General features: G+C 43.9%; 2 protein-coding genes across 2 annotated transcripts; one reads left to right on the top strand and one right to left on the bottom strand.

Annotated features, from left to right (window-relative positions):
• Positions 1–10443: 10443 nt before the first annotated feature.
• On the bottom strand, positions 10444–11262 carry LOC122925546 (olfactory receptor 1019-like). The gene has a single exon (XM_044276905.1). The coding sequence runs from the start codon at positions 11260–11262 to the stop codon at positions 10444–10446; it is 819 nt and encodes a 272-aa protein (XP_044132840.1).
• Positions 11263–15685: 4423 nt separating this feature from the next.
• On the top strand, positions 15686–66328 carry LOC122925545 (olfactory receptor 1496-like). Its single transcript, XM_044276904.1, has 4 exons — positions 15686–15812; positions 56712–57631; positions 61779–61897; positions 66199–66328. The coding sequence occupies exons 1-4, from the start codon at positions 15686–15688 to the stop codon at positions 66326–66328; spliced, it is 1296 nt and encodes a 431-aa protein (XP_044132839.1).
• The last annotated feature ends 5761 nt before the right edge of the window (positions 66329–72089 follow it).

Here is a 72089-nt window from a genome sequence, read left to right as displayed (position 1 = left end):
ATTTTCATTTTACCATTATATTGCGAGGCTACCCAAAGTTGAATGAACCTCTCCTCTGCCTGTGTGCTAGGCCTAAATATATGCCAATGGACTGTTGCAGTGGTGGCTGACATGAAGCCTGATTCTCTGCTATGACATGCAGACTAATTCTCTGCTGACATGAAGCCAGATTGTCTGTTACGGGACCTCTCTGCTCTGCCTGTGTGCTAGGCCTAAATATATGCCAATGGACTGTTGCAGTGGTGGGTGACGTGAAGCCTCATTCTCTGCTATGACATGCAGACTGATTCTCTGCTGACATGAAGCCAGATTGTCTGTTACGGGACCTCTCTGCTCTGCCTGTGTGCTAGGCCTAAATATATGCCAATGGACTGTTGCAGTGGTGGGTGACGTGAAGCCTCATTCTCTGCTATGACATGCAGACTGATTCTCTGCTGTCATGAAGCCAGATTGTCTGTTACAGGACCTCTCTGCTCTGCCTGTGTGCTAGGCCTAAATATATGCCAATGGACTGTTGCAGTGGTGGGTGACGTGAAGCCTCATTCTCTGCTATGACATGCAGACTGATTCTCTGCTGACATGAAGCCAGATCGTCTGTTACTGGACCTCTCTGCTCTGCCTGTGTGCTAGGCCTAAATATATGCCAATGGACTGTTGCAGTGGTGGGTGACGTGAAGCCTCATTCTCTGCTATGACATGCAGACTGATTCTCTGCTGACATGAAGCCAGATTGTCTGTTACGGGACCTCTCTGCTCTGCCTGTGTGCTAGGCCTAAATATATGCCAATGGACTGTTGCAGTGGTGGGTGACGTGAAGCCTCATTCTCTGCTATGACATGCAGACTGATTCTCTGCTGTCATGAAGCCAGATTGTCTGTTACGGGACCTCTCTGCTCTGCCTGTGTGCTAGGCCTAAATATATGCCAATGGACTGTTGCAGTGGTGGGTGACGTGAAGCCTCATTCTCTGCTATGACATGCAGACTGATTCTCTGCTGACATGAAGCCAGATTGTCTGTTACGGGACCTCTCTGCTCTGCCTGTGTGCTAGGCCTAAATATATGCCAATGGACTGTTGCAGTGGTGGGTGACGTGAAGCCTCATTCTCTGCTATGACATGCAGACTGATTCTCTGCTGTCATGAAGCCAGATTGTCTGTTACGGGACCTCTCTGCTCTGCCTGTGTGCTAGGCCTAAATATATGCCAATGGACTGTTGCAGTGGTGGGTGACGTGAAGCCTCATTCTCTGCTATGACATGCAGACTGATTCTCTGCTGACATGAAGCCAGATCGTCTGTTACGGGACCTCTCTCCTCTGCCTGGGTGCTGGGCCTAAATTTATGACAATGGACTGTTGCAGTGGTGGCTGACGTGAAGCCTGATTCTCTGCTATGACATGCAGACTGATTCTCTGCTGACATGAAGCCAGATCCTCTGTTACGGGACCTCTCTCCTCTGCCTGGGTGCTGGGCCTAAATTTATGAAAATGGACTCTTACAGTGGTGGGTGACGTGAAGCCTGATTCTCTGCTATGACATGAAGACTGATTCTCTGCTGACATGAAGCCAGATTGTCTGTTACGGGACCTCTCTCCTCTGCCTGGGTGCCGGGGCCTAAATATCTGAGAATGGACTGTTCCAGTGGTGGGTGACGGGAAGCCAGATTCTCTGCTATGGAACCTCTCTCCAATTGATTTTGGTTAATTTTTATTTATTTAATTTTTATTTTAATTAATTTCCCTATCCACATTTGTTTGCAGGGGATTTACCTACATGTTGCTGCCTTTTGCAGCCCTCTAGCCCTTTCCTGGGCTGTTTTACAGCCGTTTTAGTGCCGAAAAGTTCGGGTCCCCATTGACTTCAATGGGGTTCGGGTTCGGGACGAAGTTCGGATCGGGTTCGGATCCCGAACCCGAACATTTCCGGGATGTTCGGCCGAACTTCTCGAACATCCAGGTGTTCGCTCAACTCTACTCATGTCCCTTGCTGTCCCACAGTATGTTGTTCCCAGCCGCCACTACTTCTCCAAGAGAGCCGTGCCTTCCCTGCACAACCAAGTATCCGATAAGTATCCGATAAAATCAAGTGTTCACTGCGCAACGCCATCTGTGGCAAGGTCCACATAACCACAGATACGTGGACCAGTAAGCATGGCCAGGGACGCTATATCTCCCTAACTGCACACTGGGTAAATGTAGTGGAGGCTGGGCCCCAGGCGGAAAGCTGTTTGGCGCACGTCCTTCCGCCGCCAAGGATCGCAGGGCAACATTCTTTGCCTCCTGTTGCCTCCTCCTCCTACTCGGCTTCCTCCTCCTCTTCTTCCACCTGCTCATCCAGTCAGCCACACACCTTCACCACCAACTTCAGCACAGCCCGGGGTAAATGTCAGCAGGCCATTCTGAAACTCATATGTTTGGGGGACAGGCCCCACACCACACAGGAGTTGTGGCGGGGTATAGAACAACAGACCGACGAGTGGTTGCTGCCGGTGAGCCTCAAGCCCGGCCTGGTGGTGTGCGATAATGGGCGAAATCTCGTTGCAGCTCTGGGACTAGCCGGTTGCCTGGGGCATGTGCTGAATTTGGTGGTGCAGAAGTTCATTCACAACTACCCCGACATGTCAGAGCTGCTGCATAAAGTGCGGGCCGTCTGTTCGCGCTTCCGGCGTTCACATCCTGCCACTGCTCGCCGTTCTTTGCTACAGCGTAACTTCGGCCTTCCCGCTCACCGCCTCATATGCGACATGCCCACCAGGTGGAACTCCACATGCACAGACTGTGCGAGCAGCAGCAGGCCATAATGGAGTTTCAGCTGCAGCACGCACAGGTCAGTCGCACTGCGGAACAGCACCACTTCACCACCAATGACTGGGCCTCCATGCGAGACCTGTGTGCCCTGTTGCGCTGTTTCAAGTACTCCACCAACATGGCCAGTGGCGATGACGCCGTTATCAGCGTTACAATACCACTTCTATGTCTCCTTGAGAAAACACTTAGGGCGATAATGGAAGAGGAGGTGGCCCAGGAGGAGAAGGAGGAGGAAGAGGGGTCATTTTTAGCACTTTCAGGCCAGTCTCTTCGAAGTGACTCAGAGGGAGTTTTTTTGCAACAGCAGAGGCCAGGTACAAATGTGGCCAGCCAGGGCCCACTACTGGAGGACGAGGCGGACGAGGATGTGGAGGAGGATGAGGATGAAGCATGTTCACAGCGGGGTGGCACCCAACGCAGCTCGGGCCCATCACTGGTGCGTGGCTGGGGGGAAACGCAGGACGATGACTATACACCTCCCACAGAGGGGCAGCCTGGCACACATGAGCGACTACATGCTGCAGTGCCTGAGCAATGACAGCAGAGTTGCCCACATTTTAACGTGTGCGGACTACTGGGTTGCCACCCTGCTGGATCCGCAGTACAAAGACAATGTGCCCACCTTACTTCCTGCACTGGAGCGTGATAGGAAGATGCGCGAGTACAAGCGCACATTGGTAGACGCGCTACTGAGAGCATTCCCAAATGTCACAGGGGAACAAGTGGAAGCCCAAGGCGAAGGCAGAGGAGGAGCAAGAGGTCGCCAACGCAGCTGTGTCATGGCCAGCTCCTCTGAGGGCAGGGTTAGCATGGCAGAGATGTGGAAAAGTTTTGTCAACACGCTAACTGCACCACCACCTGATACGGAACGTGTTAGCAGGATTCAACATTTCACTAACATGGTGGAACAGTACGTGTGCACACCCCTCCACGTACTGACTGATGGTTCGGCCCCATTCAACTTCTGGGTCTCCAAATTGTCCACGTGGCCAGAGCTAGCCTTTTATGCCTTGGAGGTGCTGGCCTGCCCGGTGGCCAGCGTTTTGTCTGAACGTGTATTCAGCACGGCAGGGGGGCGTCATTACAGACAAACGCAGCCGCCTGTCTACAGCCAATGAACCAGGCATGGATCCCACAGGACCTGTCCATCCCTTGTGGCCATCCCAGTGGCCTGTTCCAGTGTTGGGTGACAGGAAGCCTGATTCTCTGCTATGACATGAAGCCTGATTCTCTGCTATGGGACCTCTCTCCTCTGTCTGGGTGCCGGGGCCTAAAAATATCTGACAGTGGCCTGTTCCAGTGTTGGGTGACATGAAGCATGATTCTTTGCTATGACATGAAGCCTGGATCTCTGCTATGGGACCTCTCTCCTCTGTCTGGGTGCCGGGGCCTAAATATCTGACAATGGCCTGTTCCAGTGATGGGTGACGTGAAGCCTGATTCTCTGCTATGACATGGAGCCTGATTCTCTGACAGTGGCCTGTCATGAAGCCTGATTCTCTGCTATGACATGAAGCCTGATTCTCTGCTATCGGACGTCTCTCCTCTGTCTGGGTGCCGGGGCCTAAATATCTGACAATGGCCTGTTCCAGTGGTGGGTGACGTAAAGCCTGATTCTCTGCTATGACCTGATGCCTGATTCTCTGCTATGACATGAAGCCTGATTCTCTGCTATGACATGAAGCCTGATTCTCTGCTATGACATGAGGCCTGATTCTCTGCTATGACATGAAGCCTGATTCTCTGCTATGACATGAAGCCTGATTCTCTGCTATGACATGAAGCCTGATTCTCTGTTATGACATGAAGCCTGATTCTCTGCTATGGGACCTCTCTCCTCTGTATTGGTGCCGGGGCCTACAAATATATGACAGTGGCCTGTTCCAGTGTTGGGTGACATGAAGCATGATTCCCTGCTATGACATGAAGCCTGAATCTCTGCTATGGGACCTCTCTCCTCTGTCTGGGTGCCGGGGCCTAAAAATATCTGACAGTGGCCTGTTCCAGTGTTGGGTGACAGGAAGCCTGATTCTCTGCTATGACATGAACCCTGAATCTCTGCTTTGGGACCTCTCTCCTCTGTCTGGGTGCCGGGGCCTAAATATCTGACAATGGCCTGTTCCAGTGGTGGGTGACGTGAAGCCTGATTCTCTGCTATGACATGAAGCCTGATTCTCTGCTATGACATGAAGCCTGTTTCTCTGCTATGGGACCTCTCTCCTCTGTCTGGGTGCCGGGGCCTAAATATCTGACAGTGGCCTGTTCCAGTTGTGGGTGACATTAAGCCTGATTCTCTGCCATGAGACCTCTCTCCAATTGATATTGGTTAATTTTAATTTATTTTATTTACATTTTAATTCATTTCCCTATCCAAATTTGTTTGCAGGGGATTTCCCTACATTTTGCTGCCTTTTGCAGCCCTCTAGCCCTTTCCTGGGCTATTTTACAGCCTTTTTAGTGCCGAAAAGTTTGGGTCCCCATTGACTTCAGTGGCGAAGTTCGGGTCGAGTTCGGATCCCGAACCCGAACATTTCCAGGAAGTTCGGCCGAACTTCTCGAAACCGAACATCCAGGTGTTCGCTCAACTCTACTGCCCACGGTTATTCAACTCAAAACCATCAGGGGCTGACGAAGCTAAGTGCAAAACCCGGGTCGGGCAATTTATACGCATGTGAAAACTGCAAAATCTGTAATCCTGATCGGTTTGGAGTGGGCAGTCGGTGGCTCAAAGCGAGATCCGATTATATGCTGGAGGTGGATAAGAGGTTCATCGCATGTGGAGTATAGACTTGTGGCAGCTGCCTCTGTATATGCGAAGCGAAGGAAATTGCTGCTGAAAATCGCATGTGGAGTATAGACTTGTGACAGCTGTCTTTGTATATGCGAATTACGGACTTGCGATCGTCACCTCTGTTGCAAATTACGAACTTGACTGTCTGCGTTTTATGGTTCTATATGATAACCACTTTCATACACTGCTTTAGATATAGCGTGGTACCTGTACTTTGTTTTATAGGGGTGTCTATCATGTTAGGTGTTTGGAATGGTGCAAAGCAGGGCATGTACAGTGCAATGTTGGCGTATGGTGCGGTAGTCCAGGGGTAACCAGGCCAGATTTAACAAAATAAACATATTTTTCAATGTAGTGTAGAATAGGAGTTGTAGTACATCCAGTTATAGCAAAACAAAGTTCCTTCTGTACACAGGACAATTCTCTGGCAGATAACAATGTATGGATTTAGGCGAAGATAGGAGTTATGGACCTATTTCGTCTCTATCTTGTGAAATGCTCCTCCTGCAATAGTACTCTTTCAATGGTGGCTGTAATGTCCACTGGGGGTTACAGGGTTTTACAAATATGCTGGGTCAGGTCGTGTCCAGATGTAAAGAGTGACTTAACAGTGTCCCTCACAGCAGTAAAGTCTAAATAGGTATTGGTAGCAAGTAGTGTTGAGCAAACCTATGGTTTCAAGTTCGGCGCTCAAGGTTTGAGTTATCTAAGAATTCCGTTATAGACAGGGCGGCCATCAGGGGCGTAAAGCCGATACCCCAGTAGGGGGCCCGGCCGGTCCCGAGCCATATATTTTTTTTTGTCAGTGTGTTAACTTTTTCAAGCGCCACCCCGGCTCATCAATATTCACTTCGCTGGGTGGCTTCTGCTGTCCCCGACGCTCCGAGATCCCGCGCATGCCCAATAGAAAGCTTTGTGCATTGGCCTCACTTGCAGCTTCTGGGCATGTGCGGAATACCTTGCCCGGCACTCCCAGTGGCCACACATTATGATACTGCGCCTGCGTCCCTCTGGGTGTCGGAGTCTGGTAACTTTAACCAGGCCACTGTGTATTATTTTGCAAAGGTCTTTGGGCTAAGAAGACCATCGCTTCCTGAGACAGAAAGTTAGCCCATCACCAGAAGCTGACATTCTGCTAAGTTGTAGGAGAGAGCCAGCTTGATCTGCATATTTGAGAATCTGTTGCTGGGCTAGCTCGAGGATGGCCTGCCTTTCAACATTGGGGTGTGCAGTACGCAAAAACCTGAGGTATCTGCAAATATTTTGTTGTATATTGACATGTAATGTTATGTATTGGCCCTTTGTTTCAGCAGAGAAGGTATGGTTGGCAAAGGTTGGCTGGACCAGGTATAATCTGTATGTATTCATAAAACTTTGTTTCACATGTCCTCAGAAATGTGCATTAGGCCTGGACGTCGGTGCCCACGGGCAGTGCCAGCTTTCTGCATGGCTTAGTGCACTATGCCGCATTATTCCAACCCATTCATCCTCCCCTAAAATCCTGCAGGACCTAGGGGTCCATTATACCGTAATGGGCACAGCAGGACCTCCTTCACCAGCACCATTCATCCCACAGGGCACAAGTCCCCATGTGAACAATGGGAATGCTCTGTTCCTGGAAAAGCTGTGTGACAAATAATGGCCCTTTTACCCTCCCATAAGGGTTGTTACTCACCTTTCCCTCATTACTTCCAAACCTGCTCCAGAATCACAGGCAGATTTTCCATTCAGGACTCTGGCAAAGCTGAGTGATAGACCCAAATTGACTGCATAGATTTTGCATGGAGGGCATTAGATTTCTTTCTATACATGTGAAGGGTACAGTCACTCACATGGAGGGTCCTGGCAGTCCTGCCCACAGCAGCCCTATGTAATGGACACGCTGCTAGTTTACTGCTTCTGCAAACATTCCCTCCCAGTCAGGTTCTCACAGCATATACAGGGCAGAAATAATACAGCGCAGGTGGTCTGAGTTCTGATGTGTGTGACCCACTAACCAATAGATACAGAATTGTGAAGAAGCAACACAGATCCCCCATAACAGTGCCATCCACAGATCCCCCATAACAGTGCCATCCACAGATCCCCCATAACAGTGTCATCCACAGATGCCCCCATAACAGTGTCAGCCACAGATGCCCCCATAACCGTGTCATCCACAGATGCCCCATAACAGTGTCATCCACAGATGCCCCCATAACAGTGTCATCCACAGATCCCACATAACAGTGTCATCCACAGATCCCCCATAACAGTGTCATCCACAGATCCCCCATAACAGTGCCATCCACAGATCCCCCATAACAGTGCCATCCACAGATCCCCCATAACAGTGTCATCCACAGATCCCCCATAACAGTGTCATCCACAGATCCCCCCCATAACAGTGACTGGAGCAGACCTGCTGATAAACACACCTAGGCCACCACCAGTCAAGGTAAAAACTTACAGTTATCAATAATGTAATGTAGTGTAGGGGGCCAAGTAATGTTTTGAGGCCAAAATGGCACAGATGACCACCAAAAATATCTAAAATTAGCTGGTCAAGTAAAACGTTGCATGAAACAATCATTAAATAGGTGGCTGACAAAAAGGGGCGGGTTAAAGGGTGTGTCAATGGGCTGAGTCCAGGGGGGCGGCAAAATTAGCTTTCGCCTGGGAGGGTTGGGGGCCCAGGCCTTGAGCTGTGTAAGGGGCCCCAACATTTCTGATGGCAGCCCTGGTTATAGATTCCGCTACCACGGATCATAAGTTATGGTTTGTGGTAGTGGAACCCATAATGAAATTCTTAGATAACCGGAACCTTTTACGCCAAACTTGAAACCACAAGTTTGCTCAACAGTAGTAGCAAGTTACGTTACTGACTCAAATGCTCAGCCATGCAGACACTATGCTATCTATTCCTCTCCTTTATCTTTCTCCTTCTGTAGATCATGCAGAGATCAGTGAGTCTCTGTAGCTTTCTGGGCCTAAGAAGAGGGATCATATGCTTCCTTCCTCTAACAACTCCAGTCTAGGCTGACCTAAGGTTAATGACGGGGCCAGCTCACATCCAACCTCTTACAAGGGCTGTTAATCCCAGCTGTGCCCTCCATACATGGTTACACTAGGTGCAATACATTATATTATATAACAGTACGCTACACAACAAACCACTTGCAGATACCCCCTGCTCTGGGGTACGGTAAATAGATAGATATTTAAGTTATTTTTAATGTTTTATGTATCCTGTTTGTAAGATGTATATTCTATATAAATCATGTATTTGTTACTATTTTCAGTCTTTATAGTCTTGACTCATTGATTGACTACTCCTATTTACTTTACTGTTCTCTATATTCTATGGCGACATCTAGTGGAAAAATTAAATTCCTACAGCATGTGCTTTAAATCCTCAGCAGAAGAATCGAGTGTACAATTTCTAAAATCAATATTATGTATTCAGGAGGACCAGGGAATCTGAACTTAGCTCCATAATGACCATTTTGTCTCTCTTTTTTTAAAAAGAACCCACCACCTCTCCTGACATGTCCACTGTAGTAATAATTTGCATTCCCCATGTAATAACAATTCTGGAGCATCTATTCTTATGACCCTACATTGTGCTATTCCTCTGTTATTCCTGTTAGAGGTTATGGGGCAGAGTGTCCCTGGACTATGGACTAAGCAGAGTCCCCCCCCCCCAATTTGTAACACCACACTGACAATTTAGTAATACACTTTGGAACAATAGAGGAAATAATTGTTGGAATAATAGAGGAAAATCAAAGTGGATAGGGGAGTATCAGGGCACAGAGGCATTACAATAGAGGTACTCCAAGGGCTCAGGTCAGCCCTTTGGTGCTCAAAATTCATAATTTATATAAATAAAATAAAAAAACAAAGATATCTCTACTGCAGTTCACCCTAGAGACAAAAGAAAGGTATAATTTTACACAGCATGATCAACCCTACCAAGCAATATGCCTGGTTTAAAAGGGTTGATCATACTGACATATGCTTATTCTGTCACCTCGTTTTAGCCTATAGAGCTGCAGACATGCACGGCTAGATCGCCGCTAGCATGTCTGCAATATACCGGTCCCATAGCGCTGTGTCCTTTTATTGAGTTTAAAAAATGATTTTATAGATATGTGAATGAGCCTGGTAAGTAGCCCAAGGGGCTGTACTAACCTTCTTGGAGCCCAGCCACGCCCCCCTGTGAAGGAGCTCAGCACCCCCTGAGTCCTCCGAATCTCCTCCTTGCTCACAGTTAGATGGCCATAATCTCGCGATGCGCAGTGCCAGTGTTGTGCTCCTTCCCTGTGCTGGCATCAGCCTCAGGGAAGGAACAGCGCATGCGCGAGCTCATGCATCGCAAGATTACAGCGATCTGAGTGTGAGGAGGAGATTCCTGGATACAGGCGGTGCTGGGCTCCAAGAGGTTAGTGCAGCCCCTTGGGCTCCTTGCCAGGGTCATTTATATATCTCTAAAATCATTTTTCAAACAGAAGAAAAGGACACAGCGCTATGGGACAGGTATATTGCGGACATGCTAGCGGCGATCTAGCCGTGCATGTCCGCATCTCTATAAGTTAAAACGAGGTAACAGAATTCCTTTAAAGTACTTTTTGGCAAACAAATCAGCAGCAGAAAATTGAATATCCCATCCATTTTCCTAAAGAATCAAGTGAGACCTAAAACCTTCCAAGGGTCACTTAAACCTGGCATCAGACTAGGCCGCCAGAGTAACAGTTGGTCCTCAGTGCCCACAGTGGACTCAGATTTTGCCATAACAATGGACTCTAAAGGTCCCTCAGAAAACAACCCCTTTTGGTGCTGACTTTGGAGCCTTAATTTTATAATGCTAAACTAATGTTGATTGTCTTATAACCGTCCTAAAGGCCCTCATTACATCTTTGTTCCTTAAGCTGTACACCAGAGGATTCAAGGTGGGGATGACAATGGAAAAAAGGACACTTATTAATTTGCGTTGATTCTGTGTAAGTGATGCTCTCGGCATCATATAGAGCGTGAAGATCACTGAATAGAACAGAATGACTGTGATAAGATGAGAGGCACAGGTGGAGAAGGCCTTATGTTTCCCACTCAAAGACTTTATCTTGGAAACAGTTTTAATTATAAAGACGTAAGAGACCACAGTGGGCAAAAAGCAGGTGGTTAAGAACAAGGCTCCTTCAAACAATATGATGTTCTGGGTAGAGGCTGTGTTGGTGGAGGAAAGTTCTAGCAATACAGCAATATCACAAAAGAAGTGATTGATGACATTGGAGGAGCAATAGACGTTTCGAGATGTGGTAACAGATATAGGTATAGAGAAAATGAAGCCACCAAGCCAGATGATGAAGGAGGCTAGTCTACAAAATCTCTTGTTGAGAACCATATGATAATGTAAAGGTCTACAGACTGCCACATAACGGTCATAAGACATGACTGTGAGGAGGAAGTACTCAACTGAAGTAAAAGCAACAAAGAAAGTATACTGGATGGTACATTCCAAGTGAGACATAGTGCTAAAGGCCATGATGAAGGCACATATCAACTTTGGAGAAGTGACGGACGTGTAGGTGATGTCTAAGAAGGCCAAGTTACATAAGAAGAAATACATGGGGGTCACCAGTAAAGTGCTAAAAGTTATGAGAGTAATGAGGAAGAGGTTCGCCATCACAGTGGTCATGTAAGACAAGAAGAAAAACAAAATAAAATAAATCTGAAGAAAAGGAAAATTGGAAAACCCAACAATGATAAAATCAAAATGCATTGTGCAGTTGTCAGGTGTCATTTCTATGAGTAGATTATGGGCAAATAATGGCTGCTTGGTTCCAATTATTATGATGTCTTGGACAAAAAACCCTACTTAGGAAGAGTCATGGTTGCCTGCCGTTTCTTCATTGTCAGTTTGTGACGGTTTCCAATCTGTAAGGTGTGGAATACACAGTAGTAAAGAGAATAGTTAATACATGATCTGAAGTTAACTTTAAAAGAGTTGGCCACTTTCTGCCTACTGTTGACCAATGTGTATGTGAGATTATACGGCACTTACTGCTATAGTCTTTGTTGAAATTCTGCGCCATTTTCTATATGTTATATGGTACGGTCTCTTGTGCTTGGACAGAGGTCTTGTTCATAAAATGGCTGCTGATGGAGGGCTATGTGACCAGGCAAATCGCCTCAATGTGATGTTTCCTCCATTCAAGCACACTGCACCTGAACTAAACTCCCAACAGATCAAGTACAGATGGCAGGTGTAGTGTATTTGAATGGAGGAGACAACACATGGAGGTGACTTGCCTTGCCACGTGACCTTCCATCAGCAGCCATCTTATGGACAGGACCTCTGTGTGATCAACACATAAGACTTTGTAAACAAGGGGGAATACCTTATGAAAGAGAGAAAATGGTGCAGAATTTTAACAAAGACTATGTTAGTAAGTACCATATAATTATCTAACAAACACATTGGTCAACAGTATACAGAAAGTCGCCAACCCCTCTAAAGAGCTTTTGTAAGCATGCTGAATAAAAAAAAAATACTTTTCTTTTGTCTGTATGTTAAACAGCTGAAGAGATATGTTTTTATTCAAATGCAAAATAGCACATAGGGGCACCAGGAAGTTGGGCTGAATCCTTGGAGCACTCCTTCTGTAACACCTCTGTGCTTTGTATACTCACCCCTCCCTTTGATTGACATAACTAAACATCAGCATGCTGAGGTCAAAGGTGTGTTCTAGAGCTGTGTCATAGAATGTACATATCATATACTTCTACTTATTATAGCCTTACCATCTTTAGAAAATAGATTTTTATACTTAGAAATATAATACACGTTACTGGTTTATTCCCAGGCACAATATATGAATTTAAAGAAACCAGTAACATGTATTAGCTTTCTAAGGATAGAAAACCACCACCTAAGTATGATAAGACTGGTTGTAAGTGGCCAGCCCTGTATATAGATGTTCTAGGTTAAAATACCAGCAGAAAATTCGAGATTTTTTTTTCTTCAGTTATTGTGACGGCTGAGGATGGGGGAAACCCTCAGCCGTGAGATGCCAGGTGGTGTAGTGGCTACTCGGCCATGAGAACAGGATAGGGAGCAGGTCACCTCCTCACGCATCCCTACCCTGACCCTAACTCCTAACCTGCATGGGCCGACCTTTAAGGTAGGAGGACCTATGCGCAGGAGGTTGTCTTACCCTCCGCAGATCCCTGAGCTAGGAGCTGGGTAAGACAACCTACTCCTCCTTGGCACGGAGGAGCAGGAGTCTCAATGGCCAAGCTGTTGGGAAAAGGGGAACACAAACAGCAATACGGAAATGGCAGGCGGACAAGAAGTTCACCAACCTGCCACAGCCTTGCTGACTGGATCCCTAAACAGACAGGGATCCAGAACCGTATGCTGCACAGAAACATAAGAAGGTCCCAACAGAACAACATGCTACACCACACACAAAAAGACAAAGGCATAACAACTATACTTTTATGACCACAGAGGTGGCTCTCACAGGCAGGTCAAATACACAGGAGGCTGCTCCAGCTAGCAGGGCTGAAGCAACCTACTGAACCATGCGAAACACTCAGGCTTTATAGGCCAAGAAGCCACACCCACAGTCAGACACACCCAGTGACATCACTCACACACTGGGAAGGGTGTTAACCCTGAGTTAACCTAAGTTAACCCTTCCAGCACCACAGAAGGGAAAACACCAAACATACAGGGGAAGTGACCAAACAAAGATCACCCTGTGGCTGTTGCCGCTGACAACGACATGGGTGGCAGCCGTCCCGGGAGACAGCCCGAAGGCCGAGGCACTGCCACCACATGTACATAATACCAAACGTTGCCACGGGCAGCCACAGTGACAGGACGATGTCCGTGCGCACCAAACATAAACTACAGTGCACACCAGACATACAACACAGAGTGCACACAGACATAACACAGTGCACACAACACACAGACACCTAACATAGAGGTTGCTAGGTGCAACCGCATGCACAGCAGGAAAGCTGCCACAAGACTAGCGTTGTCAGCGGCAACCACAGGTGAGGCAAATACCAGTGCCCTCACCTGTGATTGACAACAAAACCAAAACCGCTGACAACCACATGCGGTTGAAGAGTCACGGTCATAGCCATGGCCGTGACAGTTATTTTCTTTATCCTTCATTTAACCCATAATGAAAGGCTATAGACTTACTATATTGAGAACAGAGGATTTCTATCCTTAGAAAGCTACATATCGCTGGTTTATTCACAGGCGCAATATATGATTTTAAAGACGCCAGTCATATGTATTAGCTTTCTATAGAAAACCTCTATTCTCAAAATAGTAAGGCTATAGCCTTCTATTCTTGTTTAAAAGAGGGAGAAAAATTAACTGAAGAAAAAAATCTAGAATTCTCTCCTGGGATTTGAACCTGGGACCCCCTATTTTGGGGGTCCGGGAAAGGGGCAGGGTATTGGTGCTGCTGACACTATGTGTGTGGGTTAGTCCCGAAACATGCCAGAGGAAAGCTGAGCTCAGATACCTGTAGCTCTCTGCAAGCAATTCCCATGTGGCATTTTTTTTTCTCCACAAGGTGGGCACGTAAAACCACAGCCATGTGTAAGATCTGCAGGATTAAAATAAGCAGTGGCTGTTCAAACACAATCATAGATACCAGAGCTCTATTGCAGCACATGATGTGGCATCACTAGGTCCTTTGGAAAAATACAGTTAGCCAGCATTCCCTATTAGAACAAGTCTATCTTCCTTCTCCTGGTCCTCTTTGTGGTAGCTGACCTGCATCCCCAAGCAATATGGTATGTTTGCCATTGTATAAGTGCCTTGAACTCTCACGTAATGGAGAAAACTAGCCACTTCTTGTGTTTCTCACTATGTGGCAAGCTGCACTCCATGGTGGACACCTGGAGCAGCTGTTACGGGCAAGGACAGTACATGTATTTTACGGCCCACTGAGTCAATGTTTTTTCTGGCAGTGGAGAGGCAGCACCCCAGCAACATGACCAGGTCTTTTTGACCCCTCCCCACCAGATCTTCAGGCTGGCTCGCACAGCAGGCAGCTCCTCCTCATGGACATAGTCCCATTCCCAATAGCAGCAGGGAACAGCATTGCTGGCACTACACCTTTTTCCTATCACATGTGTCAAGTGTTACCACACGGTGTTGGAGCTCATTGACCTGGGTGAGGGTAGCAATACCGGCGAGTAGTTGCTAAAGTACATCAATCAAGAAACATCCCACTGGCTGTCACTCTGGTAACTCCAATTGGGCTATGTGGTCAGTGACAATCATCGCAACATCCTGGCTGCCCTGAACCTGGGAGAAATAATACACACTCCTTGCATGGACGTTTTAAAAAGTTCACTGGATATATGCTGGCAATATCCAGGAGACTGTCCCTCTTTTCATCCATTCTCACTGGTGAAACGCTTTCCTGGACTTGCACTGGCAGAATGATCTGCAGCTATACCGCTTAATCTGAGTGAGAGTAGCCACATGGCTGAGCAGTTGCTTAAGTACATCAAGCAGCAAACATCCCGCTGGCTGTTCCCCCGCCGACTCAAATTGGGCTATGTAGGTAGTGACAATCGGTGCAATATCCTGGCTGCCCTGAACCTGGGGGAAATAACATATGCTCCCTGCATGGACCTTTTTAAAAAAAAAGTCCCTGGCTTGCACAAGTTGCTGGCAATATGCAGGAGACTTTGCCTATTTTCATCCATTCTCACATGGTCAGGAACGCTCTCCTGGACTTGCACTGTCAGAATGATCTGCAGCTATTCCGCTCATACCATTCCAACTCGCTGGAATTCAACATTGCACATGCTTGAGCATCTGTAGGAGCAGCGGAAAGTCATGAATGATTTTGTCATGCACCAGACCGCCTCACCAGGGACCATGTGTTATTTCAAGGTCGGGCAGTGGCAACTCATGCCATCCATGCTGCAGTTGTTCCATGTCTCCCTCATACAATATGTTTTTTTGAAGAGACTCTAATGCTCATGCAACAGGTAGCGACAAAAGAGGAGAAAAAACAGCTAACACATCTTGATGTCTGCCCTGCAGCTGTTGGGAACCCGCAATGATAAACTCCCATGGGGGTGGAGGGGTGCTTCCACTTGAGGAGAAGGAAGAGGAGTTGAAGTTGGAGGAGCAAGAGGATGATGATAATGGTGAAACCGGCCACGACGCCCAATCGTCTCAGTGGAGTTAGAAATACTGGTTCCTCGGGCACGCTGGCCAGAATGGTGACCTGTAGACTCAGTTGCTTACACAGTTACAGGTGTATCATTGACATCAAGCAGTCTGATGATTACTGGATAGCCATGCATTTAGACCCTCGCTTTCAAGGCAAAATGGGGAATGTTTTCTTCTCTCCTACAGGGAGGCCAAATTATGTTATTACCAGGAACACTGTGTACCTTGACGCAGATGCCTGCCGCCAGTATGTCTGAAAGGGTGGTTCCTCTCTGCCCCCGACAAAGTCACTCCTCTCCCTTTGCCACAAGCAGCAGAAGGCACAACAGAAGTCACGGCATCTGTCACTCCGTGTCCTCAACATTATGGAGCCACACCAAGCTAAGGCCAGTCAGCAGAGACATGCATCTATGACCAGGTTCAGGCCTACCTACACTCTGGCCATGTCTGGTGCATATCCTGTTCCATCATACGACATGCCACCACCCCCATCACCATCATGCCACTGCTGCGGCTTGCTAAACATCATCTTCCATATTGCTGCTGCTGCCTCCATTATGCTGTTGCCTGCCTACCTACATGTATAACATGTCTGCTGCTGCAGCAGCCACTTCTTCAGCTGCTGCTTTTTGCTGCTAATCCCCTACTGCCACCACTATTAATGCAAAGCATCTGCCACTGCTACCACTACTACTATTACTACTCATAGACAGCCGTTCTACTACCTTGTACTGTATGTTCCATGCTATGCTGCTGCTTCTGCCGCTACTATTGCGGCCGCATGCCACTATAACCATACTCTTTCAACATCCACACTGTAGTGCTGCTGCTCCCAATTAAAATTTTTTTTTTTTCAATTCCTTAGCAACAAGCCACTTTTTCTTCTGACAATCAACATTTTTGCATGTCGTATGGGCAGACATTCTGACTCTGTCAAGACCAAGACCAATTTTTGGACGCTTGGTCTCTCAAGCCACTTTTTTATTATTATTTCTTTAATCCCATAACACTGTGTATATTTAAACATCATCTGCCCCCAATAAGCTTTGGAAAATGAAAAAGTACACTGTATTTTGATGCCATGAAACATGCGTTTACCCATAGCTATGTACAGTTGCATGAAAAAGTATGTGAACCTTTTGGAATGATAGGGATTTCTGCACAAATTGGTCATAAAATGTGATCTTATCTTCATCTAAGTCACAACAATAGACAATCACAGTCTGCTTAACCTAATAACACACAAAGAATTAAATGTTGCCATGTTTTTATTGAACACACCATATATACATTAACAGTGCAGGTGGAAAAAGTATGTGAACCCCTAGACTAATGACATCTCCAAGAGATAATTGGAGTGAGGTGTCAGCCAACTTGAGTCCAATCAATGAGATGAGATTGGAGATGTTGATTACAGCTGCCCTGCCCTATAAAAAACACACACCAGTTCTGGGTTTGCTTCTCACTAAAAGCATTGCCTGATGTGAATGATGCCTCACACAAAGAATGAGAAAGTTCAGCACTGCTGCTACTCTCCCTAGGAGTGCTCGTCCTGTAAAGATGACTGCAAGAGCACAGCGCAGACTGTTCAATGAGGTGAAGAATCCTATAGTGTCAGCTAAAGACTTACGAATCCCTGTTAGTGAATTTACCATAGGTAAAACACTAAACAAAAATGGATTTCATGGCAGGATACCACAGAGGAAGCCACTGCTGTCCAAAAAAAACATTGCTGCACGTTTACAGTTTGCACAAGAGCACCTGGATGTTCCACAGCAGTACTGGCAAAATATTCTGTGGACAGATGAAATCATAGTTGAGTTGTTTGGAAGAAACACACAACACTATGTGTGGAGAAAAAGAGGCACAGCACACCAACATCAAAACCTCATCCCAACTGTGAAGTTTGGTGGTGGGGGCATCATGGTTTGGGCTGCTTTGCTGCGTCAGGGCCTGGACAGATTGCTATCAGCGAAGGAAAAATGAAATCCCAAGTTTATCAAGACATTTTGCAGGAGAACTTAAGGCCATCTGTCCACCAGCTGAAGCTTAACAGAAGATGGGTGTTGCAACAGGACAACGACCCAAAGCATAGAAGTAAATCAACAACAGAATGGCTTAAAGAGAAGAAAATGCGCCTTCTGGAGTGGCCCAGTCAGAGTCCTGACCTCAACCCGATTGAGATGCTGTGGCATGACTTCAAGAAAGTGATTCACACCAGACATCCCAAGAATATTGCTGAACTGAAACAGTTCTGTAAAGAGGAATGGTCAAGAATTACTCCTGACCGCTGTGCACGTCTGATCTCCAACTACAGGAAACGTTTGGTTGAAGTTATTGCTGCCAAAGGAGGTTTAACCAGTTATTAAATCGAAGGGTTCACATACTTTTTCCACCCGCACTGTGAATGTTTACATAGTGTCTAATAAAAACATGGTAACATTTAATTCTTTGTGTGTCATTAGTGTAAGCAGACTGTGATTGTCTATTGTTGTGACTTAGATGAAGATCAGATCACATTTTATGACTGATTTGTGCAGAAATCCATATCATTCCAAAGGGTTCACATACTTTCTCTAGCAACTGTATGTCAGTGTCACTCATAAATGCTTTACTATTGTTGTCATTGCGTTTGAGAGTTTCAGGAGGGATTAGAGAAAAAAAAAAAAATCATAAAAAATAAACTAAGAGACAACAAGTTTTCCTAATAATTCCTAGGAGACTAGACAGTGTTATATATTAATTTTCAGGGCAATTGGAGCAACGTTAGTGAGGTCTGAACAAATTCAGGTCAGAAATTGTATACAAAAGGACTGGGTACACCTAGGGTATTGGGTCACTAACTTTATTTAATACAATTAAAATACATTGTTTTATAGAGTGTGATAGAATGAAATATCTGACACAATATTGCTAGAAATTCCAAAGGTCAGTCTCACAACAGAGGTAATTAGGATGTTGTACTGTCAACACTGGAAATTGAACCAACAAAAGGCCACAGCACTATATATGTTACACTACATCCAGGGGCAAGCACACAACACTAACTGATAATATAGAAATGCAGTAAAATGTGACGTCAATTAGGTTTCCACTTAACAGTAAAGTAGAAATGGAATAAATATATTAATAAAGCAACATGATTCATAAGTAGATTCCACTTGGCAATAAAATCAATATAGTATACATGAATTCATTATAGCAGCATGGTTCAGTGGTAGCAGCAATACTGGTGAGAATGGCAACAGTTCTTTAAAGGGTTTCTACCACCAGATTTGGTCCTTTTTAGCTGACTGACACTAGCGATGTGCTAGTGTCAGCAGTCCATAACAGTGTTCTTACTTATCATCTGTCTGCTGCCGTTCACCTTAAAAACATACTTTTATAGATATGCTAATGAGCCTCTAGGTGCTACGTGGGCGTCATTAGCACCTAGAGGGCTCCGTCCACTAACCATTTCAGCCGCCCATCGCGTCCCTCCAGCCCGCCCCGCTCCTGTTGATTGACGTGAAACTTTCTCAGTATCTCGTACCAATTCCCGCGCCTGCGCCGTGCGCTTCTGTATTCTCCTGGCGCCGGCTTCCTCACTGCGCCTGCGCCAACTACGTTACAGTGAGGAAGCCGGCACTAGGAGCGCGGCATTCACTCACTGCGCCTGTGCCGAATACAGAAGCGCACGGCCTAGGTGCGGGAATTGGACTTGTTAAGTCAGTGTATAGTTACGATTATAGACGGCAGAGCTCGCTATCTTGCTGACCTGGCGGCGTCCCGCTTCAGGTCAGTATTAGAGCATGTAACGATACTACCGGCTTTTGTATTAGAACAGTCTTACCGCTGTTGGAGGCTTATGCCGTCCGATGTTGAAAGCCTCTGCCTTCCAGCGAAACTTGCTCAGGTCTCTTCCTCCAGTCAGGCAGGTGACGTGTCCACAGCGTTGTTTAATCACTGCACATGAGCCCGCTTGTTCGGATCTGGACCCCGTCTGTTTTTCCACCTTTCAAGCAAAGTTTAACACTGTTCCTCAGTATGGTCGATGTGGTGCACTCACATATGTTTGGGGGGTCTGACCAGACGCGTTTCGGGGTTAGGATGTCCCCTTCCTCAGTGGTAATCTGAGCCCCTCCCCCCGAACAGAGCTTCTTTTATACTTCAAGGGATGTTCACTGTAAGAGCCGGCATGGACTCCATTCCGGAAGTCTCCTGAATATATCCATCTCACAAATGTGTTCCCCTTTCCAGTTTATTATATATTTGCAATTTTCCGTTTTAGCAGTCATTCATCTTATTTAAGTGTCCATACAGTGTTAGTTTCGTAGGCGCTTATTCCATTAGTGTAAAAAACGCAATTTGTGACCTTGCGGTATTACTGCGTTTCTGTTGCGTTTTTGCTGCTAACACCTTAAACCACGTCCAAAAATGGCGTATTCATAATGTACATGAGTTATATGATGAAAATATTAAAAATAATATAAACAATTTTTATAAAAAATGTAATAACAAAGTTTTTCTTAAAAAAATGTTTTGTTTATATTGTTAAAGGGAAGAGTATTTATATCTATATATTGGATGGGCATCCATAAAAATTCAGGTTAATAAGACCTTAGATAAAAATAATGATAATAATAATGGAAATCCAGAAAAAATTACATGATAAAAAGTACATAGTAAAAATACATAATAAAAAGTATATCTATATATAGGGAAAAATGTGTAAGAAAAATTATATACGTATATCAAGCATATATATATATATATATATATATATAAAAGTACGGAATCTTGATACAGTGTTCATGAAGTTAGCATACAAAGTCTGGGATAGGCATGCATGATGGGCAGTCGGGTGCCGTCGCATAGTGGAGGCCCACTGAAACTGAACTGAACTTTTTTGAAAAATTTGGTGAACCTAAACCAAACCGACTCTTTGGTGGTTTGCTCATCTCTAGTTCAACAGGGTGGGCCATTTATATGGACACACCTTAATAAAATGGGAATAGTTGGTGATATTAACTTCCTGTTTGTGGCACATTAGTATATGTGAGGGGGGAAACTTTTCAAGATGGGTGGTGACCATGGCGGCCATTTTAAAGTCGGCCATTTTAAATCCAACTTTTGTTTTTTTTAATAGGAAGAGGGTCATGTGACACATCAAACTTATTGGGAATTTCACAAGAAAAACAATGGTGTGCTTGGTTTTAATGTAACTTTATTCTTTCATGAGTTATTTACAAGTTTCTGACCACTTATACAATGTGTTCAATGTGCTGCCCATTGTGTTGGATTGTCAATGCAACCCTCTTCTCCCACTCTTCACACACTAATAGCAACACCGCAGGAGAAATGCACAATGGGCAGCACATTGAACACATATTATAAGTGGTCAGAAACTTGTAAATAACTAATGAAAGAGTTATGGTGTTATAAATAATGGTTGCTGTTTGTTCCAAGTAAAGCAAACCAGTTATTTCTCTCCCATAATGTCTGAGTGCTGTTCCTAAAAGCTGAAACATTGCCTCAGGGACAACACCTTGAATGAGTGGCATGACAATCCTCTAACAGAGGCAGCTGGTGGAGTTCCCACATACTTCACTCATTCCTACCCTGGTCTGAGGTCAGTAAATGCGGAGAAGACAGTGCAGAATAATGAGCCGTAACTCTATGTATCACATGGAGTGCACCAATGTTTTGCACATCTGGATATTCTTCTGCCCACCTTGACTATGTTAAAATGCATCAGAAGATCAAAATATAAAAGTTGACATGAATAAGACTAGATTTATTACACAAACCTCTTTTCCTCCCACAAAATATACTTATACCACTATGAGGAGACCTAGAGGGGAGAAATATGTTGGGCCAAGACAATTGCATCACATAAATTACTCCCTATAGGCTATTTAGAAGATTTTGACTCCTCCTTGACTCTTCAGTTTATGTATAGTCTGTGATAACATTGTTGATAAATCAATCCTAGCCGCATTCTTCATCAGGACTGTAAGAACACCTACACCGATTCTGTGATCAAACTATGGGTGGTAAAGCCACAACATTTAGTGAGCCTCAGATCTGGCCCTTGAACCCATCACATTCATTCTTTAATTAATGAATCAGTGAATTAATAAATAAATTAATTCATTCCTTCATTCAATGTCCCTTTGGTGGTTGCACATGTTCTACCTATCTCTCTGTCTGTCTCTATCTCTCTTCTATGTAGTATGTAAAAATACATACTTCTCTTGCACCATGTCATCTCTTTTTGCCATTTCAGATATTTTTTCAATATTCCAAGGAAACCTCTCGTGAAGGTAAGGAATGATGCATCTGGTGTAATTCTGGTAGTCTGTGATGTTTTAGATGTTCCAGAGCAGCTGTGAAACTGCACCCATCACAAGTCATTATTTATTACACTGCTGATCCCCAGTAGATCGGATATAATTAATCCCTCATAGAGTTGGATGTTACACTAAAGATTTGGTCTGCTCTTAACAGCAGCAGATTGAGAGTGGTGGGCCCTCAGGGCAACCAAAGTTATGAGCTCCTTACCAACCAATATAATTGAGTGGGATAAACCCAATGAGGAGTGTGATGTTATAACTGTGCTGCAAATTTGGATGTTCACTCATTTTGCTTTATCTACCTAGCAACAGTGATGTATTGGTGAGGAGGAGCTGGGTTAGAGAGGCAGAAGCTAGAGACAGAGTCGGGGAATGGAGTAAATTGTTCAGTATCCCAGAGTAGACTTATTTTTGAGTGACCTGCATCCTCACTACTAGGGATGAGCGAACCCGAACTGTATAGTTCGGGTTCGTACCGAATTTTGGGGTGTCCATGACACGGACCCGAACCCGGACATTTTCGTAAAAGTCCGGGTTCGGGTTCGGTGTTCGTCGCTTTCTTGGCGCTTTTTGAAAGGCTGCAAAGCAGCCAATCAACAAGCGTCATACTACTTGCCCCAAGAGGCCATCACAGCCATGCCTACTATTGGCATGGCTGTGATTGGCCAGTGCAGCATGTGACCCAGCCTCTATTTAAGCTGGAGTCACGTAGCGCCGCACGTCACTCTGCTCTGACCAGTGTAGGGAGAGGTTGCAGCTGCGACAGTAGGGCGAGATTAGGCAGTGATTAACTCCTCCAAAAGACTTCATTCATTGATGGATCTGCAGCTGTGGATGATTGAACTGCTGCTATTCAATTGCTCGCTGTTTTTAGGCTGCCCAGAGCGTTTTTCATTCACTTTTTTCTGGGGTGATCGGCGGCCATTTTGTGTCTTGTGGTGCGCCAGCACAAGCTGCCACCAAGTGCATTTAACCCTCAATAGTGTGGTTGTTTTTTGGCCATATACTACATGAGGGGCAAGCTGTCACCAAGTGCATTTAACCCTCAATAGTGTGGTTGTTTTTTGGCTATATCCTACATCAGGGTGAAGCTGTCACACCAAGTGCATTTAACCATCAATAGTGTGGTTATTTTTTGGCCATATACTACATCAGGGGCAAGCTGTCACCAAGTGCATTTAACCCTCAATAGTGTGGTTGTTTTTGGCTATATCCTACATCAGGGTCAAGCTGTCACACCAAGTGCATTTAACCATCAATAGTGTGGTTATTTTTTGGCCATATCCCAGTCTAATTCTGAATGTAAACGTATACCTGTCACCCAGCGCCTAAATAATAGGCCTCAAATTTATAGTCATCCAAATCTGTCGTTATTGCTGTAGCTGGTCAAGTTATTTAGTGTCCGTCAAAGCACAGTTTTTGTTCTGGGTTGAAATACAATTCCCAATTTAGCAATTTCCTAATTTAGTGGTTTCTGCTGTATCAGACCTACATTAAATCTATCCCTAAAAGGGTATATAAGATTCAAGGTGCAGATAGGGTCATTCTCAATAACTTCACACACACGCTACTGTGCATATCCCAGTCTAATTCTGTCTGTAAACGTATACCTGTCACCCAGCGCCTATCACGATCGGCGTGACTATCACATACGTGACACAGAGGGAGGGAAAGAGGAAGGCCCTGCCCAAGTGAGAGGGAAGGTGGTGACCCCTGACTCACCTTGCGGCTGGCACCTGGCTGACCTGACGTCCCTAGACGGGTTCCTCACCCGTACGCCAATCACGTGCCTAAAACCCTGGCTTTCCCTAAGATAAGCCCTAGATAGTGAACAGGGCGGTGGGAACACTAGTCCGCACCACTAGCTCTAAAGGAAAACACCAAGGGGAGGACAGACAATACAGACTCAACATATAATCCCAGGTGGGCGACAACAGGAGACAACAAAAAGCCCAACAGGGATCCGGAGGGTAGCACTCTGGAACAACAACCAGGATTCACAGCTCCAGTGGGTCAGTATAGAAGTCCAGGCAGGAAGCTCTATAACTGGCAACTAGAGAAGTGTGAGAGGAGAATATAAGGAGGTTGGGAGTGGCAGACAAGAAACAGCTGAGGAGGAGAAGCTACGGATCCCTGAGTGAGACAAAAAGGATAGCAAGGCAAACACAGAAAACAATCACTAAGAAACAACGTGATCTTTAGACATAGAGCGCGCAGCCACCCGCTGCGACTTCCTGACCCCGGGTATAACGGAGTCAGACGTGGCTCTTGACACCCTCGTGACAGCGCCTAAATAATAGGCCTCAAATTTATAGTCATCCAAATCTGTCGTTATTGCTGTAGCTGGTCAAGTTATTTAGTGTCCGTCAAAGCACAGTTTTTGTTCTGGGTTGAAATACAATTCCCAATTTAGCAATTTCCTAATTTAGTGGTTTCTGCTGTATCAGACCTACATTAAATCTATCCCTAAAAGGGTATATAAGAATCAAGGTGCACATAGGGTCATTCTGAATAACTTCACACACACGCTACTGTGCATATCCCAGTCTAATTCTGTCTGTAAATGTATACCTGTCACCCAGCGCCTAAATAATAGGCCTCAAATTTATAGTCAGCTAAATCTGTGGTTACTGCTGTGCCTGTATTAGTGTAAAACGGTACCTAAATAGATAGCCAGATAGTGTTAGGTGTCTGTAAAAAAAAGGCCTGAATTTGAATTCAATACATTGGGCCAAATAATATTTTTCTTGTTGTGGTAAACGATAACAATGAGAAAAACATCTAGTAAGGGACGCGGACATGGTCGTGGTGGTGTTAGTGGACCCTCTGGTGCTGGGAGAGGACGTGGCCGTTCTGCCACAGCCACACGTCCTAGTGTACCAACTACCTCAGGTCCCAGTAGCCGCCATAATTTACAGCGATATTTGGTGGGGCCCAATGCCGTTCTAAGGATGGTAAGGCCTGAGCAGGTACAGGCATTAGTCAATTGGGTGGCCGACAGTGGATCCAGCACGTTCACATTATCTCCCACCCAGTCTTCTGCAGAAAGCGTACAGATGGTGCCTGAAAACCAAGCCCTCAGTCTGTCACATCACCCCCATGCATACCAGGGAAACTGTCTGAGCCTCAAGTTATGCAGCAGTCTCTTATGCTGTTTGAAGACTCCGCTGGCAGGGTTTCCCAAGGGCATCCACCTAGCCCTTCCCCAGCGGTGGAAGACATAGAATGCACTGACGCACAACCACTTATGTTTCCCGATGATGAGGACATGGGAATACCACCTCAGCATGTCTCTGATGATGACGAAACACAGGTGCCAACTGCTGCGTCTTTCTGCAGTGTGCAGACTGAACAGGAGGTCAGGGAGGTAGACTGGGTGGAAGACGATGCAGGGGACGATGAGGTCCTAGACCCCACATGGAATGAAGGTCGTGCCACTGACTTTCACAGTTCGGAGGAAGAGGCAGTGGTGAGACCGAGCCAACAGCATAGCAAAAGAGGGAGCAGTGGGCAAAAGCAGAACACCCGCCGCCAAGAGACTCCGCCTGCTACTAACCGCCGCCATCTGTGACCGAGCACCCCAAAGGCAGCTTCAAGGAGTACCCTGGCATGGCACTGTCACGGCCACCGTTTTGGCCGTGACTCCTTGGGAGCCGCATACTGTTGCCTGCGGTTTGGGTTGTTGTTTCAACCGCAGCTTGAGGCATGATGTTACTTGTCTCAGGTGCGGTTGCCGCGGACAACAGGTGTGTGTGCGGTCCTTTTGGAGTCTGTGTGCGTGTATGTATGCACTGTTGTTTGTCTGTGTGCACTCTGTATTGAGTGGTGTGCACTGACACCTTTCCTGCGCTGTGGTTGCCTGTGGCAACGTTTGGTGATGTGTACATGTGGTGGCAGTGTCCCGGCCTTTGTGCTTACTCCCAGGACACGTTTGCCACCCATGTCCTTGCCTGCGGCAACAACCACAGTGTGTTTGTTGTATTTGGACACTGTTCCTTTAAGTTGGTGTTTTCCCTTTCCTGTGGTGCTGGAAGGGTTAACTCTCTTCCCAGTGTGTGTGATGTCACTGGGTGTGTCTGACCGGTGGGTGTGGCCACTTAGGCCTATATAGCTTCTGTCTTTGGCATGGCTCAGGAGGTTGCTTCAGTCATGCTTAGCTGTAGCAGCCTCCTGTTATTTCTATCTCCTTGTAAGGGCCACCCTTCCGGTCATATGTTATTATTGCGTGATTTGTTGTTGATGTCCTGTGTCTTTGCTTTTTGTGCAGCTATGGATGCCCTGGTCCCCGTGTGTCTTCATGTGTGTGCTGTTTACCTTTGTTTGTGTGGACAGCGTTTGCACGGGTTCCAGTCAGCTAGGCTGAGACAGGTATGTGTGGAACTGTTAGGGTTCACCTGTCTTATCCGTAGTCCTGTTTATGTACCCCCATCTTCATGCTGCTTGGCCAGTGAGACTCCTGCTCCTCCGTTCCTAGGAGGCATGGGTTGTCTTACCCTGCTCCTTAGCCCAGGGACCGGACGGAGGGTAAGTCAGGGCTCCGAGGTTCCTGCGCATGGGTCCTCCTACCATCAAGGTCGGCCCATGCAGGTAGGAGACAGGGTCAGCGTTAGGGACGCAACAGGAGGTGTCCTGCTCCCTAATTCTGTGTTCCTGGCGAGTAGCGACTGGACATCTTCCGTCACCGCACGGCTGAGGATTTCCCCCATCCTCAGCCGTGACAGGCACTTCTTCAAACAATGTGCTAACGACAAGACCCGAGTGGTTTGCACGCTGTGCCATCAGAGCCTGAAGCGAGGCATTAACGTTCTGAACCTTAGCACAACCTGCATGACCAGGCGCCTGCATGCAAAGCATGAACTGCAGTGGAGTAAACACCTTAAAAACAAGGAAGTCACTCAGGCTCCCCCTGCTACCTCTTCTGCTGCTGCCGCCTCGGCCTCTTCTGCTGCTGCCGCCTCGGCCTCTTCTGCTGCTGCCGCCTCGGCCTCTTCTGCTGCTGCCGCCTCGGCCTCTTCTGCTGCTGCCGCATCGGCCTCTTCTGCTGCTGCCGCCTCGGCCTCTTCCTCCGCCTCTGGAGGAACGTTGGCACCTGCCGCCCAGCAAACAGGGGATGTACCACCAACACCACCACCTCCGTCACCAAGCATCTCAACCAAGTCACACGGCAGAGTTCAGCTCTCCATCTCACAAACATTTGAGAGAAAGCGTAAATTCCCAACATTTCTAAACTACTGGCCTATGAAATGCTGTAATTTAGGCTGGTGGACACAGACAGCTTCAAACAGCTCATGTCGCTTGCTGTCCCACAGTATGTTGTTCCCAGCCGGCACTACTTCTCCAAGAGAGCCGTGCCTTCCCTGCACAACCAAGTATCAGATAAAATCAAGTGTGCACTGCGCAACGCCATCTGTGGCAAGGTCCACCTAACCACAGATACGTGGACCAGTAAGCACGGCCAGGGACACTATATCTCCCTAACTGCACACTGGGTAAATGTAGTGGCAGCTGGGCCCCAGGCGGAGAGCTGTTTGGCGCACGTCCTTCCGCCGCCAAGGATCGCAGGGCAACATTCTTTGCCTCCTGTTGCCACCTCCTCCTACTCAGCTTCCTCCTCCTCTTCTTCCACCTGCTCATCCAGTCAGCCACACACCTTCACCACCAACTTCAGCACAGCCCGGGGTAAACGTCAGCAGGCCATTCTGAAACTCATATGTTTGGGGGACAGGCCCCACACCGCACAGGAGTTGTGGCGTGGTATAGAACAACAGACCGACGAGTGGTTGCTGCCGGTGAGCCTCAAGCCCGGCCTAATGGTGTGCGATAATGGGCGAAATCTCGTTGCAGCTCTGGGACTAGCCAGTTTGACGCACATCCCTTGTTTGGCGCATGTGCTGAATTTGGTGGTGCAGAAGTTCATTCACAACTACCCCGACATGTCAGAGCTGCTGCATAAAGTGCGGGCCATTTGTTCGCGCTTCCGGCGTTCACATCCTGCCGTTGCTCGCCTGTCTGCGCTACAGCGTAACTTCGGCCTTCCCGCTCACCGCCTCATATGCGACGTGCCCACCAGGTGGAACTCCACCTTGCACATGCTGGACAGACTGTGCGAGCAGCAGCAGGCCATAGTGGAGTTTCAGCTGCACCACGCACGGGTCAGTCGCACTGCGGAACAGCACCACTTCACCACCAATGACTGGGCCTCCATGCGAGACCTGTGTGCCCTGTTGCGCTGTTTCAAGTACTCCACCAACATGGCCAGTGGCGATGACGCCGTTATCAACGTTATAATACCACTTCTATGTCTCCTTGAGAAAACACTTAGGGCGATGATGGAAGAGGAGGTGGCCCAGGAGGAGGAGGAGAAGGAAGAGGGGTCATTTTTAGCACTTTCAGGCCAGTCTCTTCGAAGTGACTCAGAGGGAGGTTTTTTGCAACAGCAGAGGCCAGGTACAAATGTGGCCAGCCAGGGCCCACTACTGGAGGACGAGGAGGACGAGGATGAGGATGAGGAGGAGGTGGAGGAGGATGAGGATGAAGCATGGTCACAGCGGGGTGGCACCCAACGCAGCTCGGGCCTATCACTGGTGCGTGGCTTGGGGGAAACGCAGGACGATGACGATACGCCTCCCACAGAGGACAGCTTGTCCTTACCTCTGGGCAGCCTGGCACACATGAGCGACTACATGCTGCTGTGCCTGCGCAACAATAGCTGAGTTACGCCCACATTTTAACGTGTGCGGACTACTGGGTTGCCACCCTGCTGGATCCACGGTACAAAGACAATGTGCCCACCTTACTTCCTGCACTGGAGCGTGATAGGAAGATGCGCGAGTTCAAGCGCACGTTGGTAGACGCGCTACTGAGAGCATTCCCAAATGTCACAGGGGAACAAGTGGAAGCCCAAGGCCAAGGCAGAGGAGGAGCAAGAGGTCGCCAAAGCAGCTGTGTCACGGCCAGCTCCTCTGAGGGCAGGGTTAGCATGGCAGAGATGTGGAAAAGTTTTGTCAACACGCCACAGCTAACTGCACCACCACCTGATACGCAACGTGTTAGCAGGAGGCAACATTTCACTAACATGGTGGAACAGTACGTGTGCACACCCCTCCACGTACGGACTGATGGTTCGGCCCCATTTAACTTCTGGGTCTCTAAATTGTCCACGTGGCCAGAGCTAGCCTTTTATGCCTTGGAGGTGCTGGCCTGCCCGGCGGCCAGCGTTTTGTCTGAACGTGTATTCAGCACGGCAGGGGGCGTCATTACAGACAAACGCAGCCGCCTGTCTACAACCAATGTGGACAAGCTGACGTTCATAAAAATGAACCAGGCATGGATCCCACAGGACCTGTCCATCTCTTGTGCAGATTAGACATTAACTTCCTCCCCTTAACCATATATTATTGTACTATAGGGCACTTCTTCATTCAATCCTATTTTTATTTTCATTTTACCATTATATTGCGGGGCAACCCAAAGTTGAATGAACCTCTCCTCTGTCTGGGTGCCGGGGCCTAAAAATATCTGACAGTGGCCTGTTCCAGTGTTGGGTGACGTGAAGCATGATTCTCTGCTATGACATGAAGCCTGAATCTCTGCTATGGGACCTCTCTCCTCTGTCTGGGTGCCGGGGCCTAAATATCTGACAATGGACTGTTCCAGTGTTGGGTGACATGAAGCCTGATTCTCTGCTATGACATGAAGACTGATTCTCTGCTGACATGAAGCCAGATTCTCTGTTACGGGACCTCTCTCCTCTGCCTGGGTGCCTGGGCCTAAATATATGACAATGGACTGTTACAGTGGTGGGTGACGTGAAGCCTGATTCTCTGCTATGACATGCAGACTGATTCTCTGCTGACATGAAGCCAGATTCTCTGTTACAGGACCTCTCTCCTCTGCCTGGGTGCCTGGGCCTAAATATATGACAATGGACTGTTACAGTGGTGGGTGACGTGAAGCCTGATTCTCTGCTATGACATGCAGACTGATTCTCTGCTGACATGATGCCAGATTCTCTGTTATGGGACCTTTCTCCTCTGCCTGGTTGCCGGGGCCTAAATATATGACAATGGACTGTTACAGTGGTGGGTGACGTGAAGCCTGATTCTCTGCTATGACATGCAGACTGATTCTCTGCTGACATGAAGCCAGATTCTCTGTTACAGGACCTCTCTCCTCTGCCTGGGTGCCAGGGCCTAAATTTATGACAATGGAATGTTACAGTGGTGGGTGACGTGAAGCCTGATTCTCTGCTATGACATGCAGACTGATTCTCTGCTGACATGAATCCAGATTCTCTGTTACGGGACCTTTCTCCTCTGCCTGGGTGCCTGGGCCTAAATATCTGACAATGGACTGTTCCAGTGTAGGGTGACGTAAAGCATGATTCTCTGCTATGACATGCAGACTGATTCTCTGCTGACATGAAGCCAGATTCTCTGTTATGGGACCTCTCTCCTCTGCCTGGGTGCCTGGGCCTAAATATCTGACAATGGACTGTTCCAGTGTTGGGTGACGTGAAGCCTGATTCTCTGCTATGACATGAAGACTGATTCTCTGCTGACATGAAGCCAGATTCTCTGTTATGGGACCTCTCTCCTCTGCCTGGGTGCCGGGGCCTAAATATATGACAATGGACTGTTACAGTGGTGGGTGACGTGAAGCCTGATTCTCTACTATGACATGCAGACTGATTCTCTGCTGACATGAAGCCAGATTCTCTGTTACGGGACCACTCTCCTCTGCCTGGGCCTAAATATCTGACAATGGACTGTTACAGTGGTGGGTGACGTGAAGCCTGATTCTCTGCTATGACATGCAGACTGATTCTCTGCTGACATGAAGCCAGATTCTCTGTTATGGGACCTCTCTCCTCTGCCTAGGTGCCGGGGCCTAAATATATGACAATGGACTGTTACAGTGGTGGGTGACGTGAAGCCTGATTCTGTGCTATGACATGCAGACTGATTCTCTGCTGACATGAAGCCAGATTCTCTGTTAAGGGACCTCTCTCCTCTGCCTGGGTGCCTGGGCCTAAATATATGACAATGGACTGTTACAGTGGTGGGTGACGTGAAGCATGATTCTCTGCTATGACATGCAGACTGATTCTCTGCTGACATGAAGCCAGATTCTCTGTTACGGGACCTCTCTCCTCTGCCTGGGCCTGAATATCTGACAATGGACTGTTACAGTGGTGGGTGACGTGAAGCCAGATTCTCTGCTATGGGACCTCTCTCCAATTGATATTGGTTAATTTTTATTTATTTTATTTTTATTTTTATTAATTTCCCTATCCACATTTGTTTGCAGGGGATTTACCTACATGTTGCTGCCTTTTGCAGCCCTCTAGCTCTTTCCTGGGCTATTTTACAGCCTTTTTAGTGCCGAAAAGTTCGGGTCCCCATTGAATTCAATGGGGTTCGGGACGAAGTTCGGGTCGGGTTCGGATCCCGAACCCGAACATTTTCGGGAAGGTCTGCCGAACTTCTCGAACCCGAACATCCAGGTGTTTGCTCAACTCTACTCTCTAAGTCTCACTATACGTTTTAGATCTCCTCCACTTTTTGGTAATCTCACTTGTTCGATTGCATAGGTTTTAAAATTTCGCACTTGTCGTTCATGTTTGTTAATGAAGTGTTATGGCCGCGTTCGATGTATTCACACTATGCAGATTTTTTATGTAGTTAAGATGCTCCAAAATTCGAACTTTGAATTTTCTGGTGGTGCAACCCACATACATCATATCACAGGTTATGCATTTAATGATATATATTACCCCTTTTTAACAGAGAGGCTGGGTGACTGGCTAGATTGTAGCCTACAGCCCCTTGTTAAAAGAATCCCTGGCTATATCAAAGACACTTCAACAGTTTTAAAGTCCTTTTACGATATGACTTGGGCTCAGAACTATAGGTGGCTATCGATGTGGTGTCACTATACCCATCGATACCACACCATGTGGCGATGCTAGCACTCAAATTTCATCTGCATAAATATAGTGGTTTTTCCGATGATTTTATCGATTATACTCTGGCCGTTACTCAGTTCCTTATGTCTCACAACAATTTTTCGTTTAATTCTACATACTATGTCCAAATCTCAGGGGTTTCGATGGGGGCCAAATATTCACCGTCCCTGGCCAACCTAACCATGTCCTATTGGGAGGAAGCATATGTACACAACATCAAAAATCCATTTGCAGAGCATGTGGTGTGGTATGGCAGGTACATCGACGATATGCTCCTAATATGGAGTGGCGATGTGCCTGCCATACAACACTTCATGCAATACCTCGGAAATAATCAGTATAACTTAAAATTTACATATACAGAACATTCCGAAAATATAAATTTTCTCGATTTAACACTTTCGGGAATACCCGATCAAATTATACAAACAAAAACCTTTCGCAAGGAAATTACAGGAAACACATTGTTGCGTGCAGATAGCCACCATCCTGCTCACACGATAAAATCGATCCCTGTGGGAGAATTCACACGTGCGTATAGAAACTGCAGCACTGCTGCGGCTTTCGAAAGAGAAGTTCAGATCATTGAAAACAGACTGATTCAGAGAGCATACCCTAAATGGATGATAACAAGAGGTTTGGCCATAACGAAGAAAAAGAGTAGAAAGGATCTACTCTTTTCAAAAACTATCCCTCAATTCGGACAAGATAGAAACGACAAAATGAAAATAAAAATAAAATCGAAAGCAAATGAAAAGATAAACCGTTATAAACAAAGGGCCAAAAACTAGAAAAATAACGATACTTTTAAAAATACACCTGCACTTGTTTTTGACATAAAATAATTCAACAAACAATCCAGAAATATCTGCCTATTCTTTATGATGATGAGCAATTGCACTGTATGCTAAAGCAAGGTTGTAAAATTGTGTCAAGAAGACCCAAAACTTTGGGTAATGATCTATCCCCTTCCCTATATACTCAAAGGGTTAAACAAAGGAGTGATCCTTGGTTTATATACAAAGGCTTTACAAAATGCGGAGGCTCCTGCTGCCGCACTTGTTCATTTGCGTTCAATACCAAAACTTTTCATGATGCTAACAACTCGCACACATATCCAATTAAATCTTATATTAATTGTAATTCAACAGGGGTAATATATATCATTAAATGCTTAACCTGTGATATGATGTATGTGGGTTGCACCACCAGAAAATTCAAAGTTCGAATTTTGGAGCATCTTAACTACATAGAAAATCAGCATAGTGTGAATACATCGAACGCGGCCAAACACTTCATTAACAAACATGAACGACAAGTGCGAAATTTTAAAACCTATGCAATCGAACAAGTGAGATTACCAAAAAGAGGAGGAGATCTAAAACGTATAGTGAGACTTAGAGAGGCCTTTTGGATTTTTAAATTGAATACTAGACATCCAAATGGTCTCAATATGAAAAACAAATTCATGCATTTTTTCTAAGTCGAAAAAATCTAAGAAAATTCGAAAATCCGATTTTTCCAAGATAAAATTAATCGAAGAAGGTCCGATTTTTCTATTTTCAATTTCTATAACTATTTTTGTATCCTCTGATTTCCAGTCGAATTTCCAACTTTCGACTCTGTTCTATTCTGTCCTAAAAGAAATAGAGAAAAAAGGTCTAATGTCGAAATTTATATTGTTCAACACATATGAATTCATAGTTACTAAATTCTTTAATCTATATCTAGTATTACAAATATAAATTTTCTTTGACATATGATCGCAACCTTTTAACTATGTTCACTGTTTTACTTGTGTTTATTTGTGGTTATTTTCACTTTAGATTTATTATCATGTAAAACTCAGTGAGGTTATAGAGATGCGCAATTTTATATTGTAAAACACATGAACTGGGCTCCCTTTGGAAAAGAGAGGGTTAATGTGTTTCCCTCCTCCTACATTCCCCGCCCCCCAGGTGGAAGGAGTTCTAATGCTTTTCCAAATGGTATAAAACCACCAAAGGAGCCACAGCTCATTGTTAAGAATAAGAACTTTTGTTCAAAACGCGTCAAGTTTGCTACACTTGTGGGTGGATGTCCTGTACAAATTGTCTACTGCCTGAATAAAAGACGAAATTTTAGCTACCAAAAACGTAAGTGCTGGAATTCCTTGCTTTCAAGTATTAACCTAGTTGATGGTCAGTTTGTTCGACAAAAATATCTTGCAATTGATTCCACTCCACTCACACAGAAATGTTTGTCACACATTCGTTTAAAGGTGGGTGATTTTCATCAAGAATCCATTTCGTGTTTTGTGCTGGAGGGTCTGCCTGTTCCCTTGATGCTAGGTTTACCATGGTTAAGCAAACATAATCCTACCATCGATTGGCAAGTGAGAAGGAATCTTGATTGGAGTGATTATTGCATAGACAACTGTCTTAGCACGTCGCTTTCTGTTGTAACCACTAAAGTGATACCTTTGTTTATTTCAGATTTTTCTGATGTATTCTCTGAAAGTGGACACCAGGAATTACCTCAACATCGGGAGTATGATTTCCCCGTCAACCTTATTCTTGGAGCTAGGTTCCCCAAGTCTCGGTTGTATAATCTTTCTTTAACCGAAAGAGAAGCCATGCAAGAGTATATCACCGAGACTTTTGCTAAAGGTCATATTAGACCATCCAAATTCCCAGTGGGTGCAGGGTTCTTCTTTGTTAAGAAAAAGGACGGAACTCTTAGGCCATGTTTGGACTTCCGTGAGCTAAATCGCATTACTGTCCATGAGTCTTATCCCCTTCCTTTGATCCTGGATTTATTCAATCAGATTGTCGGTGCCAAGGTGTTCTCTAAATTGGATTTGAGGGGGGCATATAATCTGGTAAGGATCAATGAGGGGATGAATGGAAGACGGCCTTTAATACCCCTGAAGGTCATTTGAGTATTTGGTCATGCCTTTTGGGTTGACCAATGCTCCTGTGGTTTTTCAACATTTCATCAATGACATCTTTCATCATCTGGTGGGCAGGTTTGTTGTGGTGTATCTGGATGATATTCTAATTTATTCTCCTGACATAGAGACGCATCAGGATCAGGTGAGACAAGTGTTATAGATCCTAAGAGAGAATAAACTGTATGCTTAGATGGAGAAGTGTGTATTTGTAGTTCCGGAAGTGCAATTCCTGGGTTACCTACTCTCATCTTCAGGTTTTTGTATGGATCCTGAAAAAGTCTGTGTGTTGGACTGGCATCGACCCAAAAATCTGAAAGCGCTTATGCGATTTTTGGGGTTCACCAACTACTACCATAAATTTTTTTTTAACTACTTGACGACTGTTGAACCGTTAACGGACATGACTAGGAAAGGTTTGGATTTCTAAGTCTGGTCGGATGAGGCATTACAAGCCTTTTCAGCTGTGAATAAATGTTTTGCTTCTGCTCCTACACTGCTGCAACATGATGTGTCACAGCCATTTATTGTGGAGGTTGACGTATGTACGAGGTAGGGGTAGGAGAAGTCCTGTCGCAGGGTCCTTCACCTAGTAAATGGCACCCATGTGCTTTCTTCTCTAAAAAGCTCTCAACTGCAGAAAGAATCAGAAGGAGTGGTCTTAATTTTTGTGCTTGGTCGCGTTTGCCATAAATAACCATAGGCAGGAGACCACTGATAAGTCGCCATTTTTTGGGGCATTTTTGTTCCATTCGCAGTTTGGCACATTTTCCGGTATGGAGACTTCTGGTATACCTGAAAAGGAACAATTTTCCTCTTCTTTGTCATCTATTTGGCAGAAAATTCTAAATAATTTTAAAAAGATGGGCAAAAGGTATAAACGTATGGCTGACATACAGTAAAGACCAAAAGTTTGGACACACTTCTCATTCAAAGAGTTTTCTTTATTTTCATGACTATAAAAATTGTAGATTCACACTGAAGGCATTAAAACTATGAATTAACACATGTGGGATTATATACATAACAAATAAAGTGTAAAACAACTGAAAATATGTCATATTCTAGGTTCTTCAAAGTAGCCACCTTTTGCTTTGATTACTGCTTTGCACACTCTTGGCATTCTCTTTATGAGCTTCAAGAGGTAGTCATCTGAAATGGTTTTCACTTCACAGGTGTGCCCTGTCAGGTTTAATAAGTGGGATTTCTTGCCTTATAAATGGGGTCTGGATCATCAGTTGCATTGTGGAGAAGTCAGGTGGATACACAGCTGATAGTCCTACTGAATATACTGTTAGAATTTGTATTATGGCAAGAAAAAAGCAGCTAAGTAAAGAAAAACGAGTGGCCATCATTACTTTAAGAAATGAAGGTCAGTCACTCCGAAAAATTGGGAAAACTTTGAAAGTGTCCCCAAGTGCAGTCACAAAAACCATCAAGCGCTACAAAGAAACTGGCTCACATGCGGACAGCTCTAGGAAAGGAAGACCGAGAGTCACCTCTGCTGCGGAGGATAAGTTCATCCGAGTCACCAGCCTCAGAAATCGCAGGTTAACAGCAGCTCAGATTAGAGACCAGGTCAATGCCACACAGAGTTCTAGCAGCAGACACAACTCTAGAACAACTGTTAAGAGGAGACTGTGTGAATCAGGCCTTCATGGTAGAATATCTGCTAGGAAACCACTGCTAAGGACAGGCAACAAGCAGAAGAGACTTGTTTGGGCTAAAGAACACAAGGAATGGACATTAGACCAGTGGAAATCTGTGCTTTGGTCTGATGAGTCCAAATATGAGATCTTTGGTTCAAACCACTGTGTCTTTGTGCGACGCAGAAAAGGTGAACGGGTGGACTCCACATGCCTGGTTCATACCGTGAAGCATGGAGTAGCAGGTGTGATGGTGTGGGGGTGCTTTGCTGGTGACACTGTAGGGGATTTATTCAAAATTGAAGGCATACTGAACCAGCATGGCTACCACAGCATCTTGCAGAGGCATGCTATTCCATCCGGTTTGCGTTTAGTTGGACCATCATTTATTTTTCAACAGGACAATGACCCCAAACACACCTTCAGGCTGTGTAAGGGCTATTTGACCATGAAGGAGAGTGATGGGGTGCTGCGCCAGATGACCTGGCCTCCACAGTCACCGGACCTGAACCCAATCGAGATGGTTTGGGGTGAGCTGGACCGCAGAGTGAAGGCAAAAGGGCCAACAAGTGCTAAGCATCTCTGGAAACTCCTTCAAGACTGTTGGAAGACCATTTCAGGTGACTACCTCTTGAAGCTCATCAAGAGAATGCCAAGAGCGTGCAAAGCAGTAATCAAAGCAAAAGGTGGCTAATTTGAAGAACCTAGAATATGACATATTTTCAGTTGTTTCACACTTTTTTGTTATGTATATAATTTCACATGTGTTAATTCATAGTTTTGATGCCTTCAGTGTGAATCTACAATTTTCATAGTCATGAAAATAAAGAAAACTCTTTGAATGAGAAGGTGTGTCCAAACTTTTGGTCTGTACTGTATGAGTGGTCCGGAACTGAGAGTGGGTGATTCTGTGTGGCTGCCCACAAGAAACATTAAGTTAAAGGTACCCTCTTGGAAGTTGTGGCTTGTATTTTGTTGTTCTCTATTGCTCATTGTTTACTAGGCCTCAGGGAGACGCTGGTTCATTCATCTAGGAAGTAACCAGTAGTCTCAGACCCTGTCACTACTCCTAGGGATTTTCAGGGTTACTGCAGCCTAGGTTTACAGTGTATTTATATTCCCACCTTCAGGGTCTATTCATACTGACAGGAGTCAGGGTTAAGTCTAGGGTTTCCTAGGTGGTCTCCCGTTCCCTTTTTCATAGCCTTGAGGCCTAGTTCCTGGTCATTTTCCTTCTGTTGTCATTCTGGTGTTTATCCCCTCCCCTTACATTGTGACACGGCCCCTTCCAAATTCCCATCTCTGTACTTGCTCGAAATGCCACTGCAACTACAACTACCACAACCCCTACCTCCACCATTGTGGCTGCAAGTGCCATTAGTACTACTACCACTACCAACACAGCTATGAATGGGGTCCCTCAGCTGCCCCTTAAACTATTTTTCGTGTTGATTAAATCTACCTAATTAAATATATCACTATACTCTCCCGAAAACACCAAGATTACTGACTTGTGTTTGTAATAGCTATTTGGCAGACACAGCCAAGGACACATGCTCTCAGATCGTCTGTCAGCCTCTGAATCAATCAGGGCCAGCCTCGCTCCCCATCCTCCCTCCCAGGGTCATGTGATTATCTGTCCTTCATCCTCCCACCCATTTTCTTTGCCGATTATATAACTGTAAAATGGTGCTGGCGCTATTTTTGCACAATTTGTCCTAAGCAAATCGTCAAAATTTGTGATTCATATGGCAACAAAAATTTTATGAAATTCATAACAAATTAGATTAATTCACTCAAGTCTAATTGGAATATATGCAAACTGCAGAAGCTAAATGCAGCAATATTATTAATAAAACCAACTAGAAAATGTTTCTTATTATATAATAGGTGTAATAGACGTAATCAAAGGTGTCCACAACCTTTAATGACCACACAAGATAATTAGGATGGAAATGCACGCAGTATTTTCTAGTCAAAATGTTATAGACTACTTTGAAACCCATGTTTATTCTTGTACATTGTACAGTGTTCTCCCTCTGTGTATTAGATATACGGTATCTGATCTTTATCCCTAGTGATGAAGTGATATTAAATTAGATCATTTACAATGAACTCCCAGATGATCCAGAACATGATAAAAGGAATCCTCACTGATGATAGTGTGCATTTCACTATCTTACACAAGACACCAGGTATGGAGGACACATGGTATTTATTTCAATATCTGCGCATGTGGAGGAATAGAATTTATTATGGAACACTGGGTTACTGTGGATAATGCAGATGCTTTCACCATGAACATAGAAGGGTTGCTGTATGTGTATTTTGCATCATTCTGTGTCTTCAGGGGTCATTTATCATGAAAACGCAGCAAATGCAATTTATGCATACAACAGTGTACAGAGTTGGATCTGGAAGTTTGACCTAGATTTTTGAAGTAATCAAGTTAAAGGATTTAAAGGCTTTGTACAACTTCGGAGGATTTTTTTTAAGGGGTTACGTGGCTCTCCTGAGGTGTATATCCCCACATCTATGGGTATGTAGACGTGCTATATTGTTGTGGATTTTGAGGGATGTGCTCATTGGCTCTAGGTGCTCAGCTATACCCACCTGGGTTATCCACAGGTGGATGTTCACTGTGCACCTGAGCCAGTTTTGCATGTATTTGGAGGTTTAAGCTGTCACCACAGCTGCAATTGTGGTATCTGACCATTTGATGTGGTGACTTCTTATGCACTTGCACTTTAACTTTGTATGTATTTGGAGGTTTAAGCTGTCACCATAGCTACAATTGTGGTATTTGACCATTGATATAGTGACTTCTTATGCACTTGTACTTTAAGTTTCTGTTGGCTGTTATATGGTCCCATAACTTGGAACCATCAGACATCCATATGTCGCGGTGTTACCTGCAACCACTTTTTTGATATGGTGTTTTGCCACTCAGTATTTGCACTTTTGCATTTTTATATCTGTGATTGCAGTTATACATACAGAAATCAGTGAGGTATTGTAGTCCTCCTTTTTTCTACCGCCTTTTGTACATTGCATACTCCAAAACCCCTCCCCCCATGTCTCATTTGTGTTAACATGCCTCCTCAGATGTAGCCATTTTTTATCTGTTGTCTCATGTCTTGTTTTTATGTGTCATTAATTCAATAAAGGATTTATTTTTGATGATATACCCGTTTAATCTCAGTTTATTCTTGTTGGTTGGTGTATTCATGTACACTGAGTGGGTTTTTACTTACTCTTTCCAGGTTAATTTAACATAGTACATTTAATTACCGACAGTAGATATAGTAGCATGATGCTTTATTACAATACTGACACTTAGTTTTAGCAATAGGTGATGGAATATTCTGTAGCTATAGCAAAAATTACACTTTTGAGGATATACCTATAAAATCTTGTTTGATTCTTTTCGTAATCCAACACAGTTGATAAACCTGTTATCCTATCTGCACCCATATCCTCCACCGGACTCCGAACTCTGATGTTAAACATTTCCCTAGATGTGTCTTTTGTAATGCAATTTATATCAGAGCACGTCCTATTATTGTCCACTTTATGGACAAGGATAGGACTCTTCTATCAAGCACTCTCCATTTAAGCACTCTCTCTCCCCTCCAATCTATTCTCAACTCTGCTGCCAGGTTACTCCATCTCTCCCTTCGTTTCTCCTCTGCCTCCCCACTCTGCTTGTCTCTTCACTCCCCATTGCCCAGCGAATTCCGTTTGAAATACTTACAAATACATATAAGGCCATCCATAACCTGTCCCCTCCATACATCTCTGCCCTGCTTTCTTGATACATCCTCACACGTAATCTCAGATCCTCACAGGACCTCCTCCTCAGTCCTCCTCTCATCTGTTCCTTACACAATCAACTACAAAATTTCTCACGTGCCTCTCCCCTACTCTGGAACTGACTACCCCAACACATCAGACTCTCCCCCAACATCCAAAGCTTCAAAAGTAACCTGAAAACCCACCTTTTTGTAACAGCGGCTGCTCAACGGTGATCTGTGGCCAGTGCTTCCCATTCACCGCTGCAGTCCTGGGCTCTTTCTGTGTGGGTGCTGTTGTTCTGGGATCCACACCACAGTTTCCTCTCAGCCCTGGTCACTCACAGCATGCTTACTGCTTATTTCTTGAAGCACCTCCCTAAGGGCCGACGCGCGACACTTCCTGGGCTTTATGGGATAGGTCATGTGACCTCGCTGACCAATCCTAGCCCTCCTGCACATATATAGGTGGCTCACCCCCCTTCCCAGATGCCTCAGTGTCAAGGTCCTTGTGCTCTGCTAAGGTTCCTGATATTCACTTGCTGTATTCCTAACTTGTACTTGGGTTCCTGGATTCTTCTACCCATCTGATCTCTGCCTGCTTGACTGGACTCTCCTGTTGCCGATCCGGATTGCCTGACCTGTGCCACCTGCCCTGACCTTTTACCTGTCTGACTACGCCTCTGCCTCATCCTTCGTCCTGCACTGTTGCTCCTGGTAACGACTCTGCCTGCCTGACTGCTCCTGTACTTCTGTTACCTTTTCCTGGTACCACCTGGTCCGCCTGGACCAGCTTCCTCGTGTGCCCATCCTCCTCAAGAGGTAGCAACCTGGTGTTCCACTCAGGAAAGTCTATCCCCACCATCAGGGGTACTGTGAAGAATCGAAGGTTTCACTTAGACAACTCCCTTAGAGGAGGTAGGACATGTGGCACAGTGGGTTAACGCCCGGCTGGTTCGGGACACTTTTCAGGAAAGCCCACCATTTGCAATGAGCATGCTGCCACCACACAGCCATAACAGCAGCCTATCCCCTCACCTACTGTGTTCTCCCCTTCCCTTATAGATTGTAAGATCTTACGGGCAGGGTTCTCTACCCCTCTGTACCAGTCTGTTAATAGTTTCTTGTTTACTGTGTTTTTATTTCTGCATAACCCCAGCTGGATGTACAGCGCCATGGAATTAATAACACTTTAAAATAAATAATAATAATAATTATTAGGAGCCAGCCCTTTCATTCTTCAAAATATGGAATGCACACAGCTGGTATCCATGTTTTGCAGATCCGCAATTTGCAGTCTGAAAAACAGCCAACGGTCATGTGCTTGAGCCCTAGAAGAAATAAACGCTTGAAATAGATCCACTAAATCTATAAAATATATGAGGTTGACTTTCGTCTTACAGGTCCACCTGTAACCACTGACCATAGACAATGGAAATCCTCACTTGGTGTGTTATTGACATAATTTCTGTCCTGAGTGATATCATGAAAGAATTGTGTTTCTAGTAATGGCTAATGCTATTGTCTGTACCTATAAAGGTAATATAATCAATATATGCAATCAGGGACGTAGCTCTAGGGAAAGCACGGGAAGCGGCTGCTTTGGGGACCAAACTCAGAAGGGGCCATCCAGGAGGAAGACTAAAATATTTTATTGCCAGGGCCACCTCAGCAGTATTATAAAATGAGATTATACACTGACAAACAAAAGGGTAACAATGCTTTGAGCTTTTGACTTTCAAGCTTCATAGGTGACCATCCACTATAGCTTCTAAAGTGAGACTACCATCATTTTAACCATTTCTTTGCCAATCTCGACGCCTCTTTCGGGTCATTGTCCTGCTAGAACACTATGTAGTCCATTTTCATACCCATAGTACTTGAGTGTATGAAGTAGGATACTCACATATAGCTCAGCATTGAGACCAGCATCGATCTTGAACAAATATACAATGCCTTTTGGCATTGTATATCATCAGGCTTCCTCTACCGAATTTGACACTTCCTTCAATTTCTCGATTCATTAGCCCTCCCTTTCCCTTGTTTCTTCAAGACTCATTTGCACCGATCAGTCTATTGACTTTCATCTCATTGCTCCAAATGACTAGTGATGAGCGGGAGGTGCCATATTCGATTTCGCGATATTTCGCGAATATTCGATTGAATATTCGTGTTATATTCGTCGAAATCGAATATTCGCATATTATTCCAATTATCGCGAATAATATGCGATTTATTCAATCACGTATTGTGAATTTTTTCTTGCTAGGCTAATATGTGTATTTTACGAAATTTCGTAATATTGCTCTAACTTCGTCTCTTAGAATATTACGAATATTCTAAAAGACGAAGTTAGAGCAATATTATGAAATTTCGTAAAATACACATATAGATTGTAATTTAGCTAATATAGTGCTATAATCTCCATTTTTTTTGGCCTCTTCTGAACTTAAGTTTTGTAAAATATGTACACTATTAAAAAATATTACTATTGCAGTATATTAGCTTAAATACAATATATGTGTATTTTACGAAATTTCGTAATATTGCTCTAACTTCGTCTTTTAGAATATTCGTAATATTGCTCCAACTTCGTCTTTCAGAATATTACGAATTTTCTAAAAGACGAAGTTAGAGCAATATTAAGAACATTTGCAAAAGTCGAAATTGCGATGCGAGTAATATAACACAAAATAATCGCATGAAGATTTCAACTTAGCACTGCTATATAATATATTCTAGCCTAGTATGGAATGTAGCAGTGCTAACTTAGCACAGCTATATTCCATATTAGGCTAGAATATGGAATATAGCAGTGCTAAATTGAAATCTTCATGCGATTATTTCGTGTTATATTACTCGCATCGCAATTTCGACTTTTGCAAATGTTCTTAATATTGCTCTAACTTCGTCTTTTAGAATATTCGTAATATTATAAAAGGCGAAGTTGGAGCAATATTACGAAATTTCGTAAAATACACATAGATTGTATTTAAGCTAATATACTGCTATAGTAATATTTTTTAATAGTGTAGATATTTTACAAAACTTAAGTTCAGAAGAGGCAAAAAAAAATTTGAGGAAAAAAAAGGGATTATAGCACTATATTAGCTAAATTACAATCTATATGTGTATTTTACGAAATTTCGTAATATTGCTCTAACTTCGTCTTTCAGAATATTACGAATATTCTAAAAGACGAAGTTAGAGCAATATTAAGAACATTTGCAAAAGTCGAAATTGCGATGCGAGTAATATAACACGAAATAATCGCATGAAGATTTCAACTTAGCACTGCTATTTAATATATTCTAGCCTAGTATGGGATGTAGCAGTGCTAACTTAGGCTAGAATATGGAATATAGCAGTGCTAAATTGAAATCTTCATGCGATTATTTCTTGTTATAATACTCGCATCGCAATTTTGACTATTGCGAAATTTCGTAAAATACACATATAGATTAGATTGTAATTTAGCTAATATGGAATATAGCAGTAAGTTGAAAACGCCACTGACTGGAGCAGCCAGGAAGCCAGGAATCCAAAGGACAGGTAAGAACAACTTTAGGGAAGTGGGAAAGAAAGAAATATAGTAATTAAAAAAAATTAATAAAAAGAATATTCGATTTCGCGAATATATAGAACGATATTCTAAATATTCGCAAAATCTCGAAATTGCGATATTCGAGAAAAAAATTCGCAATTCGAATATTCGCGCTCAACACTACAAATGACCTGTTTACAATCTTCTACTGTCCACTGTAAGTACTTTTTTACAAACTCGAGCCGACGCTTCTTGTGACAACATTGAAGTCTAGGCTTCTTCACCTTTTTCCAGGCTACGATTCCAGACTTGTGTAATGCACATCACATGGTGCTTGCATGGACATCTGTGATCTCCCTATTAAGAAGCATACAAAGCAACTCCACTGCCATGTTTGTCGCTCCAGAATTGATAGACCTTGCGATAAGCTTACTTATTAAATCCAATATTTTGCCTGGACATCTACCTCTTGACTTTGGAATGGATGGACTTCATTTTGTATTCTTCCAACTGTCATGGCACTCATATGATGCAGTTTTACAATTTTCTTGACCGAGATACCGCTATCGATGAGCCGGATAATGCTGTTTCTCTTTTCTTGGGAAATCTTCTTTATAGCTACTCCTGGATTTGAACCAGTGACCTTTCGCTTGGGAATCAACCTAATAACACACTGAACTATTAGGGAATGTGAGAACAGGTTGTAATTTGTAGTATACAAGAAGAAAAAGATTGTTCCACCACCAGGAGCAAAACAGTAATAATGCAGTTACATGACAAGAATCTGCATAACAAATTTTATCTAAATAGTAGTGATGAGCGGCAGGCGTCATATTCAAATTCGCAATATTTCGCAAATATTTTGTAGAATATTCATCAAATATTCGCGAATTCGAACATTCGTTATATTCTACCATTTTTTTACTCTAAAAATTGACAAGGTAATGATCGCGTAATATGCAAATTTCCATAATGCGTATTTTTGTAATGCAAATTTTTATTTCAAATTTTTCAATTGCCGAGCAAAATCATGATTCCTCCCTGTTTCTTGCTTGTGGGCCAATGAGTCATAGCACTATATTGAATATATTAGTTTTTTAAAATATTCGTAATATTCTAAAACAAGAATATATAGCAATACAGCGAATATTCTAAAAAAACAAATGTAGAGCAATTTTGCTAATATAGTGCTATAATCTTTTTTTTTCAAAACTGGACCAGATGAGAAAAAAAATACAACTATTAGACAAACAAGAATATAGTACTATATTAGCTAAATTGCTCTATATTAGTTTTTCTTTTGAATATTCGCTATATTGCTATATATTCTTGTTTTAGAATATTACAAATATTTGAAAAAACGAATATATTCGATATAGTGCTATATATTCATTTTTTAGAATATTCATAATTTTTTTTCATTTGAAGTCATCATTCCTCTCTGCTTCTTGAGCAAGAAGCAAGGAGGAATCATGTTTTTACTCAGCAATAGAGTTGAGCGAACACCTGGATGTTCGGGTTCGAGAAGTTCGGCCGAACATCCCGGAAATGTTCGGGTTCGGGATCCGAACCCGATCCGAACTTCGTCCCGAACCCGAACCCCATTGAAGTCAATGGGGACCCGAACTTTTCGGCACTAAAAAGGCTGTAAAACAGCCCAGGAAAGAGCTAGAGGGCTGCAAAAGGCAGCAACATGTAGGTAAATCCCCTGCAAACAAATGTGGATAGGGAAATGAATTAAAATAAAAATTAAATAAATAAAAATTAACCAAAATCAATTGGAGAGAGGTTCCATAGCAGAGAATCTGGCTTCCCGTCACCCACCACTGGAACAGTCCATTCTCAGATATTTAGGCCCCGGCACCCAGGCAGAGGAGAGAGGTCCCGTAACAGAGAATCTGTCTTCATGTCAGCAGAGAATTAGTCTGCATGTCATAGCAGAGAATGAGGCTTCACGTCAGCCACCACTGCAACAGTCCATTGGCATATATTTAGGCCCAGCACCCAGGCAGAGGAGGGAGGTCCCGTAACAGAGAATCTGTCTTCATGTCAGCAGAGAATTAGTCTGCATGTCATAGCAGAGAATGAGGCTTCACGTCAGCCACCACTGCAACAGTCCATTGGCATATATTTAGGCCCAGCACACACACAGGCAGAGGAGAGAGGTCCCGTAACAGAGAATCTGGCTTCATGTCAGCAGAGAATCAGTCTGCATGTCATAGCAGAGAATGAGGCTTCACGTCAGCCACCACTGCAACAGTCCATTGGCATATATTTAGGCCCAGCACACACACAGGCAGAGGAGAGAGGTCCCGTAACAGAGGATCTGGCTTCATGTCAGCAGAGAATCAGTCTGCATGTCATAGCAGAGAATCAGGCTTCACGTCAGCCACCACTGCAACAGTCCATTGTCATAAATTTAGGCCCAGCACCCAGGCAGAGGAGAGAGGTCCCGTAACAGACAATCTGGCTTCATGTCAGCAGAGAATTAGTCTGCATGTCATAGCAGAGAATGAGGCTTCACGTCAGCCACCACTGCAACAGTCCATTGGCATATATTTAGGCCTAGCACACAGGCAGAGGAGAGAGGTCCCGTAACAGACAATCTGGCTTCATGTCAGCAGAGAATCAGTCTGCATGTCATAGCAGAGAATGAGGCTTCACGTCACCCACCACTGCAACAGTCCATTGGCATATATTTAGGCCTAGCACACAGGCAGAGCAGAGAGGTCCCGTAACAGACAATCTGGCTTCATGACAGCAGAGAATCAGTCTGCATGTCATAGCAGAGAATGAGGCTTCACGTCACCCACCACTGCAACAGTCCATTGGCATATATTTAGGCCTAGCACACAGGCAGAGCAGAGAGGTCCCGTAACAGACGATCTGGCTTCATGTCAGCAGAGAATCAGTCTGCATGTCATAGCAGAGAATGAGGCTTCACGTCACCCACCACTGCAACAGTCCATTGGCATATATTTAGGCCTAGCACACAGGCAGAGCAGAGAGGTCCCGTAACAGACAATCTGGCTTCATGACAGCAGAGAATCAGTCTGCATGTCATAGCAGAGAATGAGGCTTCACGTCACCCACCACTGCAACAGTCCATTGGCATATATTTAGGCCTAGCACACAGGCAGAGCAGAGAGGTCCCGTAACAGACGATCTGGCTTCATGTCAGCAGAGAATCAGTCTGCATGTCATAGCAGAGAATGAGGCTTCACGTCAGCCACCACTGCAACAGTCCATTGGCATATATTTAGGCCTAGCACACAGGCAGAGGAGAGAGGTCCCGTAACAGACAATCTGGCTTCATGTCAGCAGAGAATCAGTCTGCATGTCATAGCAGAGAATGAGGCTTCACGTCAGCCACCACTGCAACAGTCCATTGGCATATATTTAGGCCCAGCACCCAGGCAGAGGAGGGAGGTCCCGTAACAGACAATCTGGCTTCATGTCAGCAGAGAATCAGTCTGCATGTCATAGCAGAGAATGAGGCTTCACGTCACCCACCACTGCAACAGTCCATTGGCATATATTTAGGCCCAGCACCCAGGCAGAGGAGGGAGGTCCCGTAACAGAGAATCTGTCTTCATGTCAGCAGAGAATTAGTCTGCATGTCATAGCAGAGAATGAGGCTTCACGTCACCCACCACTGCAACAGTCCATTGGCATATATTTAGGCCTAGCACACAGGCAGAGGAGAGGTTCATTCAACTTTGGGTAGCCTCGCAATATAATGGTAAAATGAAAATAAAAATAGGATTGAATGAGGAAGTGCCCTGGAGTCCAATAATATATGGTTATGGGGAGGTAGTTAATGTCTAATCTGGACAAGGGACGGACAGGTCCTGTGGGATCCATGCCTGGTTCATTTTTATGAACGTCAGCTTGTCCACATTGGCTGTAGACAGGCGGCTGCGTTTGTCTGTAATGACGCCCCCTGCCGTGCTGAATACACGTTCAGACAAAACGCTGGCTGCCGGGCAGGCCAGCACCTCCAAGGCATAAAAGGCTAGCTCTGGCCACGTGGACAATTTAGAGACCCAGAAGTTGAATGGGGCCGAACCATCAGTCAGTACGTGGAGGGGTGTGCACACGTACTGTTCCACCATGTTAGTGAAATGTTGCCTCCTGCTAACACGTTGCGTATCAGGTGGTGGTGCAGTTAGCTGTGGCGTGTTGACAAAAGTTTTCCACATCTCTGCCATGCTAACCCTGCCCTCAGAGGAGCTGGCCGTGACACAGCTGCCTTGGCGACCTCTTGCTCCTCCTCTGCCTTGGCCTTGGGCTTCCACTTGTTCCCCTGTGACATTTGGGAATGCTCTCAGTAGCGCGTCTACCAACGTGCGCTTGTACTCGCGCATCTTCCTATCACGCTCCAGTGCAGGAAGTAAGGTGGGCACATTGTCTTTGTAGCGTGGATCCAGCAGGGTGGCAACCCAGTAGTCCGCACAGGTTAAAATGTGGGCAACTCTGCTGTCGTTGCGCAGGCACTGCAGCATGTAGTCGCTCATGTGTGCCAGGCTGCCCAGGGGTAAGGACAAGCTGTCCTCTGTGGGAGGCGTATCGTCATCGTCCTGCCTTTCCCCCCAGCCACGCACCAGTGATGGACCCGAGCTGCGTTGGGTGCCACCCCGCTGTGACCATGCTTCATCCTCATCCTCCTCCACCTCCTCCTCATCCTCGTCCTCCAGTAGTGGGCCCTGGCTGGCCACATTTGTACCTGGCCTCTGCTGTTGCCAAAAACCTCCCTCTGAGTCACTTCGAAGAGACTGGCCTGAAAGTGCTAAAAATGACCCCTCTTCCTCCTCCTCCTCCTCCTCCTCCTGGGCCACCTCCTCTTCCATCATCGCCCTAAGTGTTTTCTCAAGGAGACATAGAAGTGGTATTGTAACGCTGATAACGGTGTCATCGCCACTGGCCATGTTGGTGGAGTACTCGAAACAGCGCAACAGGGCACACAGGTCTCGCATGGAGGCCCAGTCATTGGTGGTGAAGTGGTGCTGTTCTGTAGTGCGACTGACCCGTGCGTGCTGCAGCTGAAACTCCACTATGGCCTGCTGCTGCTCGCACAGTCTGTCCAGCATGTGCAAGGTGGAGTTCCACCTGGTGGGCACGTCGCATATGAGGCGGTGAGCGGGAAGGCCGAAGTTACGCTGTAGCGCAGACAGGCGAGCAGCAGCAGGATGTGAACGCCGGAAGCGCGAACAGACGGCCCGCACTTTATGCAGCAGCTCTGACATGTCGGGGTAGTTGTGAATGAACTTCTGCACCACCAAATTCAGCACATGCGCCAAGCAAGGGATGTGCGTCAAATTGGCTAGTCCCAGAGCTGCAACGAGATTTCGCCCATTATCACACACCACCAGGCCGGGCTTGAGGCTCACCGGCAGCAACCACTCGTCGGTCTGTTGTTCTATACCCCGCCACAACTCCTGTGCGGTGTGGGGCCTGTCCCCCAAACATATGAGTTTCAGAATGGCCTGCTGACGTTTACCCCGGGCTGTGCTGAAGTTGGTGGTGAAGGTGTGTGGCTGACTGGATGAGCAGGTGGAAGAAGAGGAGGAGGAAGCCGAGAAGGAGGAGGTGGCAACAGGAGGCAAAGAATGTTGCCCTGCGATCCTTGGCGGCGGAAGGACGTGCGCCAAACAGCTCTCCGCCTGGGGCCCAGCTGCCACTACATTTACCCAGTGTGCAGTTAGGGAGATATAGCGTCCCTGGCCGTGCTTACTGGTCCACGTATCTGTGGTTAGGTGGACCTTGCCACAGATGGCGTTGCGCAGTGCACACTTGATTTTATCGGATACTTGGTTGTGCAGGGAAGGCACGGCTCTCTTGGAGAAGTAGTGCCGGCTGGGAACAACATACTGTGGGACAGCAAGCGACATGAGCTGTTTGAAGCTGTCTGTGTCCACCAGCCTAAATGACAGCATTTCATAGGCCAGTAGTTTAGAAATGCTGGCATTCAGGGCCAGGGATCGAGGGTGGCTAGGTGGGAATTTACGCTTTCTATCAAATGTTTGTGAGATGGAGAGCTGAACGCTGGCGTGTGACATGGTTGAGACGCTTGGTGACGGAGGTGGTGGTGGTGGTGTTGGTGGTACATCCCCTGTTTGCTGGGCGGCAGGTGCCAACGTTCCTCCAGAGGCGGAGGAAGAGGCCGAGGCGGCAGCAGCAGAATAGGCCGAGGCGGCAGCAGCAGAAGAGGTAGCAGGGGGAGCCTGAGTGACTTCCTTGGTTTTAAGGTGTTTACTCCACTGCAGTTCATGCTTTGCATGCAGGTGCCTGGTCATGCAGGTTGTGCTCAGGTTCAGAACGTTAATGCCTCGCTTCAGGCTCTGATGGCACAGCGTGCAAACCACTCGGGTCTTGTCGTCAGCACATTGTTTGAAGAAGTGCCATGCCAGGGAACTCCTTGAAGCTGCCTTTGGGGTGCTCGGTCCCAGATGGCGGCGGTCAGTAGCAGGCGGAGTCTCTTGGCGGCGGGTGTTCTGCTTTTGCCCACTGCTCCCTCTTTTGCTACGCTGTTGGCTCGGTCTCACCACTGCCTCTTCCTCCGAACTGTGAAAGTCAGTGGCACGACCTTCATTCCATGTGGGGTCTAGGACCTCATCGTCCCCTGCATCGTCTTCCACCCAGTCTTGATCCCTGACCTCCTGTTCAGTCTGCACACTGCAGAAAGACGCAGCAGTTGGCACCTGTGTTTCGTCATCATCAGAGACATGCTGAGGTGGTATTCCCATGTCCTCATCATCAGGAAACATAAGTGGTTGTGCGTCAGTGCATTCTATGTCTTTCACCGCTGGGGAAGGGCTAGGTGGATGCCCTTGGGAAACCCTGCCAGCGGAGTCTTCAAACAGCATAAGAGACTGCTGCATAACTTGAGGCTGAGACAGTTTCCCTGGTATGCATGGGGGTGATGTGACAGACTGATGGGGTTGGTTTTCAGGCGCCATCTGTGCGCTTTCTGCAGAAGACTGGGTGGGAGATAATGTGAACGTGCTGGATCCACTGTCGGCCACCCAATTGACTAATGCCTGTACCTGCTCAGGCCTTACCATCCTTAGAACGGCATTGGGCCCCACCATATATCGCTGTAAATTCTGGCGGCTACTGGGACCTGAGGTAGTTGGTACACTAGGACGTGTGGATGTGGCAGAACGGCCACGTCCTCTCCCAGCACCAGAGGGTCCACTAACACCACCACGACCATGTCCACGTCCGCGTCCCTTACTAGATGTTTTTCTCATTGTTATGGTTCACCACAACAACAAATATATTATTTGGCCCAATGTATTGTATTCAAATTCAGCGGGATATAAATTTGAGGCCTAGTATTTAGGCGCTGGGTGACCGGTATGGATTTAGTGACAGAATTAGACTTGGAAATGCACAGAAGCGTGTGTGTGAAGTTATTCTGAATGACCCTATGTGCACCTTCAATATGATCTACCCTTTTAGGGATAGATTTCAAATAGCTCTGATATAGCAGAAACGACTAAATTATGAAATTGCTAAATTGGGAATTGTATTTCAACCCAGAACAAAAAATGTGCTTTGACGGACACTAAATAACTTTCCCAGCCACAACAGGACAGCGGTAACGAGAGATTTAGCGGGATATAAATTTGAGGCCTAGTATTTAGGCGCTGGGTGACAGGTATGGGTTTAGTGACAGAATTAGATTTGGAAATGCACAGTAGCGGGTGTGTGAAGTTATTCTGAATGACCCTATGTGCACCTTGAATATTATATACCCTTTTAGGGATAGATTTCAAATAGCTCTGATATAGCAGAAACCACTAAATTATGAAATTGCTAAATTGGGAATTGTATTTCAACCCAGAACAAGAAATGTGCTTGAACGGACACTAAATAACTCGCCCAGCTACAGCACTAGGGACAGATTTAGCGGGATATAAATTTGAGGCCTAGTATTTAGGCGCTGGGTGACAGGTATGGGTTTAGTGCCAGAATTAGACTTGGAAATACACAGTAGCGGGTGTGTGTGAAGTTATTCTGAATGACCCAATGTGCACCTTGAATATTATATACCCTTTTAGGGATAGATTTCAAATAGCTCTGATATAGCAGAAACCACTAAATTATGAAATTGCTAAATTGGGAATTGTATTTCAACCCAGAACAAGAAATGTGCTTGAACGGACACTAAATAACTCGCCCAGCTACAGCACTAAGGACAGATTTAGCGGGATATAAATTTGAGGCCTAGTATTTAGGCGCTGGGTGACAGGTATGGGTTTAGTGCCAGAATTAGACTTGGAAATACACAGTAGCGGGTGTGTGTGAAGTTATTCTGAATGACCCAATGTGCACCTTGAATATTATATACCCTTTTAGGGATAGATTTCAAATAGCTCTGATATAGCAGAAACCACTAAATTATGAAATTGCTAAATTGGGAATTGTATTTCAACCCAGAACAAGAAATGTGCTTGAACGGACACTAAATAACTCGCCCAGCTACAGCACTAGGGACAGATTTAGCGGGATATAAATTTGAGGCCTAGTATTTAGGCGCTGGGTGACAGGTATGGGTTTAGTGCCAGAATTAGACTTGGAAATACACAGTAGCGGGTGTGTGTGAAGTTATTCTGAATGACCCAATGTGCACCTTGAATATTATATACCCTTTTAGGGATAGATTTCAAATAGCTCTGATATAGCAGAAACCACTAAATTATGAAATTGCTAAATTGGGAATTGTATTTCAACCCAGAACAAGAAATGTGCTTGAACGGACACTAAATAACTCGCCCAGCTACAGCACTAGGGACAGATTTAGCGGGATATAAATTTGAGGCCTAGTATTTAGGCGCTGGGTGACAGGTATGGGTTTAGTGCCAGAATTAGACTTGGAAATACACAGTAGCGGGTGTGTGTGAAGTTATTCTGAATGACCCAATGTGCACCTTGAATATTATATACCCTTTTAGGGATAGATTTCAAATAGCTCTGATATAGCAGAAACCACTAAATTATGAAATTGCTAAATTGGGAATTGTATTTCAACCCAGAACAAGAAATGTGCTTGAACGGACACTAAATAACTCGCCCAGCTACAGCACTAGGGACAGATTTAGCGGGATATAAATTTGAGGCCTAGTATTTAGGCGCTGGGTGACAGGTATGGGTTTAGTGCCAGAATTAGACTTGGAAATACACAGTAGCGGGTGTGTGTGAAGTTATTCTGAATGACCCAATGTGCACCTTGAATATTATATACCCTTTTAGGGATAGATTTCAAATAGCTCTGATATAGCAGAAACCACTAAATTATGAAATTGCTAAATTGGGAATTGTATTTCAACCCAGAACAAGAAATGTGCTTGAACGGACACTAAATAACTCGCCCAGCTACATCACTAAGGACAGATTTAGCGGGATATAAATTTGAGGCCTAGTATTTAGGCGCTGGGTGACAGGTATGGGTTTAGTGCCAGAATTAGACTTGGAAATACACAGTAGCGGGTGTGTGTGAAGTTATTCTGAATGACCCAATGTGCACCTTGAATATTATATACCCTTTTAGGGATAGATTTCAAATAGCTCTGATATAGCAGAAACCACTAAATTATGAAATTGCTAAATTGGGAATTGTATTTCAACCCAGAACAAGAAATGTGCTTGAACGGACACTAAATAACTCGCCCAGCTACAGCACTAAGGACAGATTTAGCGGGATATAAATTTGAGGCCTAGTATTTAGGCGCTGGGTGACAGGTATGGGTTTAGTGCCAGAATTAGACTTGGAAATACACAGTAGCGGGTGTGTGTGAAGTTATTCTGAATGACCCAATGTGCACCTTGAATATTATATACCCTTTTAGGGATAGATTTCAAATAGCTCTGATATAGCAGAAACCACTAAATTATGAAATTGCTAAATTGGGAATTGTATTTCAACCCAGAACAAGAAATGTGCTTGAACGGACACTAAATAACTCGCCCAGCTACAGCACTAAGGACAGATTTAGCGGGATATAAATTTGAGGCCTAGTATTTAGGCGCTGGGTGACAGGTATGGGTTTAGTGCCAGAATTAGACTTGGAAATACACAGTAGCGGGTGTGTGTGAAGTTATTCTGAATGACCCAATGTGCACCTTGAATATTATATACCCTTTTAGGGATAGATTTCAAATAGCTCTGATATAGCAGAAACCACTAAATTATGAAATTGCTAAATTGGGAATTGTATTTCAACCCAGAACAAGAAATGTGCTTGAACGGACACTAAATAACTCGCCCAGCTACAGCACTAGGGACAGATTTAGCTGGATATAAATTTGAGGCCTAGTATTTAGGCGCTGGGTGACAGGTATGGGTTTAGTGCCAGAATTAGACTTGGAAATACACAGTAGCGGGTGTGTGTGAAGTTATTCTGAATGACCCAATGTGCACCTTGAATATTATATACCCTTTTAGGGATAGATTTCAAATAGCTCTGATATAGCAGAAACCACTAAATTATGAAATTGCTAAATTGGGAATTGTATTTCAACCCAGAACAAGAAATGTGCTTGAACGGACACTAAATAACTCGCCCAGCTACAGCACTAAGGACAGATTTAGCGGGATATAAATTTGAGGCCTAGTATTTAGGCGCTGGGTGACAGGTATGGGTTTAGTGCCAGAATTAGACTTGGAAATACACAGTAGCGGGTGTGTGTGAAGTTATTCTGAATGACCCAATGTGCACCTTGAATATTATATACCCTTTTAGGGATAGATTTCAAATAGCTCTGATATAGCAGAAACCACTAAATTATGAAATTGCTAAATTGGGAATTGTATTTCAACCCAGAACAAGAAATGTGCTTGAACGGACACTAAATAACTCGCCCAGCTACAGCACTAAGGACAGATTTAGCGGGATATAAATTTGAGGCCTAGTATTTAGGCGCTGGGTGACAGGTATGGGTTTAGTGCCAGAATTAGACTTGGAAATACACAGTAGCGGGTGTGTGTGAAGTTATTCTGAATGACCCAATGTGCACCTTGAATATTATATACCCTTTTAGGGATAGATTTCAAATAGCTCTGATATAGCAGAAACCACTAAATTATGAAATTGCTAAATTGGGAATTGTATTTCAACCCAGAACAAGAAATGTGCTTGAACGGACACTAAATAACTCGCCCAGCTACAGCACTAAGGACAGATTTAGCGGGATATAAATTTGAGGCCTAGTATTTAGGCGCTGGGTGACCGGTATGGATTTAGTGACAGAATTAGACTGGGATATGGCCAAAAAATAAACAGACTATTGCTGGTTAAATGCACTTGGTGTGACAGCTTCACCCTGATGTAGGCTTTAGCCAAAAAACAACCACACCGATTGAGGGTTAAATGCACTTGGTGACAGGCGCAGCTTGCCCCTGATTTAGTATATGGCCAAAAAATGAACAGACTATTGCTGGTTAAATGCACTTGGTGTGACAGCTTCACCCTGATGTAGGCTTTAGCCAAAAAACAACCACACCATTGAGGGTTAAATGCACTTGGTGACAGGCGCAGCTTGCCCCTGATTTTGTATATGGCCAAAAAATGAACAGACTATTGCTGGTTAAATGCACTTGGTGTGACAGCTTCACCCTGATGTAGGCTTTAGCCAAAAAACAACCACACCATTGAGGGTTAAATGCACTTGGTCGCAGCTTGTGCTGGCGCACCACAAGACACAAAATGGCCGCCGATCACCCCAGAAAAATGTGACTGACAAACGGTCTGGGCAGCCTAAAAACAGTGAGCAATTGAGGATCAGCAGCTCAATGATCCACAGCTGCAGATCGATCAGTTAATCAAGTCCTTTGGAGGAGTTAATCTGCCTAATCTCGCCCTACTGTCGCAGCCGCAACCTCTCCCTACGCTAATCAGAGCAGAGTGACGGGCGGCGCTATGTGACTCCAGCTTAAATAGAGGCTGGGTCACATGGTGCTCTGGCCAATCACAGCCATGCCAATAGTAGGCATGGCTGTGATGGCCTCTTGGGGCAAGTAGTATGACGCTTGTTGATTGGCTGCTTTGCAGCCTTTCAAAAAGCGCCAAGAAAGCGTCACAAAAGCGCGAAGAAAGCGACGAACACCGAACCCGAACCCGGACTTTTACGAAAATGTCCGGGTTCGGGTCCGTGTCACGGACACCCCAAAATTCGGTACGAACCCGAACTATACAGTTCGAGTTCGCTCATCCCTACTCAGCAATTGAAAAATTTGCGATAAAAATTAGCATTACGAAAATTCGCTAAAAAATCTCGAATATTCGAAATTACGAATATATATCACTATATTCTAAATATTAGCAAATTTTCGAAGTACCTATATTCGCGATAAAAATTCATAATTCGAATATCTGACATCAACTCTATTAAATATTTGCAAGTCCAATTTATGTATGAGATAGCCAAGATAATTGCCTATGAAATGAGGTAGTCTGAAGGTCAATATCTGATCAGTGGGAATTCAACTCTTGACTCCTGCACCAATCATCTGTTTGAATGTTCAGTTGCGCTCGAGAACAAGCATGGCTTCATACACTGGGTAGTGGCCTTAAATGGTACCTCATTTAATGACCAATCACTATTACAGTACAGTACAGTCGAAAAAATAACTCTTTACTTGCATTTCTTCTATGTATTACTACTATTATGGTTTATGATCTTTCTTTTTTCAGGATGCAACATGCTTGAAGAAATAACCAATGCCACCTCAGAGCCCACGTTCTATGTCTTTGCTTTCTCCACATCTGAAACTGAAAGAATAACAATTGTAACAGCAGTTTTGCTGATTTATCTTCTTATTCTTAGTGGGAATCTCCTCATCATTTCATTGATAGGTCTTGAGCTCCAGCTACACACGTCCATGTACTTCTTCCTGTGTAATCTGTCTATATTAGACATCTTGTATGTGTCCACAACACTTCCTAAGCTGATCTACATATCTCTCACCGGTGACCATGTTATGTCATATACTGGGTGTTTAGCTCAGTTATATTTGTATCTATTGTTTGGTGATACAGAGTGCTTTCTGTTGACATCCATGGCCATTGACCGCTATGTAGCAATTTGCTTTCCTTTACATTACTCTCTCATAATGAGTAAAGAGGTTTGTGTGTTACTGGCATTTCCTGCATGGTTTATGGCCTCTGTCAATGCCTCCCTTCTCACCTGTTATGCTCATAACTTGACTTTCTATGGTTTAGTTGAAGTCAAAAACTTCTTCTGTGACATTAAAGGCCTGCTAAGGGCTTCCATTAGTGACACTACTTCTTTGAGGACATTTATTACTGTGGATGCAATGTTTGTTGGGGTTTTTCCCTCTTGTCTGATCTTGGCTTCCTATGTCTGTATCATTCACACTGTCTTAAAAATTAAGTCTTCCCATGGAAGATGGAAGATGTTCTCAAGCTGCACTTCCCATATAACAATAGTGGTTGTGTACTTTGGTTCTGCCATATCCTTGTATTTGACAAATTCTCTAGAACAAGATCTTGTCCTCTCAATGATGTTTATTACTTTGGTCCCAATGTTAAACCCTCTAGTATACAGCCTGAGGAATAAAGACATCATAAGAACGCTTAAACAAATAATACATGCAAAAAAAACATGCCCACTATAAAAAAATTACATTTAATTTATCAGCTGCACATTTGGAAGCAACTATTTGCTAAATTCAGTAGTACACGTGAATATGTATTACTTTGTAAAGGATCTCATTACGACAAATTTAACTTTTTCCACAGCTTTTTTAGTTCTTCAAGCTATCAGTAATAATTAGATACCGCCTCAGTCAATAAACAACCTATCTGGTATATTAGAGTACACATATGACAGGAAGGAAGGAGAGGGGGGGGGGGGTGCAGCTGCAGCTGTGAGAGGGGAAAGAGAGCAAAGTAGTGGGAGTTTTTATTTACAGAAGAAAGTTTGATAGTCCAGACATGGTGGATAACTTCCATTCCACTTCTTCACTAAGATAGACCCAGATATTTTGCTTAGGGATATTCTAACTTCTCCCCATACTGCAGATTATGCATCTCTTTGGGTAGTTCTTATGTCTAACACCTTCTAGTATCATACTGTAAATGAACAGCATGGCAATTATCATTTTGCTGCATCATGCCATAAATTTATGGCATAGCAATGGCACCAGCTCAGGAACTGAACCACCACCATCAGGAGCAGGTGTCATCTCTAACATATACCTAACCAATCTAATTAATTTATGGGGCTTCTTCTGTCCGACATTGGACCCTCTATGATGCGATTGCAGGGTCTCAGTGGAAGGTACGGCAGCTGGAGACCTTACGAAGGCCTCCAGGTCTACCATGTATGGAAGCCTGTCAGGTCTGATAGGCGAAGTGTCAGTGCAAAACTGACAGATACAATACACTGCAATAGATAACTATTGCAGTGTATTATTCTGGTGATTAGACCATTGTATGTTCAGGTCCCCAAAAAGTAAAATAAATAAATAAATAAACTACACATAAATATATATTTGCCTCCGAAGCACCCTTATCTATTAAAGGATCACATTACTTTTCCCGCTTGGTGAATGCCATAGAAATAAAGGATGAAGAATTGCTGTTTTTGTCACCTGGTAACAAAATGTTATAAAAGTAAATCAAAAAGTCACATGTACCCCAAGATGGTATCAATAAAATCTACTGCTCTGCCAGCAGAAAACCAGTTCTCATACAGCTACATTGACGGAAGGATGAAAATGCTATGGATGTTAGTATATGGCAGGGATGGCCAACCTGCGGCTCTCCAGTTGTTGCAAAACTACAACTCCCAGCATGCACAGGCTGCCTACAGCTATCAGCCTACAGCAGGGCATGGTGGGAATTGTAGTTTTACAACAGCTGGAGAGCCACAGGTTGGCCATCCCTGGTATATGGAGATGCAAAGTATAACTGATTTTAAATAAGAAAGTGATTTTATGATGCAAAAGTAGTAAAGCTTGAGGAAAACTATATAAAATTGATATCACCATAATTGCATCAACCTGCAGAATATATTATATAAGTGCAACATAGAACTTGAAATATATACAATTGCAGCAGGCTTTAAGTGCAATCCTTCTCTGGAAGCAATGAATCTGGAGGCAAGTTGCCTAGCGTTTGTTTGGTGATGGGTGGCTTGGCTGTAGTCCTTAACCTTACAGCAATGTCCATAGATGCTGATGTAGCAGTCAACTGCTATCTGAAATCGCAAGGCTTTACTTGAGTAGTGTTAAGCACGATTAATCATAAAGCAAATTTTTATCTCGAATATCGCCACTTTGAGAATTTGCGAATATTTAGAATATAGTGCTATACATTTGTTATATAAGCAAGAAGCAGGGAGGAATCATGACTTCAGATGGAAAAAATTACGAATATTCTAAAAACAAATATATAGCACAATATTCTTTAGTGCTATACATTCTTTTTTGACCCACGCCTGTATTGATCGCGTAATATTCACATATAACACGATCATTACCTTGCCGATTTTCGAGTAAAAAAAATAATGTAAAATATTTGTGAAATATAACGAATTTGAATATAACCCCTGCCGCTCATTCTATACTTGAGGGCAATTAAAGTATTTCTCTCTAGAGAATTTTTTCACAGGAGCAGGAGCTCTGCAGTAAGCTTCCTCTCTCCAAAGTCTCAGGACAGGATCTCCACCTCTTCACAGGTAGAGGGACCAGCTCGCTCCTTTCATGAAGGGACAAAATGGGTGGTAAACCCTGTTCCTGCCAAGCATTGCCATTCCTTCCTTGCTGTAGTAAATTACACAACATAACAATGAACATCTGTAAAGAATAAATCAAGGCAATTGGACTTACTGTAGATGAACAATTTGTAGCACCCCCAGGTCTGGAGTACTACACAAGGCAGTTGTGTTGCATTGATGAGGCAATTGAGCAGAACAACAGTTCTTTACTAAAGAATTCCATTTATACGCAAACAGATCAGGACAGTTCTTCGCATGCAATGTACTGGCAGTTTGTGCACAAAATGCACTTTCCCAGATTCTACAGGTTTCACGGCTACACAAGTAATTAATAGGCCTGGTTGTCTCTTTAGAGCAATCTTTCTTACACTTTGCCTCTCTAGCTAAACTTTGTACTTCAAGGGGTTAGTCAAAGTGTAAAACACGCCCCCCAGTGCCCGGACCCCTCGTATAGATTACACTTACCCCACTCCCCGGCACTCGCGTCTCTCCTCATCCCCGCACATCCGACACTGCATCTCCCCGTCATGTGGATGAAATCATGCGGAGATGGGAGGAGCAGCCAATAGCAAGCTGCGACGGGGATAAGCCTCCCTAGCATCACCCGTGATGCGAGATGCAGCGCTGGCCGTGCAGGGATCAGGACCGACGCGGGTGGCGGGGAGCAGGGTACGTATAATATATATGAGGGGCCAGGGCATGGGGGGCATGTTTTACACTTTTGATAACTCCTTTAAGCATCTAGTCATGGGGTGTAATACTTTGTTTAAAGCTATGCAGCCAACAGGGTGGACCCTAAATAGCAGGCTTTTCTAAACTATTTTTTTTTTTAACAAGTTGCAAGTTCACACTTTTGCTGAGTGATGTGGGCAACGTATCCACACAGATGGATACAAAGTTACAAAACGGAGACGAACAGAACCTTTTAAAACGGGTCAGTTCAAACGGATCTCTCCGTAATATGGATCCGTTTGTCTCCATTTTTTCTTCCGTTTAGTGGATCCGTTTTGTAATGTGAAAGTATTTTATTTAATAAAAAAAAAATATTAAAACCCCTTTTGTTGTCTTTTTTTTTTTTTTTATCACACATTATGCCTTGTCCGGGTTCAGACCTGAACCTGTACATAGACATATTTTGAACCCAATTACCCCATTAAATCTTGCATGGCATAGGCATTTTATGAGGTCTCCATAGCACTCCGTAGCATTTTGCTACTCCCAATAAAAATTATTATCCTATTAAATCCCGTACAATGAGTATGGATATATTTCAGGAGGTAGTGGAAAAAGAATTGCTTAAGGTACAGAATTTGGTCCCTACTGCTATAAATTCCAATTTGAATAGAGCACAGAAAATTGCATTAAAACAACTTGAAGATAACACAGATCTTATAATCAAAATGTCGGACAAGGGAGGGTCCGTTGTAGTGCTGGACAAGACATGCTATCACTCACAAATGTTGGGGGTCTTGTCTGACACCACCACCTACCATACTCTGAAATATAACCCCCTTGTAACATACAAAAAAGAACTAGTACTCATTCTGAGCAAGGGTTTAGAGAGGGGACATATAACTCAAAAACAATTCAATTTATTAAATGTGGAATATCCTGTTACCCCCATAATCCACGCCCTTCCCAAAATGCATAAGGGGAATAACCCACCACCATTACAACCCATAGTATCTGGCATTGGATCCCTGACAGAAAAACTGAGTGAATGGTTGGATTCAGTGCTGCAGCCTCTAGTGAAAAGATCGCCCGGGTATATCAGGGATACCACGAGTGTATTAAAATATATGTACAATTGTACATGGTCAAATGAATATACATGGATTACACTGGACGTTGTAGCACTGTATCCTTCCATCCCCCGCTCGTATGCCCTTCTAGCACTGGAATATAGTTTACACAAATACAGTGGTTATTCTGATATGTTTATTGATTATGTGCTGGAGGTTACTGCTTATCTTTTAGCACATAATTACTTTATATTTGATGAAGTCTTTTATGTTCAGGTTTCAGGTGTTTCTATGGGGGCCAAATTCTCCCCGTCTTTGGCCAACATAGCCATGGCTTTCTGGGAAGAAAAATATGTCTTTTCTGTTGACAACCCATTTTCTGGGTATCTTGTCTGGTATGGCAGATACATCAATGATTTGCTCCTTATATGGGGAGGCGATGTGTCTGCCATACCTGACTTTACTCATTATCTAAATTTGAATACATATAATTTACGATTTACCTGTGTACAACATCCTAAAACTATCCAATTTTTGGATCTGACACTGACTGGTGTGGCTGGTCAGATAGTGCTGACAGAAACATACCGCAAGGAGGTTTCTGGAAATACTATTCTGAAGGCGAATAGCCATCATCCATTACAATAAAAAGCATTCCTGTTGGTGAATTCATAAGAGCTAAAAGAAATTGTAGTACAGAAGGAGCCTTCAATAAAGAGAGTATAAATATCTGGGGACGTCTCAAAGCGCGAGGGTATTCCCAATGGATGCTCCATAGGGTCCTCAAAATTGCCAAAAATAAATCTAGAGCCAATTTATTAGGCCTCAAACCAAATACGAAAACGGAATTATCCATTGGGGATAATGATTTCCCTACTAATGGGAGAATAAATGAATATAACAAGAGTTTTATTAAATCCGACACCACCCGAAACAGTAATACTATACCCACAATAGTACTTACGTATAGTAGACAATTTTTGGAAATCAAAAAGATTTTTCAAAAGCATCTTCCCATTTTGTATGAGGATGACACTTTGAGGGAAATTTTGAGAGAGGGTTGTCGGGTAGTATCTAGGAGGCCTAACACCTTGGGAAGAACATTATCCCCCTCCATGTATACTTCTACACATCCCAAAAATCCACCCACTTAGTTAAAATATACTGGGTTTTCAAAGTGTGGTGGTACAAGATGTAAAACATGTAAAGTCACCCAAAATACATAAGAATTCTATAACTCCATGCACACCGAGACCTTCCCCATTAAAAGTTATATTAACTGTAATACATCAGGAGTGATCTATATTATTACTTGCACGTCATGTGATCTGATATACGTGGGATGTACCAGTAGAAAATTTAAAGACAGATTGCGTGAGCATCTTAATTAAATCCTGAATCCATCAACTACAGCTATCTCGAATGCAGCACGTCATTTTCTAGATGTTCATAATCGCAATTTGGACACCTTCAGTACTTTTGCTTTTGAACGTGTCACACTGTCACAAAGAGGTGGCAATATTAAACAAAAAATCCTTCTTAGAGAAGCATTCTGGATCTGGAGACTAAATACCAGATTCCCACTTGGTCTCAATCTCAAAAAGGAATTAATGGACCTATATTAATACTAACATGCAGCACTACCATTGATTTGGTTTTTATACATAACCCTATATAAATTATACATACACTCACCTAAAGAATTATTAGGAACACCTGTTCTATTTCTCATTAATGTGATTATCTAGTCAACCAATCACATGGCAGTTGCTTCAATGCATGTATGGTTGTGGTCCTGGTCAAGACAATCTCGTGAACTCCAAACTGAATGTCAGAATGGGAAAGAAAAGCGATCTAAGTAATTTTGAGCGTGGCATGGTTGTTGGTGCCAGACGGGCCGGTCTGAGTATTTCACAATCTGCTCAGTTACTGGGATTTTCACGCACAACCATTTCTAGGGTTTACAAAGAATGGTGTGAAAAGGGAAAAACATCCAGTATGCGGCAGTCCTGTGGGCGAAAATGCCTTGTTGATGCTAGAGGTCAGAGGAGAATGGTCCAACTGATTCAAGCTGATAGAAGAGCAACGTTGACTGAAATAACCACTCGTTACAGCCGAGGAATGCAGCAAAGCATTTGTGAAGCCACAACACGCACAACCTTGAGGAGGATGGGCTACAACAGCAGAAGACCCCACCGGGTACCACTCATCTCCACTACAAATAGGAAAAAGAGGCTACAATTTGCACAAGCTCACCAAAATTGGACTGTTGAAGACTGGAAAAATGTTGCCTGGTCTGATGAGTCTCGATTTCTGTTGAGACATTCAAATGAGTCCGAATTTGGCGTAAACAGAATGAGAACTTGTATCCATCATGCCTTGTTACCACTGTGCAGGCTGGTGGTGGTGGTGTAATGGTGTGGGGGATGTTTTCTGGGCACACTTTAGGCCCCTTAGTGCCAATTGACCATCGTCTAAATGCCACGGGCTACCTGAGCAGTTCTGAAGGCAAAAGGGGGTCCAACACTGTATTAGTATGGTGCTCCTAATAATTCTTTAGGTGAGTGTATATATGGCTATTTTTAATTCTTTGTAGTTTTTTTCTTTTTTCTTTTCCTTCTCTCTTTTTCCAACTTTAGATTAGACTACTAATATCATTAGGACACCCACATAGGTATTACATTCATCCACCTAGCGGAGCTATCTTACAATGTAGTTGACCCAGTTAGGGCTTGGATTTTTGAATAATATAATAATGGGTCAGTATTAGAACAGGTATGCATTATATTAGGCTCCTTTATAATAATTTTTGGATATATATGGAAATAATATCTCAGATAGATGCCAAAACTAAAATCACTAAGTAGAAATGGTGATGAGAATAAATAAACAGAAAAATAAACAAAAAAATAAATAAATGCTAAAGAAGTATATATATATACAAAAAATACTCAAGTTTTACACCATATGACTCCCAGTTATCAGGATCACAGTGGAAGGTGGAATACAATGATATTGTCACTCTGAGATAGCTGCCATAGGACATCAGGGTAGAATATATAGTATTCACCTGTCATCAAAATGTTTCAAAATGTTTGACACCTACAGATGTCAGTTTTAACTTCTATAATATGACCTCATTGATGCTCTGTCATGGGATCGATATTATAATGAAATAACTTATTACCATCCCCGATGGGCCGGTTTGTATTCCTGGGATCGCGCCGCAGTTCATATGGAGCGATTTTTTTGGAGGTGCGGTGTGAATCAGAACAGGGGGCTGATGCGGTCCAGCTGGAACTAGCAGTGTGATCGGCGATCCCTGAGTGCATCGTAGCTCTACATGTTACTTTTCATACAGGAGTTCTGGCGTCTATCCGCGCCTTGTATTAATTTATGAACATGACGCGGATAGAATAGCCGGTTTATCCTTGATTCACATTCAAACTATATTATCATCTAATAGTAAATTACAACTGAAATAAAGATGAATGCAAACAAAATAAGAAAATGAAATGTGGAATGAGATGCACCCGGGTATTGCCAAAATGGAACTATAAGAAAATGTTAATTTAATTTGGTCCTTTTGGTCTCTTGGTTTTATGGTTTCTTTAGTCTTATCTCTATAATTATTGTCTAACTTGGTTGAATTATTATGGGCCTCATTCATACATTGTATACTATGCAAGACTTACTATAACTTGATGTCTAAGCTTATCAATGATAAACTGTACTTTGATGTTGGAAGAAAATAACTACATGGTTTTATATTTTGTATTTCTTACATATATTTTGTATTAACATTTTTGTAGCACTGTAAAGTATGTTTTGTATATGTGCCACAGGTGAATATGTTTACACAGGTGTCTCACATGGACTGGTCTGATTTTCTGTTTACCTTGTCTCTTGTGACCCCTCCTTGAGGGTGGGAACATTGGAGGTGAACCTTATTTCAGCCCACAACATGTCAGACGCCTTAGATCATGACTAAGAACACTACTGTTCGAAACGCGTAGATCTGGGGGATCGAGTGGGAGTCAGTATCATTGTTTGCTGTGTCCACCTGTATTTCGGTGATGAATAAAAGACCGTGAATTTTCATTATGTCCGTGCTGGTGCTGGAGCATTTTTTCTACTTTGTGCATCTTCATAGCACTGCCAGGCGGAGAATTGCGCCCATCAGTGAGTCCAGTGGCACCACCAAACGGCTAGGACAAAAGCATGCCCATTAGAGACGGTGACATCACCAAACACACTGTTTTGCGCAATCCTCTGCTTAGCAGTGTGTTATTATGAGCCCTTGTTCTGCCAGTTCTTTAGCAGGGCAAAGGAGATCATCTGAGCACTGTTGAACATCATTGTGTTTTGATAGGTGCAAGTCCGTCTTCGGCTCTGAACCCTCAAAACACCTTATTGCACAAACGTGTGTGCCCCGTTCTCATATTGTGGAATGCATTTATGGATCCGCAATACACAGGCACCATTTCGCTGTCATTCCGCATCACGGATACGGATCCATAAACTTCAATGGGTCTACAAATCCGGAGATGCGGAATGGTGCTGAAAGTAGGCGCGAACCGCTGCAGCTGCTCAAAGGTCGTTGCACGTACATTGTGGCCCACAATTTGCAATGCCCAGCACGGGGTGCACATATGCAATAATGTCCCTTTCCTGACCCTTGTGGTAATTACGCTAGTTTATGTGACAGCTTCATCTTTGCTAAAGAGCAAAATTTCAAATTTTCGCTCTCAAGTAAATTAATTATTGATGAAGCTGATATTTACCGTGACTCCCACAAGGGCTCATGGGAATTTGCACAAGATTGACAGATGAACAAGCATTTGCTTGTTCACGTGGCAATCAACAGGAATAGATCAATAAGGAGCTAGAAAGGCCATTAATAATCGTGCATCATCAATGGTTAATCAATGTTGGCACTACAACCGTTAAGAAAATAAAACTCCTGGAAACATAAACACACATTATGTGTCATTGGGAGTTCTATTTTGCCAATGTTGGTAGTGGCCAAAGTTGAGAATAGCCTGTATCTGAAATTTAAAAAACAAACACACACACACAAGGTAGTATATTAACAATTTTTATTTACTGAAAATTTTAATAAAATGTTTTTGATGTAAAAAATAAATAAACAAAAAAATTATAAACTTTCAAAATGGGAAGGGGAGGTGGACCTTTGCCTGGTGGAATGTCGTTGACTGGCAACGCTAGCCCCCCTGTCTTCAGTGGAGGGATAAACTCTACGGTCCGCAAAAAAAGATGCAGGTTGGGTTTTAGGGATGTGGATAGAGGACAGGTGGGAACTGGAATGTGCCCGAGCAGGTTTCGAAGAGGTAGTTTGGAAAGAAGTAGGAGCGACACAGTGAGGAGGAGAAGGAGTAGAAGAAAAAGAAGGTAGATTTGACACATGCTTGGGGGTGTGTGAAAGGGACAGATGGCGATATAAGGATGGTTGCCAGAAAGGGGATAGTTGAAAGGAGTGGGATGGGGGGTAGGAGTGAGATAGGTGGTAGGTGTGGGATGGGGGGCGGTGCAAAATGTCCCACGACCCATTCTCCAACAAATTTTTAAAATCATGCACCTGCTCGGGCGTCATTTGGTCCATCCGGGGTGATAAGGTTAGCAGGTACTGCTGGTTATCGGTGAGTTGACGCGTCACCTCCGCCTTCAGGTGACTACCTCTTGAAGCTCATCAAGAGAACGCCAAGAGTGTGCAAAGCAGTAATCAAAGCAAAAGGTGGCTACTTTGAAGAACCTATAATATTACATATTTTCAGTTGTTTCACACTTTTTTGTTATGTATATAATTCCATGTGTTAATTCATAGTTTTGATGCCTTCAGTGTGAATTTACAATTTTCATAGTCATGAAAATAAAGAAAACTCTTTGAATGAAAAGTTGTGTCCAAACTTTTGGTCTGTACTGTATATCTTTTTTTAAAACGTAAAGAGTATATAATTTTTTAATCATTAAAAAAAAAAATTAGTAAAATGTATTAAAAATAAAAAAATAAAAAATAATGAATTTAAAAATATATAAAAAACTTTATAAGTATGAAAATGTATAAAAATCTAAGGGTGAAACCCTTGTGTTTGGACATGGTTGTATGGTGTGGAGATAGATATTTTTGACCTTAATAGTACTGACACAGGTCATCACAGGAACTATCAATTCTAGTCATAGTAGCCATTCCCACTACTCCTAAATTGTGGAGTAGGCTATTGGCTATATATAGGGGAATGCACTATACCTAATCTCAATTTCTTTTGGGGGTGATTCGCTTGGTGTCGCGGGTGAATGTTGCTGATGAATTGTACAGATGGATGGGGTAGATGGAATGGGGGCGGAAACCTCCGGGCCAGGAGGTGTCCTAGTGCTGATAGACAGCCTGACTAGTACCCCTCATGAGCCGAAGGCATCCCCCCACTTATAGGAACCCAAATATTTCCAGCTCGGCATTGAGTCCAGCCGGAGCCAAACTCCCGAACTCGAAAATCCTTCTGGATTCGGCCCTAGACATTCATGCGATATGGTTACCTCCCCTCCAATCGCACTCTATCTGTTCAAATCATGCTGCAAATGTCAGGGTCTTGGGGTCTTGATTATGCATCAATTTAAAATGTTTGGATAGTACGTGTTTTTCGTAGCCCTTTTTTATGTTATTTATATGTTCTGCTATCCTGACTTTTAGAGGCCTTTTGGTTCTGCCAATATATTGTTTCGCACATGTACATTCAATTATATAGATAACATTTGAACTGTTACATGTGAGGAGACTTTTAATCTCAACCGAAAATGTGTTTTGTGTTGAATCAACTCGCATGGTCTTTTTAGGAAAGGACGTGTTTTTGCAGTTGATACAACATCCACATGTGTGGAATCCACTTCTTTTTAACCACTTATTAATAGATCTGGTTTCCCTCGTCTGGTGTTTGATAGATGGTGCTATTTTCAAACCCAGGTTCAGGGCTTTAGTATACACAATCTCCGGTACTGGCGGGACCATAGGGCCTATAATCTTGTCCTTCTGGATCAAGTGCCAGTGATTTTTAATAATCCGCTCAATTTTCTTGTACTGTGCGTTGTAAGATAAAATTATGCGGAATTTATTTTCGTTACTGGTTGCATCCATATTTTTTCCACTAGCTTCAAAAAATTGGTTTCTATCCATTTCCCTAACTTTTTGCAAAGCATTTTCAACCACTCTATCTGGATAGTTTTTGGCCAAAAATTGTTCCATCATATTTATAGCTTCCTCCTGAAATCTTTCCTGGTTCGTGCAGTTCCTTTTAATCCTACGGAACTGACCAGTAGGTATATTCAGTAGCCAAGATGGTAAATGGCAGCTAGAAAAGAGGATGAAGCTATTTTTAGCTACCTTTTTCTGAAAAGTAGTGCATATATAGTGGGTCCGCCTGAGTGGAAATGCGTACATCTAGGAATTCTGTATAGTCCTGATTAATGCTAGAGGAGAAATTGAGATTAAAATTATTTTTGTTAATTTCTTCCAAGAAGGTATGGAGGCTGGGTGCGCCCCCCTGCCAGATGAAAATTACATCGTCGATGTATCGTCGCCAGAGCACCAGATCCGACCCCAGTCTGGGCGTGATGGTCTCCTGTTCCCACTGGGCCATAAAAAGATTGGCATTACTGGGGGCGAATCTGGTGCCCATGGCGGTACCTCGAATCTGGAGATAATGAGCCCCCTCAAAGAAGAAATAATTGTGTGTCAATATATGTCTCACACCTTCTGCCAAGAAATTGATTTGTTTATCTTTGATATTTCCATAGTTGTTCAACTGTAGTTTCATACTGTTTATGCCCTGTTCGTGATCAATCACGGTATAGAGCGATTGGACATTCAGGGTCCCTATCAACCAGTGAGGCGCCACCTTAAAATTTTCCAGAATCTGAACAATTTGTGTGGTGTCTTTAAGGTAAGCTCGAGTATTTTTCACCGTTGGTTGAATAAGTTGATCTATATATTGGGACAAGTTGGATGTCAAAGAGTCTATGCCCGAGATTATCGGGCGGCCTGGTGGGTCAGTCATATTTTTGTGAATCTTTGGCAGGCAATAGAACACAGGTAACCTATGCTGTGTCCCTAAAATAAAATCTGATTCCTGCTTAGATAATAGCCCATCTGCAAGGCCTTTAGTACAGTATTGACTTAATAACTTCGAAAATTCCTCTGTTGAATCTTTTGTTAATCTCCTGTATGTTGTTTCATCTGCGAGTTGTCTTAAACACTCTGCATTATATTTGGTTGTCTCTAAAAGGACGATTGCTCCGCCCTTGTCTGCAGTGCGGATAGTGAGGTTGTTCTGTTTTTGCAATTCCTTGATGGCATTAATCTCTTGTATAGTTAGATTATTTCTTCTCATTTGTTTATCGGGTACCCTTCTCAGATCGGTCTCTATATTTCTTCTAAAGGTCGCTATCTCAGCACTAATCTCCTGTCTTGAGAATTTTTTTGATTTAGGTTTTAGATCTGTCTGTTTAATCTCCATATCCCTACACTCATGTGTATTAGACAACACCGGGTTTCTTTTTTTTTTCAGACAAAGTTTTCTCACGAATTTCTCCACCCCCATGTATGTGACGAACTTATTTAGTTTCGCTGTTGGCGCAAATTTCCAGCCCTTGTTCAGCAATTTTGTCTCAGAATCAGTCAGAACTAATGAGCTTAGGTTCACTATCGCTTCTGGGTTACTCATATTTATCTGTGCCTGTTGTGAGTTCCTCTTTTTTCTTTCGGATCTTCGTGTCTTTCTTTTGGGTCTGACTTTTGCTCTTTGTATTGTTGTCTGTGAGTTCCTTCTCTCAGGTGTTTGGGTTTATGGTATGGTCTGTTCTGTGCAGGCCAGGCCCTCTGATGTGGTTCGTATTGTTCTATTTGATGATTGAACCTGTTCCTCAAATTGTATGTATGTGCTAATGGTGGTTGTTGGTATTGTTGGTCTATAATTGCTGGTGATCGTGACCTGCGTCTTGTTCTCGTATTGTGATGTCCCGATGTCTGTTGATGTTGAGCATATATATATCGGTTGGTGTTTGTGATCTCTGTCTGATCCTTGTCTTGTGGTGGGGTGGGGTCCTGACTAAAAAATGGTTATGGTTCAGTGACTCAAATCTGTTGCTTATTGGGATGTTGTACCTAGGGGGATTAGAATCAATATTTGCATGGCCCAAAGATCCAGTATTTGGTTCCCTTTCTTGTGGATTCTTTCTATAATGTTCTCCCTCATTAGGTTTAATGTTGTATCTATATTTTTTTGTCTTTTTGGTAATTATTTCTAACTCCATTCTATCCAGGCTTCTGCACAGGCATTCTTGCCACATAGCTAGTTCCTCATTAGCTGGCAGTTTTTCGACCACTATTTTAATCTGGTTGACTCTTTCAGTTATCTCTTCCAATATTTGGCATCTCCTTTTAATAATTAGGTGCGTTAACATTACTGATTGGGAGAGTAACAGTGCCTCCCATTCTTTATTAAACTATTAAACTCGTCATTACACAAATCCTGTGCAGGAGTCTTGGATACCATTAATCCTTTAGGGATTCTCTAATCTTCAATACATAATTTCAGGGACTTGAAATAAAATTTTAAGATGGAGCCTCACTGGTTGATAGGGACCCTGGATGTCCAATCGCTCTATACCGTGATTGATCACGAACAGGGCATAAACAGTATGAAACTACAGTTGAACAACTATGGAAATATCAAAGATAAACAAATCAATTTCTTGGCAGAAGGTGTGAGACATATATTGACACACAATTATTTCTTCTTTGAGGGGGCTCATTATCTCCAGATTCGAGGTACTGCCATGGGCACCAGATTCGCCCCCAGTTATGCCAATCTTTTTATGGCCCAGTGGGAACAGGAGACCATCACGCCCAGACTGGGGTCGGATCTGGTGCTCTGGCGACGATACATCGACGATGTAATTTTCATCTGGCAGGGGGGCGCACCCAGCCTCCATACCTTCTTGGAAGAAATTAACAAAAATAATTATAATCTCAATTTCTCCTCTAGCATTAATCAGGACTATACAGAATTCCTAGATGTACGCATTTCCACTCAGGCGGACCACTATATATGCACTACTTTTCAGAAAAAGGTAGCTAAAAATAGCTTCATCCTCTTTTCTAGCTGCCATTTACCATCTTGGCTACTGAATATACCTACTGGTCAGTTCCGTAGGATTAAAAGGAACTGCACGAACCAGGAAAGATTTGAGGAGGAAGCTATAAATTTGAAGGAACAATTTTTGGCCAAAAACTATCCAGATAGAGTGGTTGAAAATGCTTTGCAAAAAGTTAGGGAAATGGCTAGAAACCCGTTTTTTGAAGCTAGTGGAAAAAATATGGATGCAACCAGTAACGAAAATTAATTCCGCATAATTTTACCTTACAACGCACAGTCAGTACAAGAAAATTGAGCGGATTATTAAAAATCACTGGCACTTGATCCAGAAGGACAAGATTATAGGCCCTATGGTCCCGCCAGTACCGGAGATTGTGTATACTAAAGCCCTGAACCTGGGTTTAAAAATAGCACCATC

This window comes from Bufo gargarizans, chromosome 2 (assembly GCF_014858855.1).
Source record: "Bufo gargarizans isolate SCDJY-AF-19 chromosome 2, ASM1485885v1, whole genome shotgun sequence".
NCBI lineage: Eukaryota > Metazoa > Chordata > Amphibia > Anura > Bufonidae > Bufo > Bufo gargarizans.
The sequence above is the reverse complement of the archived record's forward strand: the minus strand, read 5'-3'. Positions and strand labels throughout refer to the sequence as shown.

Bases quoted from the DNA above. Each gene is read 5' to 3' on its own strand.
- LOC122925545 (XM_044276904.1), top strand. From the start codon at position 15,686: ATGATAAACTCCCATGGGGGTGGAGGGGTGCTTCCACTTGAGGAGAAG. The intron at 57,632-61,778 runs GCAAAAAAAACA...TTTTATGTTCAG, and splicing joins CGCTTAAACAAATAATACAT to GTTTCAGGTGTTTCTATGGG. The intron at 61,898-66,198 runs GTATGGCAGATA...TAATTACGCTAG, and splicing joins TTTTCTGGGTATCTTGTCTG to TTTATGTGACAGCTTCATCT.
- LOC122925546 (XM_044276905.1), bottom strand. From the start codon at position 11,262: ATGGCGAACCTCTTCCTCATTACTCTCATAACTTTTAGCACTTTACTG.